At 40.3% G+C, this 70,900-nt stretch overlaps 2 protein-coding genes across 4 annotated transcripts; one reads left to right on the top strand and one right to left on the bottom strand.

Moving 5' to 3' along the window:
- Positions 1-18,290: 18,290 nt before the first annotated feature.
- Positions 18,291-36,775, bottom strand: LOC101861956. Of its 3 annotated transcripts, none has more exons than XM_013083248.2 (6): positions 36,712-36,775; positions 34,182-34,309; positions 29,277-32,706; positions 28,047-28,238; positions 26,878-27,157; positions 18,291-24,004 (listed from the first exon to the last, which is right to left on the bottom strand). In XM_013083248.2, the coding sequence occupies exons 3-6, from the start codon at positions 32,622-32,624 to the stop codon at positions 19,812-19,814; spliced, it is 8,013 nt and encodes a 2,670-aa protein (XP_012938702.1). In that variant the 5' UTR covers positions 32,625-32,706; positions 34,182-34,309; positions 36,712-36,775; the 3' UTR covers positions 18,291-19,811. The 3 variants fall into 3 exon arrangements, with proteins under 3 accessions (XP_012938702.1, XP_012938701.1, XP_012938700.1); XM_013083247.2 differs by lacking the exon at positions 36,712-36,775 and adding an exon at positions 36,242-36,666; XM_013083246.2 differs by lacking the exon at positions 36,712-36,775 and adding an exon at positions 35,770-36,666.
- Positions 36,776-36,829: 54 nt separating this feature from the next.
- On the top strand, positions 36,830-53,385 carry LOC106011941. Its single transcript, XM_013083249.2, has 3 exons — positions 36,830-36,941; positions 45,486-45,553; positions 49,387-53,385. The coding sequence occupies exon 3, from the start codon at positions 49,393-49,395 to the stop codon at positions 50,845-50,847; it is 1,455 nt and encodes a 484-aa protein (XP_012938703.1). The 5' UTR covers positions 36,830-36,941; positions 45,486-45,553; positions 49,387-49,392; the 3' UTR covers positions 50,848-53,385.
- Positions 53,386-70,900: the final 17,515 nt, after the last annotated feature.

Here is a 70,900-nt window from a genome sequence, read left to right on the forward strand (position 1 = left end):
CCCCCACCCCCACCCCCCGCAAAAAACAACAACAAAAAATCCCCGTCGAATGTTACAGCTGCAATAATTATGTCACTGAATCGGACACACAAAATCTTCACGTGGCATGATTTGGGTACAGTTCAACTCTTAGTTTACGGTGTGCGCAACAAATTTTGAGATTCAAGTAAGTTTTCAGTATCACAAACTTTCTTGTAACCTCGCTCCTATTTATTAACCTATTTGCATTTTTTTTAACTCCACCAAACTGAGAAGAAATTAACGATCTAAGCATAGCACTAGCAGTTAACAAGCAGTTTGATTATAGATAAGATAAGATTTTTTAAATTAATGGTAAATTTAAACTATTTGTTTTTTTGGTAAGTGTTTTACGGCGCTCGCAACTGAATAAGGTCATATGAGCGCGCGGGACACATTAAACATTTTCAGTTGGTAGGATATTTTGGATTTTGCCCGGGTGGCGGCCGAAGCCTACTCGAACCGATTTTAGACCACCAAGGGATCTTTAACGTGCGCAACTTGCACACGGGACCTCCGAGATTTTTCGCCCTTGTCCGAGAAGGCTAGGTGTAGATCTGTCCTACCAGAAGACCAGGGGTGTGGCTGAAACTTTCAGTGAAAGACAGCAGTAAAAAGGCTGCAGAAAGAGTCAGGAGCCCAGAGGAAGGGGCAAAGGAAGTGAGGGGGTGGGGTAGAAAATGGAGACGAAAGCAGACAACAGAACATTTCTAGAGAGCAAGAAAGGAGGTGAAAGAAAGGAGACAATTATTAGAGGAGAATTTTTTTGTGGGTGGCAACCTGGATTCAAACCCGGGACCTTTGAATGAGAGTTGAGAGGCGAACACCTTAACGTCTAGGCCTCGAAAGCCCCCTATCTGTCCCCGTCGTTTTATGCAAGAAAAATTCTGAAATTATGCAAACTGAGCCCAAAGATGTGAAATTATGTGATTCTGTTAATTAACAAAGAATGATAAAGGAAAATAATCAGAAATTATGCCCAAAAAATTACCAAATTTTGCTAAATTATGCGGGGTGCATAAGCCACAGGGACAGCCCTATGACTATGAGAGATTTTTGTTATGACTGTTAACAACCAAGCCAGCTAAACTAGCACGCCGGATACAAAGAGTTAATGTGTAATCAAGGAGCTTAGAACTAAGTTTTTAATCTCCTTGAGCGCAATATCCTGCTCGAAAAATTATGTTGAGAGCTTTGGTTGTATTTTTATGATTGAAGTTAGAAACTTATCAGTCATGTAGGCAGTTCTTGGAAAAGGGAACGTAGTCATCAACAAAAATGAACACTGGGACTATCAGCAGGCGGACTCTGACTCGAGGTGGATATTGGAGAGGGGAGCGGAGCACGTGTGGCAATGCCCGGAGTGCTATGATGTTGTTCCCAGGAAAAAGTAAACAAGTCATCAACAGTGGAATCAGGGTAAAGTAGGACATTCCAGTGGCACCCTCCAATTCTATACGCATAGCTAGTTTGCAACGCTATTGTTGCGGCTAAGTCACGATGGATCCGATTTCACGTTTCACAGGACAACCCCGTTCCAGCGCATGCAAAATGCCAGACCCCCTAACGCCGTGTGAAATTTGAATTGGCTGTATGAAACATTTGTAATAAATTGTAATCTCATAAGCAAAGGCGAAAAGATCAGACAAGTCCAACAGATTAAATATATCTCTATATAATATCTAATGCCAGATGTTCCACAGAAATGAAAAGAAGAATTTGCAATGGCTAAGGCTAGTTTCAATAAAATGAGCCCAATCCTGAAAAAATAGAAACATCTCAATAAATGCCTGAATGAAAGTTCTGAAATGCTCTGTATGGTCAACCATACGGCTGTGAATGCTGTGAAAGACAGTGAAAATGAAATGAACGCAACAGAAATGTGGTTTCGTGGGAGACTGCTGAGAATATCGTGGAAGGAAAAGAAATCAAATGAGTTAGTACTTGATGAAGCCAACGTGGGACGCTCACTGTTAAAAACAATAAGGAAAAGACAAACGCAGATTTTGGGACACATGAATAGACATAAAGTAAAGGTCTTGAACATCTAGCTCTAACAACTGACAAAATTGAAAGCAAACGAGGAAGAGCTAGGCCCAGAGCAACCTACTTAACAGATGGGTAACAAACAGGGAAAGGTCGGGGTAACGTAGATTTTTTTAAGAGCATCCGAGCAGAGGAATGGATGGAGAAGCATGATCACCGATGTCTGCCGCAGATCTGGCACTTGATGATGTTGATGATGTGCGGCACCTCTCTTATCCCGTGATATTTTTACTCACGACTTGTGACAAGTGGCATACGACGTGCGGCAGACAACTTTCTCTGACTGACGCCTGGCTGTCGGAGACTCTTTCACAACAGTGGATTGTTTGTTTTGTTTTAGTAAGAATTTTATGGCACTCACAACACAAATAAGTCATATGTGCCGAAGACTAGAGGTAGTGCTAGAGAGTAACAAACAAAAGTAAGAGAAGTATAGACGATAAAAGTTTGGCAGGAAGGAAAGAGCAAACAACACCAGAGCACCCACCACCCAGAGCAGTGAAAGTATCGCGTTTTCCCTTTGCATACTATATAACATGTGTATACATAGTATCCTTCGTTTATCAGGCAGCCATACGTCATTTTCAAAAGGTACACTTTTCTGATTCACTTTAGAAATTTACTGTTTACCACCGGGCTTCCGAGTTCATTTTTAGTAATCGTTTTACGGCACTCGAAACAGTGGCGTCCAAGAGAAACTTGAAAATGTAATCACCCAAGCATCGGGTCAAAGACTTGCGTTACCCATTCATACAGTATATATATATATATATATATATATATATATATATATATATATATATATATATATATAAATATATGCATCATCTGACCCATTAATATTTCATTTATGTTGAGAGACGCCCGGGATATGGTCACTCAAAACTGACCTTAAAAATCAGGCTTGGCAAAATTGCGCGAAATTAAAGAAACGTAAAATTGTCTTCGCGCGAGTATTGAGGAGCATCATTATCAATATTGGTAACAACGGACATACATTGCATATCCAGTGAGTAAATAATTTTGTCTCAGTAGTAAACAAATTTTACGATATTTGGTTACGACAAAGATAGTACAAGACAAGATGGGCCACTTCTCTCTTTGAGCCAATTAAAAAAGTGTCCTCAAAATTTGGTGGCGCCCTCTTCACAAAAGCGCACTCTTTGCGAACAGAGTTACCCTACTTGAGTTTTAAAAAATCAAAGTGAAACTAGCAAGTTTTGGGATAAATTTCGGAAGAACGCTTTTTAAAAATGATTACGCTGACAAAAAACGTCTTCCGGAGGAAAAGGAGATGGTTTTCTTCGTTTAATTTGACTTTAGAATGAAGGGCGAGAGGTCATTAAAATTTTTTAAAACCCAAAACTCCGCACTGAACATACCCGAACTGCTGATGAACAGCAGTCGAAGTCGATCTGCGCACGCATCGAGGTGCTATTCCTATTCTTCTTCTGGAAAAACGAAAGAGAGCTTCAAAACAGACTGCAGCGCCATCTGAAGCAAAGAGCATACTTCCTGCGGACACTTTTTAGGCTGAGTGGCCCATCTTGTCTTGTACTATCTTTGGTTACGATAGTTTCAAACAAAACGGATTACAGTGCGATTACAACTACAACACAAAACTTGGACTTGACATATACTATGTGCTCATTGTTATTTTGTTTAAGAGCCATTTGTTTTGTGAAGTGCACTCTGGGCATCGATTCTATTAAATTTCGGTCATAATTATTTGTCATTTCATCCCAAATGTCACAGAAAATTGATTGAAAACAAAGGGTGTGAATTGGGAGCAAAGTCGCTTTTCTTCAGCTGCTGTTTCAAGGGATTTCACAATGCACGTAGGATTCATATCGGGGCTATTTACTGGTGACCACTCCAACGTTGAATTTTTATTTGTTTTTCCAAGAATTGTCTAGGGGTACACATTAATATAATAATAGCCCTGAGAGAAAAGGCTTTGCTGTGCATGGATATGTCTACTTGAAAGAAACCATGTCGAAAATATGGGTAAGACATGACACTCGCGCGATGTATTCCACTAAAACAAGCCATCCGGTGATTTTCACGAGGGCGGTTTTGTTTATTCTACCCCTGATAATCCAAAACCGTGGCAATTTCGTGGCCCCTGTTCCTCACTGACAGATGATTATGTTCAAACTCTAACTATGGGGGCTCTCGTGGCCTAGAGGTTAAGGTGTTGGCCTCTCATTCAAAGGTCCCGGGTTCGAATCCGGGTAGCGACCGAAACATTTTCCTCTCTAAAATTGTCTCCTTTCACCTCCTTTCCTGCTCTCTAGCAAAGTTCTGTTTGCTTTCATTTCCACTTTCTGCCCCCACCCCCTCACCTCCTTTGCCCCCTCCTCTGGGCTCCTGACTCTTTCTGCAGCCTTTCTACTGCTACTCCTTGGCTCCTCCTTACTGCTGTCTTTCTGCCACACCCCTGATCTTCTGGTAGGAAAGATCTACACCTAGCTTTCTCGGACAGGGGCGAAAAATCTCGGAGGGCCCGAGTGCAAGTTGCGCACGTTGAAGATCCCTTGGTGGTCTAAAATCGATAAGAGTAGGCTTCGACCGCCACCCGGGCAAAATTCAAAATTTCCTACCAACTGAAAATATTAGGTGTGTCCCGCGCGCTCATATGACCTTATGCAGTTGCGAGCGCCGTAAAACACTTTACAAAAAAAAAAAAAAAACTCTAACTATCACTAACACAGTCCAATAGCTCTTAAACAAAAACAAAATTAAAACTAATGAACATGTGTAACTATTTAAGTCCACGCTTTGCGTGGTATTTGTAACTGCTCTGTTTTCCAATCTGTTGGAAGTTACCATCAGAAGATGCTGTACATTGCAGAGACAATAACATGCTTTTGTCAGTTGAAATATTCAATACAAGTCCATTCCACCAATGTTGATGCACCTCAGTATATTATACGAGCTAACACACTTTTACGTTTTTCTGATTTTGCACAATTTAGCCAAGCCTGATTTTTTTAGGTCAATTTTCAGTGACCATATCTCCGGCGTCTCTAAACATAGATTAAAAGGTCAGATGATGCAGCATTCAGTTTTATATTGGTATGCTGCATGAGCGGGAAGTACAAAGCTATAATACGATGATTGGGCGATTACATTTTCAAAGTTTCTTTTGGACGCCACATAAATGCCGAAAATTTGAGGTGTTACAAGTGAGTAACAAACATAAAAAAGGGAGGAAAGATAAGGACGAAACAGGTTTGACAGGACAAAAGAAGCAAACCACATCAGCAGAGCACACGCCAACCACCCACTTTTCAAGTTCTCCTTCCGTATCCGAGAGGACGAGTTACTCGTCACTCCCCCCCCCCCCCCCCCCCCCCCCAGGCAAGGGCGTGAAATACCACAGTACATTTTTACATGGCATCAACCGACAAGCCAGAACAAAAATAAAATAAACACTCTCATCGGCACAATTTTATATAATTTAGGAGGCGGCTTCCGATCCTGCATGTCAAGGTCAATCTGAGCTGTGAGGGACATAGTCTCAGCAGAAAGATTGAGACAACTGGATAAACATTTCTCCTTCCTTGGGTCTTCTGCATATGATAGAGGAGCGTCTAACTGCTACACCACAGACGTCGGTTTGCCAGTACAAACGGGAATCAGAATTATAATTTGAAGAGCACAGGGGGAAAACGACGGTAGTCACAAACTGGAAATTGTGAGGGTACTTTACTTTTTCATCCTCTGTTGCCGTTAAGCGTCGAGGGGAGATGAAGTTTTCTATGGTAGGCCAGCTCCGCAGCTCTTTCAGTTGTGATGTTATGTTTTCTTAGGGTTTCTTTGACACCCTCGATCCACCTTTTGCGTGGCCTTCCTCTTCCTTTATAGCCTGAGTGCTTGGTGTTGTAGGCTCTCAAGGCTGGCTGGTCAGGTGACATGCGTAACAGGTGGCCAAACCATTTTATCACCTGTCTTTCTATGTAACGCAGGCAGGACTCAGTGCCGATAGCTGCTCTTACTTCTTTATTTCTCTGCCAGTCTCGTCTTGTGATGTTAAGGGTTTTGCGGAGACATTTCATTTCGCATGCAGTGATTTTGCTTTCATGGGTTTTTCTACTTAAGGTCCAGGTTCGCACTGATAACATAATGTTGGTATGAATATATAGAGGTGACGAGGGTGCCAATTTTAAAAGCTGGTGGACTCATAACTTCATATTTGTTCGACTGGTGGTTTATTGTTAAGTGTTGTTGAAAGGTAAATCTAACAATAATCAACCAACAGTTGAACAGAAATACCTGTCCCTGTCGTTTTATGCAAGAAAAATTCTGAAATTAAGCAAACTGAGCCCAAAAATGTGAAATTATGCAATTCTGTTGATTTTAACAAAGAATGATAAAGGAAAATAATCAGAAATTCTGCAAAAAAATGATCAAATTTTGCTAAATTATGCGGGGTGCATAAAACCACTGGGACAGAAATACAGTTGTGAGTCAACAAGCGTTCAAAATTGGTACCCTCGCGTTTTTCAGTTTGTGACTACCGTTATTTTTCCTCTGTAGTCTTCAATTGTTTTAAAGTTTAGAGCACATACGTGTATCATCCATAGAAATAGAAACAGAAAATTAGACCATGGAACAGATAAAGAAGCAAATGAAGAGAAAAGTCAGCATGAAGCGGTAAATCCCACTCTAAACAATCACAGACACTCCCCCCCCCCCCCCCCTTTAAAAAAGCTCGACAATAGACGAGATAACAAGAGGAAGTTCTTTTCCAATACAACAGTGAGCTTAGTTAGTTTTAGTTATAGTAGAGGTTTTACGGCGCTCGCAACTGCATGAGGTCATATGAGCGCCAGAAGATTAGAGGTGTTACAAGAGAGTAACAAACATAAAAAAAGAAGAAGGGGAGACAAGGAAGATAGTTTTCTATAGGAAAGAAGGAGCAAACCACACCAGAGCACCCGCAAACCACCCACACAGTAAGCTTGAACTCGAGATGTTTGTTTTGAGTAATAAAGAGAAGCATATCGACACACTATAGTCATATTCAGTGCTGAGAAAAAGTAGGACAGACAGACAGAAACAACAGAGTGAAAGTAAAGAAGTACAAAGACGTAAAACCTACCAGTGGCGCTCTCCACCCACCGGCTCAAACTCCACATTGTTTTAGTAAGCGTTTCATGGCATAATCAACAAAATCACTGGTACTGTGTTGCAAGTGCCGTAAAATATAAGTGACGAAGATTAGAGGCATTACAAGAGAGTAACAAACACACAAAAAAGAAGGAGGAGAGATAAGGACGATAGATGTTTGATAGGAAGTTAGAGCAAACCACGCCAGAGCACCCGCCAGCCACCCACTAATTCAACAGCCCACCAATGAGGACAACAATGTGGGGGGGGGGGGGGAAGAAACAACCATAGTCTTCTCTTTAATTTCATGGTTTGCTTTATTATGATCAAGTAAAAGGAATATGTATCTATCTAGTGTGGACGCATACAACTGACAATGTCAATTCTACAGGGAACGATGATGGAAAAGACAGAAAAAAAAATTGGGGGGGGGGGGGGGGGGGGGGAGGGGGAGAAAAAGGGGGGGGGGGTTTTTCCCCCCCCCCCGGGATCTGTACAACGAACACACATGACTTTGTACAAACATGGTAAATTATGTAAATAATATATTAATTATATATAGTTCATTGTGTATATATTTTGGTTCACACTTTATATTGTTCCTTTTTCATTTAGCATATGATTATGTACAGATTGCTTCGGCAGGAACAAAAAACAAGAGGATCATGATCACAAAAATACAACTTCAGGAGACCGGCTTACAGAAACCATGCCAGGACCTCCATATATAGCTCAAGTCACTGATGAACACAATAAACCAGGTCAATAAAAGCAAAACAAACAAACAAACAAAACAAATGCAAGTCCAAAAATTCTTTGTTATTATGCTTTTTGAGGGGGTAAAAGGGTGCATATCTCACTGTACTTTTTCTTCATAAGCACACAAGTCTTTCAGAGTTAACGAACACACACACTTAATAATTATAGTGGAGTCCGCTCAAACTGAAATCAGCTGGACCACTAGATTTTCTTTGCCTTAACTGAGTTTTCAGTTTATAGAAATTGCTCAAATACAGGGGGAAAAATAATCGGTATTTTATTTTATTTTGGTTCACTGCTGTTTTCCGTTTATGCGGACTTCACTGTATTTTCTTTTTCAGTCACAACATCTACAAAATATGGCAGGTTCTACCTTTCCTGCAGGGTAAGAGGAAAATAAAAATGAAAAAGAAAATGACAGATATTCAGTGTGATGTTTCAGGTTTTTGTAAAAATAAAACATAATGACTATCCTGTGGAGAAGAAGAATAAACATTTTCGATCATGTACATGAGAAATTAATCTTTTAGACCATTTTTGCCTTTTTTTCTCAATTGAATGCTTGAAGTCAGATTGACAGACTGGGAGATTTTTCGGTTTAGTAAGTTTTACAGCACATGCAACACATAGGCCATAAAAGTGCGGCAGATTAGAGATGTTACAAGAGAGTCAGTCACATTAAAAGAAAAGAAGCAGAAAAGATAAAGATGATAAATGTTTGACAGAAAAGAAGAAGCAAACCGCACCACAGCACCCACTAGCCACCCATAGAATGTGACAATCTATGGTAGGCTGTTCGACATAAAACAATTTTGTCCTTATGCAGTTCAATTACTGCCAACATTGTGCCCTGGCATTCCAAATTCAGTCTACATATTATTTTTCAGACTATATGCTATACATATAACCTTTCCACTAGATTTTGGACTCATTTCATTTCACAGACTCCTACATTTTAGTTAGACTGTCTGGTTCTGACAGAGAGTGCTCACATTTAGGGAAACGGGAGAAGGGAAGTGGCTTGGAGGAAAGGCTGGTCTACTTTTAAAGCCGATGGGAATACATATTAAAGAGACTTATATCTACAGGCATGTAAAAACAGTAACTTCAAGCAACACATGACACTAGGTTATGCTGATCCTTCCCTTCTGTTTTGACCCCAGATGTGCCACCCACAAAAAGTTTTGGTTCTCAGCTAGATCAAGCTCTCTCTGTCTCTCTCTCCTGAGAGATCAATAGACAAGAGATACAACAAATATCCTATGGTCAGTCTACACCAGGCTAAAAAAAATACATGACCAGATGGCAGCCATAAAACTGCCCCCTAAGGTGAAACTTTTCAGCATTCTGATGATGCTTCACCAAAATCAGATATGATTACTTTTACTTCCGTTCAATTTCAAATTATTCAACAATTTGTTTCGATACATTTCAAAATCATTTTGATAGAGCATCGTCTTGGAATGTACCACCAGACCAGCTCTAATTTATACTAAAATTAAAAAGTGTTACACTTCCTGGTTTTGGTAAAAACAATGTGCTTAGCATTCATCTCAAGCGCTTGTACACTTTGGCTATATGTTACAAATCATTGTGGGGAGCTTGAAATTGTAAAAAGTTTTTTTAAGGTAGTTCTCGAAGGTGAAACATTCACGAGCTGGAGTTTCACAACCCAGAAAGTGTCAGTACTTAACGGCCTGCTATACACACATATTGCTACCTATAAGAAGTGTCTACAACCATCACATAAAGTAACCCTTGTTTTTTATTTTTAGCAGTGATTAAAAATCACAACTTCAACAGCATTCACAAGTAATAAGGGCAGAACTGAAACAACACGCCCCCTTCCACAACACTACAATCTTGCAAAATACTCCCCGTGAATGACCAATAAGAACTTCCAATATATCCAGATAGTAGAGTTGGGGCGAGCGGACGGACGGGTTCGTTACTCGCGGACTCAGTCAGAGCAAACGGGTAACGGACGGCCATGAGAGCGAACTGCGAACCTCAAGACAGTTCGTTTTTTGGGTCCGCTCCACAATTTGACTCTCTCAGGGAGTGGACTGCGGACCTCAAGCCTCAAGTCAGTTCGTTTTTTGGGTCCGCTCCACAATTTTATTCACTGGGCGGGCGGGCGAACGGACGAACTCTAGCAGACGAGATACTCGACACGAGATTAGATCCATCGTCTATTGTTTGTTAATTAGGCCTGATGTTTCAAACCACAGGGAGTGAGAGAGGCTGGTGACGTAGTACTATGTGTGTAACCTTTCACCTCGTGTGTGGGGCACACTATGTACGTTCCTATTATCGCAAAGGCCGGGGGCCGGGGAGGGGGGGATTTCCGCCGTGAACGCCTTGCTACAATGTGAGGCAGGAGGGTGATTTTTTAAAATTTTTTTTTTTTTTGGGTGGGGGTTGTAAGTTGTAGGCAATGGAAGGAGTCGTTCCCGTCCGTCCGCCCACCCGCTCGAATGCATGGAGTCTCTCGGTCCGCCCGTCCGCTCGCTCGCTAAACGAACTGTTGTCTCTGCACGATGTGTAGCGAGTAACGAGTAGCGAACTACTCTTCACAAACGGACGGTTCGTTACCTGTCCGCTCGTTTGCGGGTAGTGCCAGCGGGTAGTTCGTTATCCGCGGACGCTAATTTTGCGAGCCCAACCCAAACCTACCAGATAGTGACAAATATATTACAGCAGTATTGAAGAGAGCCCTTTATGTTGTGCAAATGTATCTTTAAGTCTTATGGGCAACACACATACAGATTACCGCATAATGTGTAAAATACTAATTGTCACAGCATGAGACAAACCACACATCTGCCATCTTATTTCCATAAAGCCATTTACTACCACTTTCAAATAATGATAATATGCAGGTTACCTTTCTTTCTAAACGTTTTGGCATCTACAAAACTAACTAACTTCCTGATATGATCTGAAAATAATGGCACAGCTAGAAAGGTATAAAGCAGCAATTGTACCTCATGACAAGCCATCATATATATAATATAAGCACTTCAAAGATAGATCACCAAGTACAACCAAAAAAATTCCTACAAAAAAGTACCTTAGCTCAAGCATTTTTCACTTGGGGCAGTAATGCAGCATAATGCTGGTCATGAAAATCACCACACAGACAACCACTACTTAAACAAGGAAGGGTTTGTGTGTGAGAGTGCGTGTGCCTATGGAATTAGTGGTTAAAGGAGAACTCAGTACTAGAAAGACAGAAACATATATCATTGGTGTACGACTCTAACCATGTATCTGCCAAATTAGCCCAAACAGGTTTCTTGGGGAGGTGGGGATTTCTCCATTATCTTCCAGAATCTCTCAAGAGTATTCCCTTTACATATTTATGGTATCACTTATTGCAATTACGGTGGCCAATAACATAATTTCAAACAAAAGAAGTGTTAGACCTAATTAAGCAGACACACAATTGAAATTGACACAGACGACAATAAATAAACAGATTACTCAGCTGCTTTAAAACAACATAGGCCCAGCGTGTGTCAGAGAAGGAGGTTAACAACTCCACACAATCGATTTCTTACTACCAAGGGCAAGAAATCAATGTGCAGCTACGTCGTAACATCCTTTATTGACACGAGTTGGTCCTTGTCATCAGCAAAAAATAAAAATATAATCGAGTAATCCATTTAAAATTCAGCCATTGTCGGTAACATGGACAAAACCTCTTAAACATCTTTAAAAAACAAAAGTCAGACGATGGAAAGTCGAGAAAGATTGATGACAAGCAAGACTTCAACTTCAAGCCAGTAGATTGAGACACAAGGTATATATACGCATTCCTAAATAAAATCACAAATCGTAGCCACTTTTTTTGCAGCTGGGCAAATTCACAGCCTTAAATTACAGAAAGATACATTCCATTAAAAAATGTTGACAATTTGTAAAACGTAAATTTTCAGCGTATTTACAATAAACTGAGTACAATAAGTACAACAATGCTGATGGTTAAATACCACATAGACAAAAACTGAACATGTATAGGGTATAGATTATGTAAAACAACAATATTAGTAAAGTAGTTTTCTTCCAGAGCAGGAATAAGGGACCGTTAACTCTACTGTTCCAAAATAATCTCTTAGTCTACTTGTGACATAACAGCAATCGTAAAAACAGGTATATACACACGCGATAGAAAAAACTTGGTTATAAGGACGTAAAAGCAGTCCTATTTTTGTGGTTTTCAAGCTGCAATATTCACAGCGACTTCGGCTTGTGTGATAAACTGAAAACAAAACTTGTTCTTAATCACTTTGTCATGCCTTTATCAGAAAAAGGTATGAAAAAGATCTCAAATCAAATAATGACTGAAAGAAATTTGTTCGCAAAATTAAAAAGCATTTCAATGGTTAGTAATGTGTTTGTTCTCTCATGATGGGACGGAAGGAGAGAAAAAAAGACAAAGATAATAAAATCAAGCACCCCCGCCCCTCTCCCCTCTTTTGCTAATTTAGCTCCTTTCAATGAACTGACCTCCCAATCCTTTAAAAAAAAGAGAAGAAAATACTGAACAACATACGGCATAAGGACAGAACCCACACACATATCAGATCTGACCGTAGCCGCCCACAACAGTCTGTAGTTTTAAGTTTTAGTTGGATCAAACGAGATTTCTGAGGGGGTTTTTTTCCTTCCCAGTTTTCAGTTAGGTAGTTTTATGGTGCTTGTAACTGCATATAAGGTCATATGAGCATGCGGGACGCAAGTTCGTTGTTTTCACGTTAGTTCACAGGACATCTTTGCAAGTCAGTATTTAGACTTCTGGGAATGTCATGGCTGCCCCAAAATTTCATGCCAATGATGCCATCCAAAGGTATGAACAACAAAGAAGCTGTCCTCATACCAGAACTAAAATTTTGAAACGTCAGGCAACTCAGCATACAGTGCCTCAATCATATTGGCACTGCAGCATAACCTCATGGCATTTTAATGACCAAATCTGTGTTGATGGTGTCGTAAAACACCTACTCAATCAAAAGCATAACCTAAGAAAAGATTAACAAATCACGACCTCAGTGCTTTCTTGTCCTATCTCCATTTTTAGTAACAGTGAAAACAGTTCATTACAAAGAGTGAGCTTTAGAAGAAGTCATATTTTCAATGTTTAAAAAAATGGAGATAGGACAAAAAAGCACTGAAATAGCAAAATGGCTGATGAAAGAACCGATGACTAAAGGACTGCAGTTGAAAGATTTAAAAATCAAAAGTTGAACTTCGGAAATTGGTGCTTATTTTTCCGTGTTATTGATTGAAACTCTATAAAAAGTGCGTAAATAGGGAAATTATTTCATTTTATGCAACTTTAATTATGCATATTTTACAGTACTACAGAAGTAGTCTGAAAGATAATGTAGAAACTTCAAAACAGTGCAATAATACTTTCCCTGAATCTTCCTCACAAACCTTATACACACCGATAAAGCCTTCAACACTAGCTCTATGAACAGGATATGTAAAGAACGACTACAAGTTATTTTCACTTTCAGAATTTTTCAAGAGGAAAAGACATACACCAATATCTACTCAAGTAAAGAGAAATAGCACTCAGTGGATAATACATTCAGGCTTGCATTGGACCCACTTTTTGAAGGATACAGCTTTTACACCCCCCCCCCCCCCCCCCCGGCGCAGTTATCTCTAAGACTTTCCCCAAGAGGCAAGAAGAGTACATTATAAGGAGTCTAAAATTTAAGAACATATTTGCATGGTCTGTCAAGAGCCACAGAAAAAGTTCCAAGATTGCATAATCACTGCATGCACAGACCAATTTGATGGGACAGTTCAACCCATGATCTCCCTGTGCAAGATCCCAATGGGGGGGGGGTCAAACCTGTTGATTCCAAAGAAAGGGAAATCATAAGAAAACAGAAAACAATCTTTTCCCACTCACTATGTCCGAAAACCTGTTTGTAGCACACTACGCATTTACCTGACTCTAAATGTGGAAACTACTTTTCCTCCTGAGTCCGGAGACTAGAAATTGTGCCAGCCCTATCTTCCTACTTTGTACAATGGCACGAAACAACTGTTTACAATATTCATGATTACCATCTGAGCCTATGGATCATGGTGGAGGAGATGTCAATACAAAGTTAGTTCAACAGAACCTTGCAGAATGGAGCACACAGACCAGAACTGTGAGGAAACAAACAGCTACTAAAAGTAACAGCTGGCAACTCTAGCGAGATATACAAACAGACGAGAAATCCTTGGTACAATTTGTAAACCTTGTCAGGGTCCCAGGATAAAGAATACAGACTATCGACACTGAAGTACTATTTCTATTCGTCTCAATCACTATGCTGCCAAATGGCTATTTACAAGGTACCTACTCTCTATTTTCATCTCATCAACATTTTTTTTCGTTTTGGTCTCATACAACAAAAAAACCTGTCTGTGCTTCTTTCTGCACACTCTAACAAAGTCAAAACTTTGTTCAACACTTGAAGGTAATGAAACTTGCTGGTCATAATCATGACTGTGCATCAATACTTTACCCAGACTTGTTTCGGTCAATAAAAAAGGGCCAGTCATACAAAAGTAGAAACTAGAAATATATATGTATATATATATATAATTTATAACTAAATATAATTGACACGATAACTGAAGAGATCACAATCCCCAAACACAAATAAGAACAAACCCTTCCCAATCCCAAATGTGACCAATGTATACTACAACACTATGTCCAGGGTATAAAATAATTTCTCAACTCCTACATATCACATATTGTTATGCCAATAATCCCTAAAAAAGAACGTCTAAAAATAAGAAAACACATTTCTTGTGCTTTCAATGTGGAGAAGAAACACAACCAAAAATACTTAAAACTAATTAATCAATCACCTTAATATTAATATGTACAATAGCACAAAAATAAAACAACCAAAATCAATGGTAATGGGTATAGAACACGCAGCAAAGACTATAATCTCGGACTGATACTGTACTCACCAAATATGGGGAAATGTCAACACGTTTAGTTTCCCTGTACTCATGAAATGGATAATGAAACTGAAAATGGTCTGTACAAGGAAATATTTTACAGCTATTCAACCATGGTACGTGCCTTTTCTGTACAACTTTGAAATAGTGCCACACTGCTCCTACAAAAGCACAAAGACGTACACATAAAGTGTGATTTCCACTTTGAAGACTTCAACTGTTAAAAATCCAGAAAAATTAGTTTTACTTCACTATCAAAGGGTAAAATCAAAAGCAACTAGTACTAGAAGACGAAAAATCTTTGTCAAAAGCAAGACTGCTCCGAGGGACAAAGGTACAGACACACAGTACAGCAATCATGATGATGTACTCTCAGAACTAATGAGCCAATAAAGCCAATCCTAACATGGTACCACTGTCATTTATGGAGAGAATATATACACTTAAATCTACCTGGGATTACAGTGTTGCATTCATTTTGTGGTGCACCAAAAAAAACAACCCAACAACAACCAAACAACAAATGACCACAGCAGGAAACCTATCTGGGACTATAGAAGATAATTGGGACAACGCCTCAAGGGGGAATCACAAACAATAATACAATGCCTTACAGAGCTTCTGCCCATGCACATAAATACATGCAAGCAAGTACACTGGCTGCCTGACAAAGTAGAACATGGAATCACTCACGATATAATATGCAGCACAGCAGCCAGCTCTAAGTTGGTAAGAGAATGAAGAAGCAGAACGGTTTTTTTTTACAAAGTGTTACTGTTCAAAGCAAATTTACAACTTTTGCTTTGTGCAAATCCATTTTAACATTCAAATATTCACAGCATACAAAATTTGATATAAGTACAGAAATGGCGTTCTTAATGCATGATTCTCAGCTACCAAAGAAAAAGATTTAATTTTCCTCAGCTTTGATGGGACTTGCAGTAGCTGATATAAAATATTTTAAAAATCAATTAGGAATTTTATTCAGCCAATAGTGGTTGTGATGAAACTAACAGAACATATCCATGGCAGAGCGCAAGAAGTGACTATTTCCACTTTTGGTCAAAATGGAGTAATTGAGGTGGGTAGTGATATTTTCAGCAGCTCTTTTACCTCTGTAAATATCGAAGCTGTAGCTTAATTCGGCATCAAGATATTAATGCTTCTTTTTTTTTTTTTTTTACCATATTATAGAGATTTCAATATCGTCAATATTCCAAACTCGTATTTCTCGAAACTGAAAAGTGGAATATAGTCACTTCTTGCGCTCAGCCGTGCAATATGCTCATCTGTCTTTGGGCCAATCATTTCATTACAACTGTTCAACGCTGACTGTATATCTTAGGAACACAGATTCATAATCTCATCTCCGAACTTCTTTTATGAGACAGCCATTGAAAATATGTTCAGCACTTCAGACCTGCATAAATATGAAAATCATGGACGCTTTCAATAGATCTAGCGTATAAAGCTTTGTGTCCTTCTTCCCCTTCCCTTTTAACCCTCAGCTCCTTATTACAAATTTATATTTTAAAAATTTTCATGGGCTACCACATTTTTCAGAAGTTGCCCTCAACTTTTGAGTGTGACTTTGTTTCTTTTCCTAACCTACCCCTTGATTTCCTTTGGACAAAATGGCTTTTAAAAAATTATGGTTACCAGGAAAAGCTTATCAAGATAAACCCAAGATATAAAAATTGTATCATACTCCAGATAACTTAACTAAACAGTTCCTTTATGATAGACAATTCAATCCCTCTGACTTATCTAAAAACATGGACTTTTGCGTTTAAAGCCTTTTGTGATAGAGCCCTTCAAATGTAAATGAGAAAAGAATAAGCACTTTTTATGCATCTGAATATCTTGTAACATCAAACAATAAAAATATGTAGAAAACCATTCTACTACTGATAAGAGAATACTGACAATATTATATATTTCAATTGTGCCATATGTAGATTACCAAAACTGGCATACAAAAGAATTTTGCACAAAAACACTCAAATCGCTTCTCATCATAATAATTTCTGCTGTAGATTATGGTAATTCAGTGTGATAACACCCATATTCTGCCAGGGATAGATTTGGGCAAAAGAACAGTGTAAAAAATAAAGGCAGAACACACCATAGCAGCAACCACCAACAACCTTCAGGCTACTCTCATCCCACTATCAGAAATACATTTCTCCCCCCCCATAAAATCCTCGTTCTGTTGATACTGATATTATATAAGTTAGAACGCCGGAGGTAAACAGGAGTGTGATCAGGAGTAAGGGAAAATGCTGTGTAGATTGACACATAAGTACACAAGGAAACCCAACCGGGCTTTAAAAACTTCTCATAGTACAGTCGAACCTGTTAAAACCGTATAAGACAATCATAATACAGATGGCAACTTCCCATTTCCGGACTGAACCCCTTGTGATTTTTTCTTTTATACATTTATACTAACACTGTGTAAGACATCCACCTGTCTAAGACGACTGCTTTTCTCCTCGGCAATGGATGGTTGTCATAGACAAGTTTGACTGTTGTCAAACACATACTTTTACAAAAACTTACAATAGCAAAGCAATCTCATGGACAGTTACAATTATTATAAATCCCCAAGCAGCAGAGCTTTTGCCCTTCTGTTTATCCAAGGGACAAAATACTATTGCATGGTTTTACAAGAAAGAACAATTTCAAAGCTGTATCATGAGGCCATAAGAATCATTTTGAAGACCTTAAATAAGCCTCTTACAATCACAAGAACAAAAAGACTGAAAACATGGCTAATCTCTGTCTCTGACAAAATTGCAATAATTTGTAACAGGTGAATTTATTTAGGTGGCAAAGTAAAATAGCATCTATCACTTCCACACAGCATGTGAAGTATAATTACCAGTCATTTTTACAAATTTGTGAGGAATATGAACTCAACCACTTTTAGAAATCGAAAGAGGTTAAAAATTTAAACCCTAAAAAATCAAATTTTCTAACCTAAAGCAAAGTGTATGGAGGGAGGCTAATAAAATAAAAATTGAGAGCACATTGCATATAATCAATTATTTTGTTGCAAAACAAAACAACAATCCTGTTACACCCTGCATAGATAGGCAGTCCCCTCCCTGCATTTTCCTAATACTGGGGGGGAAAAAAAACACTTTATTTTATCGCATAACAAAGAATTATCAGCAGAAAACTAGGAAATTCCCATACTAGTGGTGAAACAGGAGCAGTAGGAAGACAAGGCCATTTCACTCAAGTCAGGAGATGCACCTTAATTAGAAAATGAGTACAGAACACGTTGTACAATTAGCCCCCCCCCCCCCCCCCCAAAAGAAAGCAGGAAGACAACAGCAGACATCAAACACAACAATTGCCAATTATATATGTTGTATATTTACAAAGATTTGTGTGAAAATAATATTCTCTTACAAAACAAGAAATCTTACTATTCCATTCCCCTGCTCCTGTGCTGCCTTGCAATAAATCTGTAGATGTGTTACTGGGAGACTTGCTAACTGAGTAACTCTCTTTTCTGGAAAAAAGAATCACTTTTGAGTTGCCTGATCTAATTCATAAGTGAAAATTTCGTCCGACCCTCCCCTCCTCCCCCAAATCTGTACCACCCCCTTTTTTTTTGACAGAGCAAAAAACGCCCCCCCCCCCGTCCTCACAGGCATATCCACTCAGTGAAAGTCATGCTTCAATAACTATGGCACTGATTGTCTCTCACATAATTTTCTCAAAACATTTCAGGACATACATTTTATAGTGCTCTTCAATTCAGAATCTTTTCCACAAACTACAATTTCTGCTGAACCCTGCACTGTTAAAGAAAGAAAAAAATAATAACGAACAACTGTCAGCAAGACAGAAAGCTTGTGAGGAATCTGTACTACACAATTCTCCTGAAAATCATTAAATCATATAAGTGAGGAAAAAAAACCCAAAATCCCATAAAATCAAAATAACAATACAAATATATGGACATAAACATGGATTTCAACTACATTGGCACAAAAAAGAAAAGTTTCTGGAACTGTTTTACAGCAATGTTTATCTTTGGCATTATGCACATCAGTGGCTGTGAACGCCTATGAATGACAAGCTTGAAACAATTTTTCATTTATGTTTTTCTTATTATTTCATAACTTTAACACAAACTACAAACTATTGTTCTCTTATAATAAAAAAAATCCCCGTGATGTAGTTTAAGAGACCCTTGAAGAAAGACAAACCTCAATACTTGCATACCCTTGACAAAAATCCCAATTAACTCAAATGCTCACTGTCAATAAAAGCATGCTATCATAATCATAAGGTAACATTCAGCCCTTGCAATCAATTCATTATGAAGAATAGCTATGGTACCTACAAATTATGCCACACATCCATTACAGATAGACTTCCAAAACAAGGGGCATCTATGAAAGGAAAAATGACTGCAAAGGCGCAGACCTATCCAATTTCGGGTACATGTGTGCATTTTTAAGAGCACTGCTTCACTTAGTTGTGTTTAAAACACAGTTATCTCTCTATATGGCAAAATGCTTCACATGAACCACAAACACTGCACTGCTACACTCTTGCATAGGAAGCTGTGAGAGCTCAGTTTGATATTTTATTACTGTGTTCAAGGGATGATGTTTATGGTCATGGAGTTTATAGCAAGTCACCAAAATTCACAATGGCTGTGCAACTGCATCGATAGAAACTGACATTAGCAACTGCAAGTAAAGCACGCTGCAATAACGATCTTACATCTATTTGTCTGAAAACCTGGAGGTGTCAATTCAGCACTGCAGCACTGGCTTCAGCACAAAAAGCTACAAACCGCCATCACACAGTGGCAGCATCAGCCCTCACTGCTTTGGAAGTGGAGATGGAGAAAAACCTATCTAGTATCTGTAAAGCATGGTGCGATAAGGGTCCTGCATCTGACTCTCTGGGACAGCTGACCGACTCATGAGGTCACGCTCCTGAGTGCCTGTGGTTGATGTGGCGTGAGCATGACTGAGTTTGGAGGCACCTGGGTACTGGCGATCCTCTATGAAAGGGTATGGAGTGTTCTGGTGTGGATAGAAGCCGCGGTGTGCAGCCGCAGCAGCATAGTCTCTCTCCAACATGGCGTGTTGTGCTGTCGTCGGGTGGCTGAGGAAAGCACTGTTCACATTGTCCGACACATGCTGGCCATACGCTGCTGTGCCTGCGTACAGGTTGAAGCCACTGTTCACACCAATGCTGGAGAACATGTCTGTTGATGCAGTAGTTGGGGGCAAAGCCCGGAAGTCTTGGATGGCTGCCGTGGCAGCCGCTGCCGCTGTCTGGCGGTAGCGCTCATCAAAGGGTTTGGGTGCCGTTGGGTGTGCAGATCGCGTGTAGTCCAGGGACCCCGGTGAGCCAGAGTAAGGAGTCATGGCATTGGGGAAATAGTTGCTCAGATCAAAACGATCCAGCTGAAAAGAGTCCTGGGTTTGAGATGAAGGCAGACAAGGGAACATTCCACGTTCAGTTGAGGTCCTAGCTGAGGGGTCAAACATAAAGTCCCGACTGCCCAGATAATTCTCTTTGCTGGGAAAGAATGGATTACTTGCAGTTGCCATGTTAGGTTGCCTCTGTAGGTACGGATTCTGCCAGTGTGTCGGCCTACCATCCTGACCAGTCCAGGCATTAGAGAATGGATGTCGTGGCATTGCCTGGGGCATGGGTGGTGCTGGGAACATCTCTGACCCTGGCATGGTAGTTGTGCGACGCAACAAGGAGCTGGAGGTGCTAGAACGCAGAGGAGTCGAGTCTGGTATGCGTGACAGGCTGCTGCGTTCTGTTGGCTGTGGGGTCAGGAACGGTGTAGTCATGGCTTGTCGCGGGAACATGGCCTCCGCCATAAAGCTGTTTGTTACCGGTGGGCCAGAGAACAGGTTGTCTGGTTGACGCAGGTACGAACTCTCTCTACTGCCAGGCACTGTTGCTGCTGAGTGTAGTGAGTTCAGGGATGAAAATGTGTCAAAGGCAGGAGGAGGAGGAGGAGCCCCCACATTGGGAGCGAGAGGCGTGGCTGTCTGTCTCTCTGGAAGACGAGGCAATGCCGACGCTGTATCTCGGGGGTAAAATGACTCGTGATGCCGTTCTGAAGCGGCCAGGGCATCCATTCGACTACGAAGATCTGCAGGTGCCAAGGATGGGAGGGTACCATCAAGATTGGAGGTTATAACAGAGGTGGGAAGGCCAGTAGCAGGAGACTTTGTCATTTCCCTAGACCCGGGCCCAGACTTGTCCACCATGGCCTCTAGCTGTTGCAAGCCACCAGGGGAGGGTACCATACTAGCTCCTCGTGTGTGTGTCAGAGACTTCAGATACTCGTCAAAGTACTCTTTGGCAGCCTCTGTGGTTTGCTGTGAGTGTTCTGGCAGAGGCTGTGGGGGCAGGCTGTAACTGCTCGTGTCTGGCAGAGAGCTGCTGCCATCCCTCACGACACCCTCGGGGGTCTGCTCAGCACTAACGACCCGCTCCGGCTGAGACCTGGGCTCTGGGATTGAGCCATGGGAGTGCTGCATCTCAACTGAGCCAAGCGGCTGCTGCATCTCCACTGAGCCTTGGGGCCGACTCTCCATTCCACCATGGCTGGCCATGTCCATGGAGCTGTGTGAATGCATTTCCACCGAGCCATGAGGGTGATTCGTCTCCACAGAACCATGGTGAGGCATTTCCACTGAGCCCAAAGGCTGCTGTGCGTCTACTGAGCCGGCTGAGTGTAGATTCTCCATAGACGGCACAGAGGGCACTGCGGACATGGGAGCCTCCTCTGAATGGACTGAATGCTGCTGGACCAGATTAGTTGGGGGCGGCACGGAGAACGGTGTATTGGGACCTGGCACAGAAAATGGTGTGTTTGGCCCAGGGACGGAGAAAGGTGCAGGCTCTGGGTCTTCCTGCTCCATCTCATCCTCTGAGCTCTCTGGGGGCGGTGGAGCCGGGGCACGTGGTGGTGTCAGGGGGATATCATTGCTAACTTCATCGTCGTCACTCTCTTCCACCGCATAAGAGGTGGCTTCATCTACAATTTCCTCTTCCACGTTATTCACCATCTGCTCTTCTTCTGGAGCTTTAGCCTCCTCAGAGTCTGCCTGATCTTCAAGACTCTCTGGCTGTGGACATGGGCTCGGAGATCTCCCTTCATCTTCCTTCTCAGTCTCCACTGGCATATTCTCTTCCTCGAGATTGTCTGCATCTGAAAAGTCCCGGTAGGGGCTTGCCACACCCTGTATCATGTTCTCTTCACTGTACTCTGGTGAAGCTGGCCTTGAAGACGCCACTTCTTCGGGTCTGGAGGGCACTTCTACTGGGGGGTCAGGTTGAGATTCTGTTTCAACAACTTCCTCTTCTGCCTCTTCCTCCAACTCCACCTCCTTCTGTACAACAGCAGGTTCTTCTGTTTTTTCTACATTTTCCTTGGTTTCTTCTGCTTCTTCTTTTTCTTCTTTTGTTTCTTCCTCCTTTTCTTTATCCTTTGTTGGTCCCCTTTTACGCCCTGGCCTTTTCTTTACAATTACTTTCTGCATTGATTTCTTCTTTTTTGCAGTTTTAGGAGACTTTGTGGATTTTTTTGCAAGAGCTTTTTTCGCTTTGATTCTGGCACTAGGTTTCCTTTTGGGAGGTGTTTTCTTCTTCAGTTTACTCACCGAAGCCACTTTTTTCACAATCGCTGGGGATTTTCTTGCAGCCAAACGAGGAGAACTGACAGGTCCTGCTGGAGGTTCTGAGGTATTCGGCTTTTTAGGGGAGATCTTTTTCTTCTTTGGGGGGGAGCCGGCCATTTTATTGTCTTCAGCATTCTTGGACTTGTCGACAGACACATCACTACCTCTTTTCCTCTTGCCCTTTACAGTTTTGATGGGTTCGGACTTCTTCTCCACAACATCACTGTCTCCTCGAGCAGGAGACTTCTTTCTTCTAGGAGATTTTTTACCAGAACTTGGATCCGGATGTTCTGCCACCTTTTCAACTTTCTCCTTCGCTTGTCTCTTTTCTTTCTCTTCCAATTTTTGTTTCTTTTTCTTTTCAATTTCTAACATTTTCTCCTCTTTTTCTAGCCTTGCCTTTTCCTTAATTTCTTCTTTCTCTTTTACCTTCATTTCTATTTTTGCTTTTCTTTCCTGTTCTTTTTGGGCAGCCTTTTCCTCTTTTTGTTTCTTCAGCAGTTCCAATTTTTCTTGCCTTTCCTTCTCCTTCAACTCAGCTTTTTCTTGTTTTGCTTGCTCCTTCTTCTCAGCCTTTTCTTTCTTCTCTTTTTCCTTCTGTTCCGTTTTTTCTTTTTTCTCTAGTTCTTTTTTTTCTGCCTTCTCCTTTTTCTCTTGCTCTTTCTTCTCTAACCTCTCTTTCTTTTCAAGTTCTTTTTTATCCGCCTTCTCGATCTTCTCCTTCTCCTTTTTCTCCTGCAACTCATTCTTCCTCAAAAGCTCTTTAGGTGGTGGTGGAAGGGGGGTGAGGACCGTGAGAGCCACTTTGTCCCGTCGAAAGTTGCCAGGAGACTCTTCCTCCGATTCATCATCACTCTTGAACTCGTACAAGTCCTTGGGCCCCCGAAACTCTGGGCTGTTCATACTTTCTCGCACTGGGTCCAAAGCAGTGACTGTTTCCATCGCCTCTTGCTCAATATCTTCCGCAACATGGTGCTGACCAGGAGCCTGACTTTCTGGGGTCACTTCTCCTGCCCCTGAGGTAACTGAGGGAGGAATGTTCCCCGACTCATTCAAACCAGTCTCAGCAGCAACTTTTGTTGTCGAAGGTGTGGCTGGCGAGTCTCTTGCCTTGTCTACACTGTCTGGCACCTGATTGGATGAATCGCTGCTGGCCTCTGAAGAGCCAGGTCTACTGCCAGGGTCTGAGCGGCGAGGCAAGGCCGAAGTATCGATAACCTGATGTACCCTCTTCTTGTGCCAGAACAACGAATTCCGCTGCTTACACTTGAAGTCACAGAGGTGGCACTGCACCGGCTTCTCGTTGGTGTGACTGCGAAAATGTACTTTGAGATTGTCTGCATGACGGAAAGATTTGCTGCAGCCGGGCCAAGTGCAGTGGTAGTTGCGTTCTCCTGGAACAACGAAAAAACAATGATTCGATTAATAACAATGCATGACACTGTTTGGGTTGACTCTTTATCTACGAGGGGGGTAAACCCACTATGCCTGGGGCTTGTTTTTGGTACTAAATCTAAAGATAAAAGACTTATTTTGATAGTTCTTCATCTAACGAATGATATCCTGATAAAAGAGACCTGTTTTCGGCAATTGCCGAAAAGTAATTTGATGTTAAAGTCATCGTAAAGGAAAGTGCCGGAGCCGCTCCCAGCGGCTCACTTGCACAGTGGTACCAACCGCGAGCCACTGGGAACGGCTTGCCGGAGATAAAAGAGTTAAAGAGAAGGAGAAAAGTACAAACAATGTCATCTATTACTGGAAAAAGTTTGCGGCTCGCGAACATGGCCTCGCCGGATCGAGAGCCGCAAAATATGGCTCGAGTGGCTCGCTATCTATTCCAATCCAGTAATGAAAAAATACAAAATTCTTAGCCAATCGACTTTAAAAAAATAATAGAATAGACTTCCTGTTAGCGGATATGAAAGAAAATATAGCACTGACAGACAATTTTCAGTCATTTCAGCACTTTTTTCTGTCCCCTTTGAAATGAAAAAATGAAAAAATGAAAAGAAAAGTGCTCCCCTGACTTCAGTATGTCTCATATTTTCACTTCTATAATAGGCACACATGAATAACTTTCAACTTGAACATTTCTTTGCATTGCTTGAGGCAACCTACCTGTTTGAATAATGCTGTTGTACTTTTATCATTATGACCTTTCAAAGCTGGAAAATTGTTGACTTCATATGATTCCTTTGATATTGCATAATCACTTTTAGTAACCCCAAAATAATGTAATGGAAAAAATCTTCAATATGGTATCACCATCTGATGGATTACTTTTTTACCTTCAGTTTGATGTGCCATATATGGTAGGTGTGTATTTAGTAGGATGTTTTGACACTTTCCTTTGGTGGGGTAGGGGTGTAAAAATAGGTCAGGGAAAAGCCCTGGGCTAGTGGTGGATTTTGGCCTGGTAGGAAAAAAGTTAAGAGCAACAAAGCTGAACTGCCAATTCTTCTGTCTCACCTTTCACCCTAAAGCGAATTTACGTAACAATGTAACCCCCTTTGACTTTGGAAATCAATTTGCTCTGATAACGAGTATTTTTGCAAAAGAAGAATGGGTAATATAAATTTGAAAACACCTGTTGTAAAATAGAAAAAAAAACCAGTTATATGGCAAGCTCAAGAAGATAAAGTTCATAAACGAAATGCTGTAATAATGATTTAAAAATACATAGGTCACAAAATGGACGAAATGGGTGTGCATGGATTCATATACTTTCCAGGTGCTGAAACATAAATATCTATTAAAAGCTTTTCTATTTCATAGAAATGTCCATGAGGGCAATGGTTATGGTACCACTCAGTCACATCGAGTTGAAGAATGTCACACTCATGGAAATGTACCCCTTTGGCATGAGCCTCATATTCAAACTAAAAAACTGCAGAATTACTGATCTATGAAACTGCTGTCATTCATTTTAAAAAATAAGTGCCAATACTTATCGTCTTCAGAAGTGCAAAAGCTTCTCTCAAGATGTACAGTAGTTCTCTTTTCTGTAACTTAGCCACTGAAACTGGATTTTACAGGTTACAGGCCAGGCCTATCTATTACACATATGTTAATTGAATAAAACTTTCACGCATCATAATCTGCAGGAAGAGAAAAAGAGCAGAAAATCCCTTCATTTCTAGCTTTTGACAGATGTGTGTCAAAAACAGTGCCAAGAGACACTGGTCATTGACCCATAGAGCAAACAGTTCCATGATAAATACACGAATGCCATTTGGATCTCGTGAAAATATCTTAAAATTTGCAAACAAAAAGACACAAATAAATTGGGGTTAAACAGAAAACAATATTATTTGAATAATAACTTTTTTGAGAAAATAATTGAAATAACAGAAAAAACGGCACCAATGTAATTATGACAGAAACTTTTCACCTGCATTTAAATGAAGTGTGTTGTTGGTGCACCATATACAGTGAACTAAATCAGCAGAAAAACTTGTTTAAAACACTAGAGCCTATTCTCGTGTATTAACAGGATATCTCGCTGGCCATATCCCTTGTATTTACGGGATGTGCTTTATCGATCGATATCTCCAGTGTTTTTCGGTTACAAGCTACAAGAAGCAGCGAGCCAACAGTTGACCCACTTGTTTCGCATCACGAAAAATTTGGTGAGGTTATGTGTGATACCCTTCGAGCTGTAACAGATTGAGTCAGTCATCCCTGCACAGCGATAAATGATTTTATTATAAATTGAGGGCAAAAAAAAATTGCGTAACCCCCAGACATTGCCATGTCAAAATATTGACAATATACAAACTATTTGGACAAATTAGATGCAGTTTTCTTTTTCTTTGAGAGCATTTCTTTCTTTCTCTTGTTGCATTTTTCTTTTATTATGATAGACTTCACAGTCTTTTTGTGGTTAACGCTTCCATATACTGTAGAAGTGTCAGGTTGCAATGGTTGTTACGTTAAAAATAGCTCAGGCTCAAGTGAGTTAAAGTATACTGGAGTGTCCGAAAGTTTGGCTTCATGGCAATCTATTGGACTCAGAATCATTATGAATGATGCTAATTCAAGGCACTGATAATATCGCCTCTATTCATTAAAGTAACATGGCACTGTATCAAAAAACAGTATATGATTCCTGAAAATCAATTTTTAACACAAACCAAGTGGGATCCTGTGCCTTTCAATACACAAATTGAAGCCACATTTTGATTGTTCACCGTAGTACCTGAAATGCTCATAGAATTTAAAACATCGCTATTACTGAAAGCTAAATTAAAACCAGTTTTATACATACCTGTGTGCGTAATGGCATGGCGTTTCAGATGACTCCGTTTGAAGAAGGAAAAATTACAACCTTCGACATTGCAGAAAAACTTCTTTGGTACCAGGCGATGAAACTCCTCCTGGTGACTCTTGAGGAACTTTGGTGTACGGAAACTACGGCTGCAGCCAGGGATGTTACAGGAATACGGCCGAGTAGCAGTGTGTATCAGTTGATGACCTTTCAGAGCACCTGATGTTTTGAAAGTCTTCTTGCATGTTTCACACGCAAATGGTCGAACCAAAGTATGAACCTGACATGAGAAAATAGTTAAGAGGACTCAGATAATAGAAACTACTGCTGGAACAAACATTATTTTTACAAAATAATACAAAACTGGGGAAAGAATACTGTTGCTGAAATGAGCGGTCATATAAGAAACCCTCATACATTTGAACAACGACAAAAGCAAGGTAAAAATAAAAGATATATATTGTAAAATTATCACAATTTCTTATGCAACCCTACATTTCTGAATGGCCTGTCACCAGTAACAGCTATATGATCTATCTAAATCATACAGGAAGCCGATCACTTCGACTTACCTGTCTCGGCCAACCCATGTTGTGTCACAATGTGGTTTTTTAAAAAGTTTTATTAGAGGTTTTACGGCGCTTGCAACTGCACAAGGTCATATGAGCGCCAAAGGGTGGATGTCAACAGAGAAGTCCTTACAGAAAATCAGACTAACTCTGCTCACCTCTCTAGCTTCAACAGCACAAAGTCTGCTTCGACTATCAAGGCACCCCGGAAATTGCTGGTCACAAGAATGTGACACACATACAAAAGAAGCAGAGGAAAAAGACGATAGTAAGGATTAAGAAACAAAAAGCAGCAGTTCCCTGTTGTAGTTCAGGCACAGTTATGAGCATGACATTGTTGGATCAGCCCATTTACAATTCTACTGTGCATTAGAACGGGAAATGTCCCCCCTTTGGGAATGGCCTAAACACACTTCAGTCAGTGGCACCGCCCTGGGGGGTTCACAATGTGTAGGATGATGCACAATTCCAGCAGAAAGAAAAAGATTCAGTAAAGTCTTCCCCCACTTGGGAATCAAACTTTTGTGGCCATAGTGATAATGGAACATCCCCAAAATACCAGTCTTAACTTGTATGTCTTTAATTTATAATTAAACTCACCTTCCTATGGCGACGCATGTTGTCTTCGGTGGAGAACATTTTACCACAGTCTGGGCACTGCACGTCCCGGTCCCTTGAGGCATGCATGTTCTTGTGGTGCTTGTGCAAGTTGGCCTTATAGTTGGTGCGATACTCACACAGTTCACACTTGAACCGCTTCGGTTCATCGGGGAAGTGCGTGTGAAAATGCACCTGGGTACAGTAAAAATTTGGTTTGCGGTAAAATGAGTATACCAACATAGAATAATAACAGGGGGCTCAGAACAGACAGGAAAAACAGGAGAAGACGCAGAAGACATAACTAGAGGCTTATAATTCTTTAGACCGGCTGAGAGAAATACATCAGATCAAAATAACAGTAACGCTGAGGATAGAAAAAAAAGAAGGAACTAGCGTAGATAGCTTTCCCCCCATCATTTACCACATTCCTATAATAGAAGTAACCCAGTGACCAAGAACAGCCGAGATATAGCAGGCTAAGCCTAAGCTCATAACCTTGAGCGTAAAAAAAAAAAAGGCACATACATCACTGGCAATTTAACACTGGTCGAAAAGAAAGATGCCATTAGTAGGACCATCTAGAGACACCAATCAAACCCTACTTGCAAAATGCTAACCAGAAAAGTTTCTACCCCAACCACCCTGAACAAACTCTAATGGCTGATACACCCAAAACAAACCATAATGTTAAAGGAAGAGGTAAACAATCTCAATTTAAAGCCAGCAAAAATTTTAATCATTTTATCTGTGCAGCTTTGGGTGTTTAAGGGTACCATCATGACATGTCCGTGTTTTTAGTTTTAGTAGGAGTTTTACGGCACTCCCAAATGCAACACAATAAGGTCATATAAGTGCCGAAGATTAGAGGTGTTACAAGAGAGTAACAAACACGAAAAAGAATGAGGGGAGATAGAGACAATAGATTTTTTATAGGAAAGAAGGAGCAAACCACACCAGAGCACCCGCCAACCACACCAGAGCACCCGCCAACCACCCATCATGTCAGTGTTTGTGCAGTCGGGCACAGATAACTCAAACATGCCGGGGACTGACAAATGTGTTCAAAACATCCATTATTCTGGTAAACCGATGTTAAAAAAAAAATAAAGAGATATCAGTTGGGGAATGGCATATTGTACAGGCTATCCGTAACTTTTTATAGTTTTCTGCGACGTGTTATCTGTGCCCGACTGTATTGCTAATCTGCCACACTTCGGTAAAATAACATACCTTGAGAGAGGATGCGTACTTGAACTCTTTGTCACACTGAGAGCACTTGAATGGCGTTGGGCCCTGACAATTATCAGTGTGCTCTTCTATTGTGATTTGGTCGCACTTGATGTAACGGTTACACACCTTGCACAGCTTCATGTCTAGCTTGTCTTTATGCAGTTCGCTGATGTGCTCTAGTAGCTTGGCACGTTCGTCAGTCTCAAAGTCACAGCGAGAGCATGGGAACACCCCATGTGTGAACAGGTGTCTGTTGAGAGAGGCCATCTTAGTGCAGCCATAGTGGCAGTGAGGGCACTTGTAGGGCATGTTCACTTCGAGCATGTGCACCTTCTTCATGTGCCGGCTGAGAGCTGAACGGCCCCGTGCCTGGTGGTCGCACTGGCTGCACTTGACAAAATCGAGGCGCTTCTTGTAGCGCCTCACTGGCTTGTTGTCCTCCCCCGCACTCTCAAGACCGGTGTCCTGGCTCTCCCCGGCTTCTATCTCTGTATTTGTCATCTCATCCTTTGTCTCAGGCTCATGCACCGGCGTGTCTTGCTCAGACCCACCAGATGTTGATGCAATGCTCTCTCCTATATCGGAGGTCTCCACCCTTCCTGACACAACAGAGTCTTTGTCTTGGGGTACTAAAGTCTCGACATTTACATGGTTTGCAACCTGTACTTCACTTTCTGGTGGTGCTAACTGAGACACTTTAGGCTTTCCTGCAGTTTTTTTTCTCTTTTTCGGTTTTGAGGAAGTGGATGATACTTTGCTGCAATCTTTAACACTTTCACCATTTTTACCCAACAAATTCGATTCCTTTGAAACAGAAACACCTTTGCTTTTCGCTTCCTTTTCACTGCTGCACACAGCTGATGTACTTTCTTCAACTTTGCTAAATCCTTCATTCTCATCGTGAACACCATGTTCTTCAGATAACTCTGGAGTATTACTCACAGGCTTTTTGGACTTTTTTTTTCTTTTCACTGAAGTATCAGATTTGACTGCCACCTTAACCTGAGTCTCACTTGTAGGAACATTATCACATTTCGCAGCACTGGTCAATTGGCTACCATCTGCTACCACAGAGTCCACCACATTCGCCACATTACTCTGATCAAGGTCTGAATCGGCACTCTTAGTAGAGATTCCCACCTCAGCAACTACTGCAGTGACTCGCTTTTTAGGCGGTTTTGACGCTGCTGTACCTCCAACAGCTTTGGCCTTCGCATAGTGACTGCTCCCCACAGAAGAGGCACCTCTGCTGGATGTGTGGCCAGCAGAGGCAGAACCAGTCTTTTTGCGGTTCTGTGCAGCATTCTTGGCCTTTGGTGGTTCCTCAAACAGGTCTCTAATGGCGGCCTCCTCTTCTTCTGTCAAACAACACTCTTCTTCAGGAGGTTCGGGCACAAACACAAAATTTTCTATGACATCATTAATTGTCTGTAAGTACTGGGCTGTTCTGTCTGCACATGACACTTCATCCATTGGAATTTCAATTCTTTTCTTTGGAGGTCTCTTTATTTTGACAACTTTTTTATCTGAATTCGCATTTGCAGAAGTCTCAGTAGAAATACTAGGTGCTTGACTCGGGACTTTCAACGTGTCTTTATTACTACAAATGTCAGCAGTAGCTGGAGTGGAGGTAGCGGTGCTACTTGTCTCACTGAGGTGACCATTCGAACAGAGGGTGGCAGGATTGACAGATGAAGTAGCTGATGGGACAAGTTCACATTTAGATTGAGAGTCTACCTTGGTGGAAAGAGAAGCAGGCGGCTCAGCAGAAGAATCGGTTATTACTTTCTCTTGTACAGAAGACGAGACATTTATTCTTTGCAATACTTCGGACGGCACATTTGGAGAAGATGTGTCCTGACACTGCACAGCACCGCTCACAGGCTCAGAGGATCCGGACGCTGGTTCAGTCACTTTTTCACTTACATCCATCTTGTCAATAATGGAACTGTTTCCATTGCTTGGAGATGAAAGGGGTTTTCTTTGCACATAGGTGTCCCCATTCTCAATCACACTAGACCTTTTAGGAGATTTTTTCCTTGATTTTTTACCATGTACGGAGCTCTGAGCAGTAGGTTGGGGTTTGAGTGAGACTGCACTCGGCACAGAAACATTTGTGGATCCCTGTGTGGGAGACAGCTGTGGAACAAGAGATGCAGCCACTTCTTCCAGGGCATTGCTCTCCTTAGGACTGGTGCCAGCCTGCGTCTGACTGGACACCAAGCTTACGGCTGACTTACAGGAGGTAGACAAGTTCATCGGCTCTTCTTGCTCTGGAAGTTGCTGGAAATTCCCACTTTTCACAGCTGGAGTGGAAGAAGAGCCGAGTGACAGCCCTACCTCACAGCCATGCCCCTGTTCAGAGACGACAATATCTGCTGCGATTTCAGAGCTCTTCTCCGAAGAAATAGGGGTATCAAAGCAGTTTTTGCTGTAAACAACATTCGGGGTATTGGAAGCCGAATTATGAATGGCGTTCTGATATGATTCATGAGCCTGTGAATGATCTTTGTGACGAAACTTAGATGGCAAAGATGACGAAGGAGATGAAGATAATGACGATACTTGTGTTGGTAACACTGATGGCGATGTTGGTGTGGTTTGAAGAGAGGCCTTTTCAGACCCCTGTGAGAGTGATGACTCTTCAGGTAAAAGCAGGTGGGTCCCTGAGATCAAGTGGTTATTATTGTTACTAGTTGAACCTGGATGATGAGGTGACAAGTTCCCCAAACTGTGCTTCTGGGAAGATTCACTATGTGAACACACATCCGAAGGAGTAATTGCAGAGACCTTCACCTCAGCACTTTCAACTTGATCTGTAAAAGAAGAGGCTGACGTGGAAGTTGCTTCACCATTGCTTAGACATGCAGGGGTTGATTCAACACTTTCAAATTTTTTGTCATTTCCACGTCGTTTCTTGGGAGGTTTGGGAATTGCCTTTGTCGTCACTTCAGACTTGTTGTTAACCTCACGCTTATTATGGTTATGGTGCAAGCTGGTTGGGGATTTGGTTCCATCATTGTCATTCTTCCCCTCTGATGCTCCACTGCTACTAGGCTGGTGCACATTGCTGGGAGACTTGCTTGACTTCAGCTGTGAAGCAGAGACACCTTTGGACTTTGTTGTTCCTGACGACGTAGAGGAAGATAATGTAGAAGATGTGGATGTACTTGGTAACGCTGCCACCATTTTCCCCCCTCGCTCTACCACAACAACAGATGTCTTGCCCATGCCATCAAGCAGCTTGGCACAGTCTTCTGCATCCAGCACAACTTTTGGGGAGGTCATGCTCATCTTGAGCTTTGCCTCTGTAACCTTCTTGTGATCCTTGTCTACTTTGGTCCTCATCTTGGATATTTGTGATCCCAGACGAAATACAACGCATAAACTCTGTAACCGCTACATTCTCTTGTGTTCACAGCCTTGATCACTGAAAGCAAGATGTGAAAATTTTTTTTTTATGTAGGATTCAATTGTGAGCCCCTGACTAGCATGCCTTTACAGAATTGGACATTTTTTAAAATAAAAAGAGTGTAAAATTTTAAAAAATATTTAAAAAATTTGTTACTTTTCCCTTGATAATAAAAAATAAAATTTGAAAGAAGAACAAGATAAAGATACAGAAACCAGAAAAAAGCCCTCATACACAGTCTCCAACATGACAAAGTAAAACATCCTATGATAAAACATAATTGCTTGAAAGGCCCTTCTTTCTTAGATCCAGGTCAGGAGTTGCACCCATCTCTCCTGTCTGAGACTTGCCGGGGTTTGGGAAGACAGATGTTATGTTTTTGGTTTCCATGTGTATTTTGTTTTTGTTCATCTCCAGACAAAGGGAACCACTTGGAAGCCTATAGCTGATGCCAGGGTTACCCTGGACGAAAATCCCAATTAGATGGCAAGAATTCTTGCCTTCCAACCAAGAATGACCTGAAAGCTAGTTCTATGGACCAGTCATAAGAGATTGAGAGCAGTAGGCCACTATACCCACCTATTTAGACCGAAGTGGCATGGCGGTGAGGGAGGCCTCATCACCTAAGCCACCGAAAGTGTAACTTGAAGAGGATTTGGGGTCTCTCTTTTGTTGGATCCGACTTTCAGTCAGCATGTCAAAAAAAAACAACCCACGATAGATGGACAGAAGACATAGCAAGAAAGAAAAAAAGATGCAACCTCTACGTCAGACAGCTAGTGACGTACAAGTGCCATCCCATCAAGGGGGTGTCCTGTTGATGGGACAGCCAACTATTTTTATTCTATTCCCTGTCAGCTTGGGGAAGGGAGAAAGTAGAAGGAAAAAGAAAGAGGATAAAAGACAGACAATACACCAAAGTATATGTCACTCATGTGTACATGAGTGTAGATGTTCATAGACGACATTTCACTATTGAAGGGAATGCACCTCCTGCTGGTAGAGCAGCAGATTTATTTATTGGCCCCCAACCTACTGAGGGTCGGAATGGATGACCCTGGTTTGAATCCCCAATAAGGCGCTCAGATCGAGGCTGTCTGGAGGAGTTTCAGGCTATCCGCCAATTTGGCACAAACCTATTCGGGAATAGACATTAAATTCAGAAGTCTGCCAAATAACCTTACAATGCTGAAAGCGGCATTAAACCTACAAAATGACCAACCACCATTTATCATCAAGGTAAACACAAAAAAAGGCATTAAATGCTGACTACCTATCTTTAAATAAACTAAGGATTTGGGAGGAAAGTCACATCCAGTCTTACCTCTCGAGGACTATTTTAAAGCATTTCTTGATTTACAAGAAAAACTTACGCTAAACTTACAAATGCTCACTCTTCTCAAACCCTTTCAAATGTACCTTATAAGGCTTCAAAAGATTGTTTTCCAGTTATGAAATAGAAAACATCAGAAATTTAAAAAATATATACTTACATTATAAAGTAAAACAAATCAAATATAACAGTTGCCCTCAACCCATTTCCAAGCTGACACAAGGTCTGCCTATGGCTGCAGAGGAGAAACAGTAAGATCCATTTTTTCACCCATTCCTTTTTGGAGGTCTGCAAAAGAAAAAAAATGACAGTCAACATAAATTTTTTTAATGTGTAGGTCAGTTCACACCTCAGTGTGATCTTGCCTGGGGCAAACATTGTATTGTTATATCGAGTTATACTACGCTTATGTGATCATATTCACGAGAGTGGCTGATCTATGACTTGATGGGCAGTTCAGCCATCCAAACCTTTGACTCCTGTTTGATCGGCTGTGCCTACCCTGGGTTTTGTTCCATAAATTATTAGCTGAAAGGCGGGATCTTAGCCGAATGTAGACCTTCAGAGTGAATCAGAGCGGGATCTTAGGAATGACATTTGTCTAGAAAAATTATGTTTTCTAATAACAGTGGGATCTTAGGTGGTGACTACTGTATTATTTCTTTAGTTTAAGGAAATCCAAGTTTCTTTTTAAACTAGTTTAGCAGTTACCACTGCCGGAAAATGAATCCATTTTCTCTTGCTTTATGCCGTGTTCCACGTACTGATACAGTATGATACACATTGGTACAGGTTAATTTGAATAACATGAAGGTCGTGACCTTATATTCGTGTAATGGGCCAACTGATAACGCTAAAGTAATCATCAATTTCCTAAAAATAATATTGAAATGGAAGACAAAATACATTTCTCAAAGGCAATACATGTAGGTATAAACAGTGAACTGAAAAGGCCAAACAGACTAAACAAAGCATCTGTGGCATTTTCTAGGATTCAGAAGATAAAAGGCACAATTTAATTCCTTCAATGCAGCACACAATATAACAAAGTAATCAAACTTTCAGCACTATATTTTTTTTATCAATACATTTTAGTAACCTATTCAGGAAAATACCCTAAATTATAGATAGTTAAAGAATGCCTACTGAACCAAACCTGTTCAGAAGGTATTCATATAACGTTCCATCTTCCATCTACATCAAAAATGTTAAAAAAGCAGGGGGATGAAAGTAATAGAACTATGGCTATGGATTTGATTGATGGGTAAACTAAAAGAGAGGATGGCATTCTTGATCATGGTTAGCGCAGAAACTGAGCCAAGCGTGTGCTGTAGGGACCTGTGACTGCGCCAGTAGCCTCACTTTTTCATTTTCTTTCTCAGGGAGCAAAACCAGGTCTTGGATTACGGCATATATGGGAAAGGTACATTTTCATTTACAGGACACAGTTACTCTATCAAAAATAAACGAAATAATCGTACAACATGTAAGAAGTATGAAGCAAAGATGAAGGCAAGCATTGGGGTTTCTCAGAAGTCAAGTGTAGAAGAAATTTTTGAAGAATCCCCCACACAACAACAATGCCTTAATCATCTAATAAACTGATAAAACTCATCATTATACTCTGCCTCCCCATCCCAAAACCTTTAAGAACCCATTGTAACACTACAGTATGGTAGCAGAGTCATTATGTGTTGTACTTTCAATGCACTGACTTTTAAACTTTATTTATACTAAATTATACTCACCTGTAGCTTACTGTGTAGGCCTAGTTCAGCATAAGACTGATTGATAATGGTAGTCTTTACTTTATAATTGCACCAGCCAAGGCCTATTTACTTCACGGTCTTCTCTGGTTTTACTGTTATTGTATACAATAAAACAATACTTCGGACAAAAATGAAACAATAAGTTGCTCTTTTGGCCGTTTTCTGCTAAAATTATTCCCATATCTTGATAACTAGTCTAGACCCAGAGCTACAGGAGGAAGAGAAAGTATCAATATTCTCCATTATGATTGCCAGGTTTCCTTGTGAGTTTTGATAACGTGACTACAAACCTAGACATGTTATCAACAAATCCCTTTTCTACAACAACAGACAAACGTTTTATTGTCATACATGCATAGGAAAAAACAAGATTCGACGGACACTTTAATATGAGATTTTCCTTATTTTGTTGAGAACAATATCCATAACCCTCATCTCATCCGTAACCTACTTTGCACAGAACCTTGCCTTGAGCCTGAGTTGCCTGCCTGCGCAAACTTCGATCACTAACGATCTTGAGTTAAATACAGAAAAAATAAAACCCCGATCATTTCGACATCCTGCACATACACATTCCATAGAATCAACCAAATAAAATGAAACATTCCGTGAGCAATAGATGAAATCTGCAATTACTGGCGAATAATTTAAGTAGGTCATTCTTGTAGAAATTGAGAAGCACAGCGTGTTATCATTCTCTGCAAGGCAGGAACGATCATGGAGTAGTGGACCCCATCATTTTTGCCTCGGAAAGGCTATGGAATTGCAATTCGTATCCGAAGCAAGCACTGTTTCAGCTGCATAATCGACTAGTTCCTTCCAAATTGAGAATGCATACATACTTATAGACACAAAACTTACTCATTCATAGCATAAATCATCGAGTAAAAAATAAAAATAAACACTAGATACAACACATACCTCGGCACTACAGCATTATCCTAAAAATAGATTGGATCCTGCATAAACTTGATGGCCAGTGTTTGATTGGTCAATTTTGTTCCAACTATGTTGTCTCACTTCCGCTTTTATCAATGGCGCCAATGCACGAATGATGGCCACAATAACAATAATGTTTTTGTGCGCCTAGTCTGCCCTGTTTCACCCCTGCTCTTACGTCTCACGAAAGAAAAAAATCATAGATATTTATGGTAAATGTTATTTATCGTTTCTAGCTTTTGAATCCTGTAACAGATTCAATATTTGTTGTGCATAGATTCTAGACCGCCGGTAAATTCATTCAGCGAAGAAGGCGGGGAGTGCTGCCTCTATTCTCGGCTCTCGGCCCATAAAATGACTAGATTCTAGATATCTAGATATAGATCTAGATTATAGATCTAGACTCTATGAACTCGTAGTATGAGTGTATGATGAATCAAAGAGTGTGTCCTTTTACTTTTGCTTGCATTAACTTTTTAGATGTTAAATACATAGACTAGAAAACTAGATCTAAATCTAGATCACCTAGAGAGTGATGTCTTGTTGTGCCCACATGTGACACTAGCCTTCTAACTCAACTAACTGCTTCATCAAAACCTCGAAAGCTTATATTGTCTGATTGTTGATTTCTTCAGCTATAAATCTAGATCTAATTCTAGTCTAGCCTAGCAACGGATAAACTGTTCTTGATGTTCGTGCAGCTTGGTAAGGTACAAGGAAGTGGTGAGAATAGGCCACCTCTATTCTCACCCGGAGTGAGAATAGTGCAGGCGAGTCTTGTGGCTATTCTCACCCGGTGCGCGTTCACCAAATTTTGCGTTCAACCTAAACCACAGAATTCTACACTGCGATAACAGAAAAATTGTAGAATTCTGTGCCGTGAACAAACGTTCCATTACAATTGTAGCCTACTAAAAGCGTACAATTTTGTCTGTGGGCAGTGGAGAGAGAGAGAAAGAGAGAGGAGTAGCGCGAGAATTTCCGGGCAAAACAAAATGGCGACCCGCGTAGTTCGGCTCGATTCGAAAAGTTAAATAGCCGTAGCATCTTTGTAGACAACCAAATTAATTTACTTTTGTGTTTTAACATCATTTTTTAACTTTGTTTTGGTCAATTTGATCGTCCACACCGATAGACAGTATTCAGAAAGAGAGAGAGAAGAGGGGAGGAGTTGATCTTGCGAGAACTTCCGGGCGGGTGAGAATAGCCACTTTCGTGAGAATAACCTAGATCTAGATCTAGATTCTAGATCTAGATTCTAGATCTAGACTAGATCTAGATTATGTCTCGCAAGATTCTCACCCCCTCGTTTAGAAATTACCCTAGAGGGATCAGAGCTGAGGTTACTGAGGTTGAATATTGATGCTCCACAGGATAGACCGAATAGTCACACTTTCGTCACAGTCAGTTGGAGCCAAATCCCACAAATTTGGCTCTTTTGGATCGCGCTTGGCCTGGAGAATTTCTTACTCCAAATGTTTTAAAAGAAGAAGGGGACAGAAGAAGCAAGAAGAAAAAAAAGAATTTATAAATAGATCTAGATCTAGATCTATATATATAATAAAAGAAAAAAAATGAAAATGAAGAAATTATAGAGCGTTGATTGCTAATATTATTACTAATCTAGAGAGATCTTGATCTAGATCATCTAGGTCTAATCCAGATATCTAGGACCTAGATTCTAGATTCTTCTAGTTAACACAATTTAACGCCCTCGCCCATTTGGTCTGAATAAATTTATTTTCAACCCTTCTACCGTCGTGCAAGAGCATAAATTGTCTCGGTTTCGTTCGTACACGCTTTCTGTTCCTTGAACCGTAATTTATTGTGTGCAGGTAGAGAGGCCTGCCATCGTTAAGTCAAGTGTGTAAACAATGAATGGTCCGGCTGGCTGCCAGTCCCATATCCCGCGCAGTAGCGTCAGTAGTGAGACATTATTTTTTGGCCAGCACTAATTCTCCGAATGTTTGGGAAAATAAAGCTGGGCACTATTTCTCCGAACGTTCGGGAAAATAAAGCTGGGCACTATTTCTCCGAACACTCTTAAAATCTCATCCTTTCCCGCAAATTTCAGATATATAGATCTATAATTATAGTATAGGCCTACCAAAGATTGTTCGTATACAATATGGTTCAATCAGTCCAAAAAAGTCCGCAGTAAATATTTATATAAAGAAATGCTACAATTCCAAACATTTTTTCGCTACACAGTACAGATCATGACCTGTTGCGTTGCCTATGAAGGGTGCTGCTCTTAAACGTAATGTGTTGTGTTCACTCGTGTGCTGTCTAGATCTAGATCTATGGAGGGTTATTTATTGATAACGACACATAGAACTGGCATCTGCGTTTGTCACTGCTGCGACCAATGTACTGACACTGGCATGCCCCTTAATGTGTGTGATTCCATAAATTTACATGTAATATCCTGTACTTTTTTTTTTTTATTACGCACGTTTAGGGTTAAAACAGCCAATCTTCTTCGGACAGGTGGACACACGCCCTTATTTGTTAATGTTTGTTGTTGTTTATGGGCTGTTCTAATTTTGATTTATTTCTTTCTGTTGTGAAACCTTTCTTTTTCACGTTTTTACTCTCATCTAAAAATCTCTAGACTTGCTCTTGAAAATTGAAATAGATATATAGACCCAAAAATGTGCTCCTGTGTGTGTGTGTGTGTGTGTATGTAAGTGCGTGTGAGTGTGTCTGTGTGTGGTAGTAAGTGGAGAGTGAGGAGTGTGTGTGTGTGTTTGTTTTTCGGGCTTTATTTTAATTCAGCCTTTATTTTAATTCAGGCTTTATTCAGTAACAGTTCAAAGTATACAAAAATAGAAACACAGGATCCATTCACTCCAGGGCTCATGAGTCGTTCGTCTCTTTCAGTTTCACTCATTCATTCAATTCCCGTGTTCTCTCCCGCGGCTCATCCCTGTCCGCATGACTTTCATACCCCACCCCCTCCCTCCAGGCACACACAAAGAAAATCTCACTCATTCCCTTGCACACTGCGAACCATGGACAATAATGTAGGCAAAACCCTGCCTGAGCTGCATTCCTTTCGTTCGTGAGCTGTGGACCAGGCCAGGGGGGTCGGTGTCGTCGTCTTATAGTTGCTGTCGCCTGTGGATACACTCGCACATTCTTCCTTTCACCCGCTCTTTCACTCACACTGTCTCTCCATCCACATCTCAGCTCGTCATATGTTCAAAAGTTGCCCACTGGTCATGTTTAGTTAGTGTGTGTACATGTGCATGATGGTGGTGGGTGTTACTGAAGGTTGTCTGTAGGCGGGCTTGCCATGCGGTGTTCCTTCCCAGACCAGAGGCAGAATGAAAGTTGGCGCAGAACTCTCGCAATAAATAGGCAAAAAATCACGAGGCCGGAAGCCGTTCGGAGAAATAAAGATCGGCACTATTTCTCTGAACGTTCGGAGAAATAGTCACTTCGTTATTTTTTACCTCTGAGAGGCGAAAAATGTTTTTGCATTAATTCTGCATCATAATTTTCCATATCCCGACTTTAATTCTGTAAGAGCGCTTCTTCATCTCATGGGATGGAACGCTTGAAGCTGGCCGAACTATTAGGCTACATAGATCTACATTTAAAAAATATAAATCTACATCACTGTCGATGTCCGGGGTGAGAATATAGGTGGCCATGGTAAAAATAATTTTGCAAAATTCAGAATTATAGAGTCAACTCAGATCTGCTAGATCTAGAAATATATATATATATGACTTTTGATTTATAAATTGATCTACTGCAGAGTTGCCAATTTTCCGGCTAAAGCCTGAGCCTATGTATTAAATATTTTGCACATATGTTAATATCTTATTTGTTTTTAATTAAATACCGTGCACGGCGCTGAGAATTTTATGCCGAAAAGTTTTCAGGCTTTTTTGTAAGAGCCTGCTGGCAACCCTGCTTTTGGTACTTACTACCCATTTCGGGACACTAGTTTTGACCCCACTAAATGATTACTTCTCGTTCTTAACTTTTTGTCGCACGTGCCGATATGGAGAGATTTTATAACCTATCAAACCTATTTTTACAAAACATCAAATTATGGTCAAATTCAGGGAGACATGCCGCCCTCCCTCCCTCCCCCCTTGTTTCTCGCCCTAAAAAAAAACACCTTGACCTTGCCTTTTTTTAAAACAATTTTACTGCTCCTAGGTTTCTCTGATAAAACATCAGTACCGAATATTTAAATCAGTATCAATATCCAGTATTCTGTGTTGATGATGCCAAGTTTAAAGAGACAGGACCCACATTCTTAAGTAGGCCTAGTACCTGATTAGTACAGTAACTTAACTCTTTTCCTACCAGGCCAAAATCCACCACTGGCCCAGGGCTTTTCCCTGACCTTTTTGTACGCCTCTACCCCGCCAAAGGAAAATGTCAAAACATCCAACAAAACACACACAAACCATATCTTACGGCCCATCAAACTAAAGGTCAAAAAATTATCTATCAGATGGTGATAAAATATTGAAGATTTATTCCAATTATATTACTTTGGAGTTTCTAAAAGTGATTATACAATATCGAAGGTGTCGTGTGAAATCAACTATTTTCCAGCTTTGAAAGGTCGTACTTAAAAAGTACAACAGCATCTTGCAAATTTCCCAGGTAGGTTGCCTGAAGTAATGCGAAGAAATGCTGAAAGTTATGTATGTGTACCTAATATAGAAGTGAAAGTATATACTGAAGTCAGGGGAGCGCTTTTTTTTCTCATATTTACGTTTCGAGGGGGACAAAAAAATGCGCTGAAACTGAAATGACTCAAAATCGTCTGTCAGTGCAATATTTACTTCCGTAGCTGCTAACAGGAAGTTTATTCTATTATTTTGAAAACGTGGATCGGACGAGAATTTTGTATCTTTTCATTACTGGATTGGAATAGATAGCGAGCCACTTGAACCGTAATTTGCCGCTCTCTGTCCAGAGGCCAGGTCCGCGAGCTGCAGCGGCTCGTGGTACGGAAAGTGTTAATGTTGGCCTAGTAGGTCTAATACTTAGCCTACTTGTTATCTCAGGCTAACTACAGTCCACTCCACTTGTATCAAAGTAGGTTGTAAAAAAAATCTTCGGACGAAGCAATCTTTTTCCGTGGGACGGGCACCGATGTTCCGTGGGACGGGCACCGATGTAACACAAACTCAATAAAATTAAAACGGTTGTACCGAATTCACTACATCTGTTGGGACGGCTGTAGTGATGTGTATTCTTATCCCCAGCCCATGTAGCTTATATATAGTAAAAATATAACAGTTTTAACAATGTTTCTCCCCGTGGTAAGTTTTGACCTAGCATTGATGAACGTGATTGTGTCTTGTAACGTTACGCACATTCCCACAATAGTACGAAGCATCAGACATTTAGCGAACAATCTCCCACGTGATACTACAGTAGTCTCCGCCTAAACGTACGGTACTCAGGAGGGCTCCTTAGCGTGTGTTTATACGGAGCGTGCGTTTACATGAACTTTTGCAAAGGGAGGAAGGGACGCATTCATCTCATTGCCTTGATATTCTAGTGACCTCCCTTTGGGGTGGGAGTCACTTTGGGCCCGATAATGTGACGACACGTGACTGTTTTGTAAAAGATTCCCCGACTGCGGTTAAGACTGCAAAGGCGTTGAATGGGTGTGTGTATGTGGTGGGGGGGGGGGGGGGGGGAGAAAGACAGACTCGATGTAATGAATGCACCATAAAATGTCGGGAACCAATGGCCTAGTGGTGATAGTCATAGAGACGACGGCCCAGCCACGTGGCTTTCCAAGCGACCACCCCCGACCGTAAATTCATGAACGAGCATTCATGCGTGTTGCGCATCATAGGCTTAGGTCTAACTAAACATTAGCCAACACGCAGTCACTCAAACACCAGTTAGAAACCTTCTCAAAGAGATGCATTTTCAGTGACCAATCAAATAACGTTTCAGTCCCCCAACCCCCCCAACATATCTCCAACCTGTCCTAGACCTATGATGTGTCTGGAAAGTTGTGTGTGAAAATGCTGTCCATCACTCTCTTTGTTCGGCGTAAGGGGCAGTCTCGCAAAATATCCGTTTTTCTAGGCTTGTCTTAGGCAAGCTATGCAGATCGTACAATAGTCGTAGTGAAATTTCCCTTAGTCGAGCTTTACCTGTCAGCGTGTTTCGCAGATTGGAACGTGCGTTTAGGGGGAGTGACCGTGCGTTTGTATGTCTAAATTATATACTGTAGTCTCCGCCTAAGATCCCACCGCTTACGATCCCGGTTCGCTTAAAATCCCGCTGTTTTGTGAAAACAGAATTTTTACTATACAAAAATCACCCCTAAGATCCCGCTCTGATTCACTCTGAAGGTCTACATTCGGCTAAGATCCCGCATTTCAGATCATAATTTGTGGAACAAAAACACGGGTGGGCACAGCTGATCAAACGAGTGAAAAGTTGAGACCAATAAACTGTCCGTCGCGTCAAAGATCAGCCACTATCGTGAATGTAATCACGTACACGTTGTAAAACTGGATGAAGCGATACAAATTTTGCCCCCGGCGTGTGAACTGACCGATGCGTTTGTTTTCCCCACGCATCGCACTCACACCTGAGCTCTCCCCCTAAACTTACATCCCTCGCTGGGTGGATAGGGCCTACATGTTCGTTCCAGGTGGGATCACATCGAACCGTGATCTCTTCCCTGACCATTGCAGTAGGCGTTGATTGCAGCAGTTGTCTCTACTCCCGAATTTGCTAGACAGGCTGAATTTTAATTGGTGTGTTCACAACGTAATGGTGTGTAACGCCAACAGGTAAAGGGGAGGGGCAGCTGAATAAGCGTAGATCTTGAGACTCATGATAGGATAATAAGTGAAAAAGGCATGCCTCATGGCACTATGCACTGTGATAGGCCATCAAGGTTAACCACTCTTTGCTCGCCTTACGTCATAAACCCACCAAGGGGTCACCACGTCAGTTCATTTTAGGGTGGAGGGAGACCATTTTACCTATCCTGGTTCACCTAAGAACCCGCATTTCCTTGCTCCCGAGCACCGGGATCTTAGGCGGAGACTACTGTAGTAAAAAAACAACATCAAAGGACAAAAGCGTGCGTTTGAGCGGAGCGTGCTTTTGTATGGCGTATGTTTAGGCGGAGACTACTGTATTGAGAACTTTACATGATAAAGGCCGATGCTCAATATTAATTCTATAGTAAGATTGAGTACTGGGGTTATTTCCCTTGAATTTGTCTTCCAATGGCTGTGACGAACTTCGGATGTAGCGATCTTTTTTCTGGTCCCCCAACGACATCACTTCATGCATAGTCGACTATTCTCTAAATCTTAGAGGCTTTCAGTGAACTCTTCACACAGTGAAGTCATTGAATCACATAGAGCCGACCTCCACTCAAGGGATCTCGTCAGCTATATCTATCTCGTCACATATACTCGAACCTGTGAAAAACGTGTGGCTAGTTCACCGTCGTGGATTGACAGGCAAACCCATGTCAACCTTTAATTAATAATATTTTTAAAATACAAAACTTGACTTTATTCAATCAAAATCTAAAATTTTCACCTGTCAAGTTGTAGTAGAGAGAGAGAAGGAGAGGATAGAGGGGTGCGGATACGGAATAGACAGAGCCTCTTGTCGTGGTCTAACTTCCTGTTGGCAAAGGATGCAGATAACAACTTCAATGACTCTTAAGTGACTGCTGAATCTGTTAAGAGAGGGCTTTTATAAAGTTAGTTGAAGTCGATTTGTGAATAATTTTCTCGGTATTTTCTCCTGCTGAGAACGCATCACTGACACATGGTAATCGCTGTTTGCATGACTGTGCTGTGTTAGCAAGAGAGACAGACATTATGATTAAGTAACTCAGCACAGCGGAAATATCTTGCCCTCCAACCCCAAATGTTGCAGTCCGTTGTTTACGCGGGGGGAGGTGGTGTGACGAGTTCACTGGTATTTGGATAGATGATACCTACTTTTTTCGGTAAACTCGCCACACGCATTTCAGCTGTGTCGACTTCACAGTATGACGATCATGAGTTCACTGGTTTCCATCTAAGTCTAAGCCATCCTCATTGGAACTGGACTCTATTCACAGTCCGCTCCCTCAAATACTTTTACTTTAACATTATAAATTTTAGGATTTTGCTGGAGTGGTTCCGCATTGACATGTTCCACCCTCTTCAAAATTGATTGTTATTGATTTAAAATTTAAAACCAGTGGAATCTGCTAAACCGATCATGGTTTTATCCAAATAACAGTGAAAATCAAATTTCAAAATGATTTCAGCTACTTGATTATAATTTGATAATTATATTAAAATACTTTTGCTACTTGGCTAACTAACTTAACCTTGGCTATTCTCATTGGACTTGGACTCATTCATTCGCAGTCCATTCTGTCAGTTACTCACTTTATAAATTTTAGGATTTTGTGGGTGGGAACATTTCCACATCATGTGACGTGTTTCAACATCTTTGAAATTAAGGGCAGTAAATTTTTACTTTCACTCCTGCACACAGGTACACTGCTTTGGGAGTCAAACTGCAAGTATTGTTTGCTGCCAATTTCTCAAGCCTCTAAAACTGTCGCAAATCAATTATTTTAAAGAAAATTTCAAACCTAACTGAAAAATATCAAATTAATTTTTAAAAATGAAAAATCAAGTTGAACCCAGAGGCCTTTACTTAAGGATTTGTAGGCATAAGATATCGGTCTATAACTTCCTTTGATTGTTTTTCTTATCAACTTTTTTCAGATGCTGTGAACTGTGTCTTGAAGGAACTGACACTGATCAGAGTAAACCTTTGCTAAAGGAAAGTCTGGGTGAGTTTAATTTGTATGTCCAGATAATTTACACTTTTTTTATCTATCCCCTAAGAATTATGCAAATTTAGATGGCCAAATTATTCGAGACAAATGCAAAATTATGCAAGTTACAGTAAAGCCATTCACGACATATTTAGCACTTTTTCAACAAAAAAATTCATGTTTTAGATCTATGTACAGAAGAATTCCAAACAGTATCCATAGTTTTTTTTGTGTATTTGGAAAGATACACATCAGTCAGAAAAAAAAAACCCAAAATATAATCTCTAACTTTCAGCTGTATAGAGGAAGAAAATGATTTTTACAAATATGGGGGGGGGGGGGGGGGGGGGGGGGACTATGGCGCATCACTAAAACCAGAGACTCCTGTCAAACATAAAAAATCAGCAGACATGAGAACGACTTTTGATGGATTGAAAAACTTAACATGATTCATGCTCAAGGGGGAAAAAAATCCCAAACAAGGGAAATAACCAACTTGTCACTTAAATGAGACTTATTACTCCAACTACTTCCCTTTAGTCACATAGCGAGGCGTTAAAATGTTTTTCTGAAAAATTTTGTGAAAAAATTATGGGAATCCAAAATTATGCAAATGTTGCAGAATTATGCGAGAAAATGTGGCCGCACAATCGCATAATCCGACGTGGACAGTTTCATTGTTCATTTCAGTTTCACAATTACTGCTCTGAACTTATTCAGTTTTGTTTACTAGCTTCTGTAGGTTCTTGTGGGTCTAAAGTGATAAGAATAGGGCGATATACTTATTTTTTAATAGAATAGATGTATTCCCTTCTCTATACGCTTCCCAGAGTGTCAGCTTGTGCTACCTGTTTATATGCTTTATTTGAATAATTGTGTACAATTTTAACCTTTCGAAATATAGAATTTATGTTCACTTATTTAGGAGTGACAGATTAAAGGATCAGTTTTGATGTTTGAAACCTCAGAAATTTAGGTCCCCATCATAATTTTATTCAAGAGTTAGTAGGAAAAATTGAGAGGCAGAAAAAAAGGTGTCCTCTCAATTTTGAGATTTTAGCTTGTGTGGGATATTCTCATTATACTCTGTTGCATAGCTACACAAACAGTAGATAGATTAGGGGAATGTGGGATGCAATGGGGACTGTCTAAAGGCTAGAGCATTCATTTAAACCCAGGCGCAGTAGAGTTCTTTGGAACTAAGTCAGAGAGAGTAGCTTGCCTTCATTAATTAATTATATTGTTTATTAGTACTGAACTGTATACCAAACTGTTGAAACATCTTCTGCGCTTGTTCTTGCTATTACAACTGATATAAACGGCTAGAATTTGCAGTTGGTAGGAGATTTGTTATGACATATTTAAACGTGTGTGTTTCCATCAAATTTCGTGATACTGATAAAAGATTTTTCAATATGATTTTTGTGATGTACAGCTTTTGAATCTAAAGAAATGATCTTATATTTTTTACTGCTGCCAAAATAAACCATATTAATACAGTGGAATCCTGTTGTAACGAGAGGGAGGCGACTGGTGCGAAATGTCCGTTATAGCAGGATTGTCGTTATAAAGGATCCAGTAATATAGTCAAGGGAAATAATAAAGTAGGCCTAATCTATGAGTTTGGTGTTCTGTTTATTTCTTTTTGCTAGATCTATCTCTCCTGGGGATGATTTTATTCAACATGTTCTCTTGGTCTTACGTGACCAAAAATCAAATCAGGTTTCTTTCTCTTGAGCTAGCGATGTTGACAGCTTGGCGTTGGCGTTCAGAAAAGAAGGGCTCTAGGCTAATTTGCCCACTGTGTTGTTCCCCACCCCACCACACCTTGTGGTGCGTTCCTTTGGTTGCGCGCGTCACACATTCGTTCCTTCCATCACAATCACAGTATTGTGACCTCTCCATCCCCACATCGGAGAAGTCAGAGGCATGGTAGGCCTAGATTCTAGACAAGGCTGGCCTATCATGCGATGTGTTCTGTTTGTGCATGCGACACCCTCCCCACTCATTCGCTCCGGCCTTCATTGTTAGCACACGTTGGCTCTCCCATTCTGTTTCGCTCAAGGAGTTGTATGGTCCTTGGTTTTGCTAGATCACCAAGTTTCTCAACGGGCGAGGTTTTTATATGTACAACTGGCCTATGGGCTGTGCACAGCTGCAGCAATATTCCACTATAACCGACTCACGTGTTAATTGCACTATAGCAGTATTTTGTTACGAAGATAAAGGAGGGGAAAAAACAGGGTTTTAGAATTGCGTCTTTATAAAAGACTTCTCGTTATTTCATGTCTCGTTATAAGCGGGCTCCACTGTATTACGGATAATCTTCAGTTTTTTCTATGACTATTAAGTTGGACTTAAGAGCTGATTGACTAATCTAGTTATGTTATTGTTATCATGCTTGTATCTTTCTCAGATTTCAGGAGTTTTTGACTCATGTTTCAAAACGTAAGGTTTGAACTCGAGCAATCAGTTATAAATTGCTCCTCGCTCTCAAATGACTGAACAGAAACCTGCACATTCATATAAATGTGACACCCCCCACCCACCTCAAAAGCAAAACAAAAACCTGTTTTGTAAGTTACAGATTTTCTTTATTAGCTAAGATTACAATGGGGGGGGGGCTCTCGTGGCCTAGAGGTTAAGGTGTTGGCCTCTCATTCAAAGGTCCCGGGTTCGAATCCGGGTAGCGACCGAAAAATTTTCTTCTCTAAAATTGTCTCCTTTCACCTCCTTTCCTGCTCTCTAGCAATGTTCTGTTGTCTGCTTTCAATTCCACTTTCTGCCCCCACCCCCTCACCTCCTTTGCCCCCCTCCTCTGGGCTCCTGACTCTTTCTGCAGCCTTTATACTGCTACTCCTTGGCTCCTCCTTACTGCTGTCTTTCTGCCACACCCCTGACCTTCTGGTAGGAAAGGTCTACACCTAGCCTTCTCGGACAAGGGCGAAAAATCTTTGAGGGGCCGTTTGCAAGTTACGCACGTTAAAGATCCCTTGGTGGTCTAAAATCGATAAGAGTAGGCTTCGGCCGCCACCCGGGCAAAATTCAAAATTTCCTACCAACTGAAAATATTAGGTGTGTCCCGCGCGCTCATATGACCTATGCAGTTGCGAGCGCCGTAAAACACTTTACAAAAACAAAGATTACAATGGTTCTGTATGGCGGTGTTTATCTAGCAGTGGTTGAGTATGAGCTCAGGTGCACAAATCCAGGAGAGGCAGTGCTCAAAAGGTTACATCCATTAATACCCCCACACACCTGAAATATCACTACAGCGCTGCCCAGTGCGACTTAGTTGACCTTGTATTGGTTCACATGTGTATATTCTGTTGTTGCAATTGATCCAATAACGGCTTGGCTTACCTTTGCCCTTCTTCAACTTCAACACAACTTCTGAATAGTAAATGGCTTTTGGTCATAGTGGACTAGATAAGAAGTTCAGGAATGATATATTGTTAGGTCTGTTGGTGAGACTCTGGAGTATGATGTGGATGAGCTAGTTTAGTGTCTATTATGAAACAGCATTGTCTCTTGAACTGCTCAGGCGGACTGTCCGGTAGCAATTGCAGGTGAAGATTAATTCAAATAACATGTCTCATGAATAACCTAATGTGTCTAAAAAGAGATATATATGAATAAAAATTAAACAAGTGGGTAAAGAAAACACTTATTGGCCTTTCGGTAAATGCAATTAACCATTTAATCATTCCTGCCTCTGTCCCACCTCTCTTTTCTTTTATTCCTGTTTCTTTTATCCATATTTTTTACATGGTGTTGTGCGTTTCTGTATGTTAATTTGCAATTTATCATGTTCTTTTATTTGATGTTCACTCCTGTATTCTTCCCAGTTACTGATGACAATGGCCTACAGTGATGAGTATCGCTCAAAGCTGCGGACACCGAAAAAGGAACTGAAGCAGGAACAGATGCCTTGGGAGACAAATAACATGAGCTTCGATCAGCTAGGCTTTGCCAATTTCCCTCACTTAATGTCCACTCCAAGCCCTCTCAAACGTGAGGCAGGGACTTCGGATGACTTATCGAGGTTCGAAAGTCCACACAAATCTGGTTATTTCCTCCGAACACCCAGTCCTCCCCATAAAGTTTCTTCAAACTTTTTGGGTTCTCCAAAGATGTGTAAGCCGGAGCTGCCGGGAACGCCAAGCCCTCACAGAGCAGGCTCGGCAACAGATTTATTTGGCAACCGCTCTCTCCTAGATAACTTGCCTGTCCCAGACTGGGATGAGAATTTCTTGGATAACTTTCAAGAAGACCTCCTTTTTGGATTAGGTAATGAGGATATCGAAGTCTTAATGAAAAGCCCAGCCAAGAGCCCTGGTCGGGCCCAGAGGTTCCTTAGTCCCCTTAAAGGCTCTGCAGGGCTTAGCCCTCTGAAAGGTCCTCTTCTCACATCAAGTCCTAAAGGTATGATGGAGAGTAGCCCAGGCGGTTTGAACAAAACGCCAGCAGTGTGTGGACGCCCTCTTACACGTCAGCGCAGATTGTTCTTGCAGAGTCCTGAAAGGCAAGGTCCACCACAACATTACCAGCCTTCCAATGCCTCAGCCAGTGGCTGGTCTTCTACTGCTACTACATCGTCTTTCTCACCAGTCGACACCTCCACATCTTCCTTATTCAGTAATGAGAGTCAGGAGACAAGTGTGTCCATACAAAACATTTCCACTTATCTCAAACGATTTGATGAGGAAGACCACGAGGAAGAGCTGCCAGTCATGCCCCCAGCAGGCTGGGTGAACAAAGGAGCCCCTACTTTAAAGCCATCCTCTCATAGCAAGGGGAAGCATTTAGCTAAGCACAAGTCGCATTCTGCACACCCTCTGAAAGGAGGACATAGGACTTCAGCTTCTCTGTTCCCAGCTTCAGCCTCTTCTATTGGTTCTAAGAAAGCTCGTGTAGAGCCACAATTCACCCTTCTGAAGCCACAAACAGAAATTCTCAATAATCAGATCTGTCTGCGCATGACCCCCCGCACCCCACCGAATAAGATTAAAATCTCCAGAGATTTTTCGCAGATTCAAACGTTACCTTCTAAAGAACAATTGCGGATAGTGCGTAACCGCTTTAGGGAAACCCTGAACAAAGCAGTGGAACAAGTCATAGAAAAGGAGAAGGAGACACGCAAGGTTAAAGGTCAAAACATGAATGACCCTGAACTAAGAAATGCTCTACAGAGAGTTCCCATAGAACCACAGGTCCTTGTTCAAGCTACCACAATTGCTGCTCCTATCCAGGTGTATGGGGCAGCAGATGTGCCCAGAAAACAGCAAGGGAAAAAGAGAAAGCGTTAAGCTGTTTGTAGTAATTTCACCTGCATATGACATTGGTAAATGTGGGATGGCTCTCATGTATGTCATACCTGAATTTTTATCCTCTTTCATTTTCATTTTAAGAAAATGAACAAAACGTGACTTAAAATTAACGCAAGACCTGACTGTTGTGATGATATGGGTTCACAAATGTTTACTGAATGTCTTTTGAATTCTGAGAATAAGACATGTCATGTTTGTGAAGACTGTAGTTGTGGTTTGTTGTCTTTTTAAAATTTGTTTCCCTCGTAACATGACTATCAGTTTTTGTAAGCTTTAAAGATGTAACATTTCTGAATGCAGTATAAAAAAGACCTTGCATTGCCTGTGTAATGTATCTGTCCTGTATATGTGAGGTCAGTCATGAATTGTGTTGCCTCAACTTTTTTTATTTCAATTACTGGCCACATGCTATCTCTACCTAGTTTGTATAGGCAGTGTGGTCAGAGTCCTGAGTGACCGTTGAGCTAGATTGATGGATAGGACAAACTGGGCAGTCAGGTTGACACTGTTCCTCTACTCATTTCCGTATGTGTAACTGTTCATTGGCTCTTCTCCTCTTTCAGACTTAAGTAAATTAACAGATGCTGAGTTACATGACTTATAAAGATGTGTCTGCCTCTTCAGATGGTACTACTGACAGTGAAGCTTCCTCATTGTTTTGAAAATGCAGCCTCTCTTTTCAATCAGTATGGTGTTAGCCGATGTTAGACTTTTAGGTTTTGAATAGTTTTTCACACTTGAGGTCAAGGTTTCAGAAATCTGACTCCTCTTTTGCTCAAGGATCAACCCCTCCTGACATTTGACATGTCTCTCTCTTTTCTTTCTTCTTTATTAAAAAAATATATTTTTGGTGTAACTCCGGAGTTCACAACTTAAGAAGTACGTGTGTAAGAGTCTGGTCTTTTAGTTAGTTTAGTATGGGGTTTTACGGCGCTCGCAACTGTATAAGGTCATATGAGCGTGCGGAGTCTGGTCTGACCGCAATCTCATTCTTTTGTACCATCATAGAACCACATCTTTTCAGCCTGTCATGAAGACCGCAGTACATGTAGTAGGTTTGTAGTTTACAGGAAAATTACTGGTAGGACTTTATAGCTTTCACTTTATGCTTACAGAGACTTCAAAATGTAGGGGAGTTATTCCATATCTTTTTCTTAAATATTTGTCATGTGATGTATGGTAATGAATAAGGTGACTGTCTGATAAATGTCTGATAATTTGGCTGAATCGTATATAAGAAAAGATACTGAATATGAGTAACATTTATTTATTTAAGATGTGTGGGGAAAATTGCATGTGATGCTTTTGTATATCTGAAATGAGTGAAAGATAAGTTTTTAAAAGAACATGATTTCAAGTTTGTGGGAAGAATTGTTTATACATTTGTAGTGTAGTCTGCAGCATGGGCAAAGTTCTATATGACAAAACAAATAAAACAGACATAGTCTTTATAATGTAATGTTTAATTAATATAAACACATATACTGTACTGTAAGTAGAATATTTCTGTTAATGTAATAGAAACTAATATATCCCCCAGATTATTTTATTAGTGAGAGAACTTGTGACTGCAATAGAATTTTTTTAGTATTTAGGGCCTGGTAACAAAGGAATCTACCATTGTTTTGATACCTAGCTGCAAAATCTCTCTTTTCTTCCTATGAATTTGATATGTGCATACACTGCACACTGTTTGAACTAGGAATCTCGTATAGTGGCGTCTTTCAACTGAAATTTTTGTAAATTTTTACTTGTGGACCAAGTTTTCGTGGGGTTTCACTGTTGAATGGTTTTGTGATTTTTAAATTATTTTTTTTTGCTAAACATACTTTCCAATGCTGACAAAACGGTACAGTTTACATCCCCGTATAGTGTGTGCTCACTTAGTAATGCACTTTAATAATGGGAATATGAATGTATGATATGTTACTAGTAATTTAGTAATAATAAGCATATGATTAATTATGTAACATTTTTTGTATTGTTTCGTAGCGTTTGTTTATTTCCTGCATACATGGAATATTATATGTGCTGCTAGCTCTAGTCTAACCATAAACTTTCACACTGAATCCATGAGTGACAATATAAAAATTTAATCTTGTGAAAGGAATGTCACACAAAAATAGATTATTCTCAATAATTTATGTTGTTCGTGCATGCATGATTCACTGTTGGCCTCAACACAGGTCACCAGCATACACACACAAAAAATTATTATAGATTGCATAAACAGCATAACCAAATTCATGTATGTGTAATAAGATGTCTTACACTGTCAAGTGTAGTCTATGTTTTTGAGCAGGCACTAGACTAGAGACACATAGACAAGAAACAAAACTGTTTGAATGAGGTCACAAACCTAGAAAGTCAAAAGTGTAAAGGTGCCGATTTACTGGACAGATCCGCATTTCTGGTCATCTGGATTTTGCCTGATTTCTTGATACAAGATGTGTGAGAGATCGTGGTGAAATCAGGCGCTCGTCAAAATAATGAAAGCAGAGAAATTTGAATTTTTCTGACCGTTGGGCTTAAAAAAAAATTATCTCTTGATTTTGGCTCAAGAACACCTTTTATATCCATTTAAAACACATTTATTTGTGGATTTTATTGTAATACATTGATTAAAGCCACACAAAAATGTCAATTTTCAGTTTCCAAGGATTCTCAAGCTATAGAAATTACCTAACTTTGGCGGCCATTTTCTCGCTAATGTCACCTCTGAAACCAGGCGGCCGTAACTTCCTTCAATCGCAAATATTTCGAGTGCTATTCAACATATATGGATAATTTAGGCAAATGCACTGGCTTAAGATATATCAGTAACCCCATTTGCCCAAAAACTGATGAGCGCCTGTTTCCACCACATCGCAGCACTTATTATGATCAGTAAGTTTTGAATCCCTGAGAGCGTTTTCAAGGAGTCCAAAAGGTTTAGGTTTTTTTGTTTTAATATATTATTTTTTTGCCAGTTGGCACCTCTGATGGTACTGTGACACGACAAAAATGTTTAGTGAAGAGTGAATGCTTAAGTATAAAGCAGTTATTGTGAGGGCTGCTACTCCAGTTATTTTGTGTCTTTATCATATCACCTAATAATAAATGTTTGACATTTTGCATTGCTTCACAGAGCTATATTAACATTAACCCTATCCATACGCCCTGGGGTCATTTTGTACCCCCCGGGGTTGTATTCTTCACATTTTAGAATACTTGTAGTTGTAGTACGAAGATCTCTTTGAAACTTTCAGTATTTCACAAAAATATTTCGACGGACTGCTATGCAAAGCATACGGATCAGATTAACGAGTAAGTTTCCTCCTTGGAAAGTGGTGGCACAGTTCCTCACGTCGTATGGATACGATAGTACGGATAGGGTCAATGATAATGGCATGTTATATTTTTGTTTGGGGGGGGGTTCTTAAACTGTAAAAACTGAGCATAACGTTTTGGCTGTTTGAACTTGAATTTGTTTTAATTTATTATTAAGATATGCCACTGTGATGTATCAGCATAAACTTTTCTATCTCCACCTCCGAAATGTGTTCAGTTTCATCTAGAAAACAAACCAGCAAATGTGAGACTTATTTTCTGGTTTTGTAAAATTATTTTTCCTCTGACAAGCAGAGTACCATGTATGTATCAGACAAGCAAGCACTACTAGCAGTATACCCTAAACTTCTTGTTGCTTGCCATCTGTTCTGTTGTTATTCAGGTTTGTTGTCTTTACTCAAGGATTAGCCTAACTGCTTCAATGTGCCTTAGGTAAAAGAAAACTAGAAAACCACTTTTACATGTGATCTTTCCATATTTTTTTCTCCTTTAAAAAAAAAAAAACAGTTGAAGGACCCAAGTTTGTCAAGTATTTTTAAAGTCTGGAACATTCCATATACTTATGAATGTATGTACTTATGAGTAATAAGACAAGGGTTTCCCCTTCTTTAAGACTTCCTAATTAGTATAAATGTATGGCTGGGGTTGAAAGCAGAAAAACAGCTTTATTCACGTGGTCAAGACGATCTACTACATTTAAAGACAGTATACATTCATAAGCCTGGGTAAATACATGATACTTATGACACGATTATGAATATTTCAAGTAGTCATTTACCATTATTTGTTAGGTTTGTCGATATTCTAGGTGGTGTTAAAATAAGCAGTTCAAGAGCAGACTGTACACATGCGGATAACTTTAGAACGACAGATGTACGCCATTGGCCGATATTTATAGTAACGGCTATCTTGTTTGACGTCATTGAGGGATTCCCACTTCGTTGTCGTTCACGGTGGCAACACGCTTACAGTGGCGGAGTGGTTAGTGCGCTTGTCTCCAAAGCAGAAAGTCTAGGTTTGAGCCTCGGTTCGGCCACGGGTTGTTGTTTTTTTGCTCAATGATGTCGAACAAGATAGCTGTTACTATAAATGTCTGCCAATGGCGTACATCTGTCGTTCTAAAGTTATCCACATGTGACTATGTACCTCTTGCAAAATTTTACATTGTACCAATAAGAAAAACCAAAGCTTTTTGTCTGGGTGCCTTTCATGTGCTTGTTGTCCATGAGGCAATTTATATCTTTGTTTCTTTTCTTTCATTAAGCCCACGTTGAAGAGGATTATTGACTACTACTACAACGAAATATAGATTGTGTTTTTCATAATGCATCACTGTATTTGTTCTTGTTACTGCAGTGCTCACTTGCGGGGACCAGATTTTGAATAAATAAGGTAAAAGGTGGTTTGTGTCACAATCGTACTTGTAGCATACATTTTTGTGAATAGACATTTTTTGTATGTGTGAGGTTGCTGGAAAATAGACGTATTTCCCAGTCCTTGAAAAATATGTTTGGAGTACTGACAATGTATTGAAGATATGTATAGTTTGCCTCTCGCTATCGTCTGTGTTAGATGGACAATTGGGACTATGATTTAATCTTTCCCAATGGGCCTCAGAATTTCATGACCTTGAATCATTTCGAATTTTTGTCTTCTCTATGTACAGTGGAGTCTGCTCAAATTGAAATCTACAGGCCATTAGATTTTATTCTGTTTAGAAGGCGGGATTTCGATTTTGAGAGGTCACTCGAATAGAAGACAAAAAAGGGTCATTGAATTTATTTTCTTTTGGCTTACCGCAGTTTTCAGATTAACCATGTTCGATTTAAGCTGTACTGTAATTTCCAGAGTGACCAATCACATTAATTCTGACCTCGTAGTTTTCCGCGGGCGCTTGAACAGCGGCACGGCTGCGGGAAAATGGACCAACCACGCCGCGGAATTTTGATTTTTTGCAGAATTTTGAAAGATTTTGCAGCATTATTGTGCTTTCAGTTTCAGACGTAGAATTGGGAGGGAAAAAACCAATTAAATTGAAGCGAACTGACGATATTAGAGTGATCTCCCTCTCACATGAAGTTGGAAATTAGAGCGCTCTCTTTTTTTAAAAAACAAAATTGATATAGATCTGTCTAGATTCTTGTTTGTTTTATAATGGGGTGTCCACTACGGCTGGATCGGGCCGATCGCCTGAAACTGAAGACAAGAACGTTTGTTTCTGAGGGGACGAGTCAGGCGATTGACTGATCCCATCCGTAGTGGGCACCCCGTACAATTATTTATTATTAAGATTTACAGAGCTCGCAACTGCATAGGTCATGATAATATGAGCGCCAAGGGGTGGATGTCACGAGAGGTATAAATTATAAACGGGGAATCAGGCTTACTCTTCTCACCTCTCTAGCCTCAACAGTGCAAAGTCTGCTTTGACTATCAAGGCACCCCGGAAATAGCAGTTCACAAGAGTGACAAACATACGAAAGAAGTAGAGGAAAAATGACGATAGTAAGGATGAGGAAAGCAAAAGCAGCAGTTCCCCCTATTCCCTATGTTATTCCGGCACAGTGTGAACATGACATTGATAAATCAGCCCATTTACATTTCTACTGTACATAGGGAATGGCCTAAAAACACTTCAGTCAGTAGCACTGCCTATATCTAGATTCTATTGTGCATGCACTAGTAGCGGCTATTGTATAGGAGTACAGGCGAGACGAGATTTGTCTTTCAGCAAAAATGGATACATTTTTTAAAGGAAAGAATCCGTTGAAAACAAATGCCGCTGAACGTCAGCTTCAGTTTACCAAAAGCACACATATGTTTGGCGGAAACTGTTCTGTTAGTGCGTATGTAATGTGGTACTTGACCACACCCGTATATCGACGGTGGATGGACATTTCTGTGTTTGTTTCATCTTCAACCGCAGTTTTTTCCTTCTGGGGTGTTTTTAATTCTAATTGCGAGCTCTACCTCTGACTTTAGAATGTTGGGACCATTGTTGTTGCTCGGTTGTGGTAGGGGTGGTCTTTTATCTTCAAATAATTCTCCTAAATATTCTGTCCATCTTCCAGGTTTTCTTTTTTCTCAAACAACATAATTGTCTTTTTTGTCTTCAATGCCTCCTGACAATCAATGACATAGCTCAAACTGCCAGCTCACCTGATTTTGAAATTACCGGTAGTGTCTCACTTCTTTGGGTCACACTTTTGCTATTATTTTTTGTTATGGACGTGTGTTTCTAAACAATAATACTCCCCCTGGGGCAGTGCCACTGACAGTAGTGTCTAGGCCATTCCCAAAGGGGGGACATTTCTCGTTCAAGCATAGTAGAATTGTAAATGGGCTGACTCATGTCACACTCATAACTGCCTGATCTACAACAGGGAACTGCTGCTTTTTCTTTTCTGATCCTTACTATTGTCATTTTCCTCTACTTCTTTTGTATGTTTGTCACTCTCTTGTGACCTGCTATTTCCGGGGTGCCTTGATAGTCGAAGCAGACCTTGTGCTGTTGAAGCTAGAGGGGTGAGCAGTCTAAGTCTGATTCCCTGTAAAGACTTCTCTGTTGACACCCACCCCTTGGCGCTCATATGACCTTATGCAGTTGCGAGCACCGTAAAACCCTCTACTAAGTACTATAAAATAAAAACAATAATACAGATTGTATGCTGCTAATTGCAAGGTTTTTTATTTTATTTACTTTGTCTGTAGTGCTACTTCTCAGCTTATGGTTAATTGGTACTTATATATATTTAAAGCAGAAAACTACGATGTCAGATCATTATGCAGTTGCAAGCGTTGTAAGATGTCTCATAAAACTAAAACTCAGACCAATCACAAGGAGGGTCTGACATGGTTCACCAAGTCAGTTTCCCAGCTACTGAAAGCCTCAGTTACTCCTTTGTTGAGGTTCTTTTTGTGTTTAGTTTTCATGCTGGATGTTCCTCCTCAGGCGTTGTCACATCCAGTGTCCAGCTCCCTCCAGATTACCTGCCTCTCAGTTCTGTACACATGTATAAATAAGTCTGTTAGATTCCACCATATTTTCGTTCACCCTCGCCTATTTAGTTTTAGTAGTGGGTGCCTGGAGTTGGAGATGAAGCAAGGGAAAATACAGACACGTATTTGTTTTCTTTTTCAGTGACTTATTCCAGTTTTATAGCTTTTTGTGCAAATTGACCCCCCAAAAAAATGCTAAAACTGAGTGTTATGGTGGTTACCTGTAGAGCCCAGAAAACTGAGTGTAGGCCTACTTGTCAAATTTGAATATCGAGTGTTCCTGATTTTTTTTTACCTGTGGAACCAGAAGGCCAAACGTTCTACCACACCACGTCATAAATTAGTCTAACCAATTAGAGAGACTTTTTAAAAGAAGGCAAATGGAGGGTTGGGTACCTCTCTTAGTGCCAGTCCATCCTGCACTGCACCTTTGTACTCTAATGTTGGTGTGCATTATGAGAACATCTAGTTCATTCTTGCCCTCACAAGAATGTTATCCAGGGCATGAGGAGTGATGGGGCAGGGTCCAGAGAGAACACGGCACAGCGTTCAACATGTAGTTGTAGTGAGAATGTTAATTTATAAGTTGTTGGTTTATTTAATTTAATTTTCACTTTTAGATTTATTTTTTTAGAGTGTGTTGCATGGAACTGGAAAGTATTGGTCATCATATGCACATCATTTAAAAATGTTCTGAATTGTTTCTTTGTGCTAGAGAATATAGATCTAGATGTATATTATTTTTATAAGTAAGAATTTTGTGCTCACAAATGGTCTGTCTTGGGCATTTTTGTTTAAAAGTTGTTCTCTGTACATTTTTTTTTTTTATTTAACATTTGTCATACTGCTAAATGTGAGCTTTTGTGTGCCCTCTCACTATTTTTCCTGTGCTGTATTTTAAAATGTACAGTACACGTGATGCCAAACAAATTGGGAGTCAGTGTTTACTTTATTGTGTTCTGGTACATTCTTACTTTGACATTGTGTTAGTTGACATTCTTACCTAAACTGACCAGATACATGGTGAGCTCTTTGCATTTAGTGTGGACCTGTGCGCCTGTACTTATTGACAGGGGCACACAAGCCTCTCAAATGAAACTCAAGAAAACTGCTGATGAAGATAAGTTTCGTAAGGGAAAAATGCATGATGACCAGTTTCAGTGGGTTGCAATGTTTTATGGCAGCATGAGTATCAAGTATTATGAAATGCCATTGCATGCCATCTTTGATTTTTTTTAAAATACACTACTTTTAAAGTTTTGTAGAGTAGCAATGGTGAAAATGAAAAATTCAAGAGTATTAAAATGTTTTTGGGACAATGTGAAAATGGATTGACGAGGTTGGTTCACAAACTTCCCTACACTCTGATGTGTGACTTTTACTTTTAGTGGGGGGTTTTTGTAGCTGACATCTACTGGTTAATTAGGCAAATTGTTTTGTCGGTCAAATGATCACATTTTGTACGAGATCTTAGTAAACTGATTTGTTGTGATATCACCTGTGGTGTATTCTCTCCTTGTGTTTTTCAATAGTGAGACATAATATCTTCACCATTACAAATATGGCTGAGTTCTATTGTACGGGTATTGTAAACAGTGGTTTATGATGAGCACCCACCTCCTGTCATATCGGTTCACTTTGTATCCAGTTTTCTTTGTAAACTTAAATTTTCTTTTTACGGTTCCCCTCTGACTCTGAGATTCTGGTTCGACAGGCCAAAGTCAGCTCAGTCCGTTTGTGAAACTATCAGCTCCTTACATGATCTGATTTTCAGGCAATAATTTTTCAGAGGGCTGCTTATACTTTTAAGTCTGAACTCTGTTAATCAGCCTAGCTCACTTAGTTACTCCTGTTGATTTGAAGCGGGTAGGGGGATTTTTATTTGATTACGGGCTGTTCTGTTCAAAATTATGATGGTATAGTGGCTGGTAAGATCTCTTTCATTTTCATTTAACAGTTTGCTCCCTGAGGGTCTGGGTCTTAGGCAGAGACTATAGGAGTGAAAAAATTGATAAAAGCCCAATGAAAAAGGTTTTCTGTTATGACTGAGAAATTGAGTTTTGGTGAACGAATGATTGTCAGTTTGTCTTGAATATGGCAGTCTTAAAATTTGACTTTCAGTTTTGTCAAAATTTTCTTTCATAAAGTGACTTTTACAGACCAGCAAGGTCATATAGTTTGAACCTATCTCCATGATTTTTACTATATCGAAGACTGCCAACAGTACCAAATAAAATAATTATTTTGAGCTATCTGTTTTTGAAGTCCAGTGTGATGAATGTCTGTGCCTTTCAAACTCAGTACCGGGTACGTTCTTTTCCAAAATGAGAATGATCGTTTGCCACAATCACAAGCTGAAGCTGTTCCACTTTAGCTTTAAATGTTTTACGTCATAAGAAATAAGAAATGATGGGCTCACCTGGTATGTGTACTAGTGGCAATGGTACTGACTATGGTTTTATGTTGTTCATAATGCATTGTCACCTTTCTAGCATAAGATTTTTAAATTGATTATTTTGTTGTAGTGTGTTAATATAAAATGTGCATGGACAGGGTGAAATGTGTTTTGTGTGTCAATGCTGAACAAACTATACTGGACAAATAAACAGTTGATTTGTACGAGTCTATTTCTGTGTTTTTTTCTTTGTTCACCTGGTAAAATAGTTACTTAATGTTTCATGAAAGTATCCTGAATTTTTATGCCTTGAAACTTTAATATTGAAATTTTATAGGCTTTAGAAAGTAAAGTCGTTTTAAGTTATAAATCTTAGCTGGAAGCTGGCCCCGCGGAAAATTGCATTTTTGAAATAAAAAAATTGCAAGGTAAACCGCCTAAAATTTGCTAAAAATTGCAACCTTCCCATCCCAGGCGCATTTATACGCGCTTAACATTTTTAAAAATCATGACAATATTTGTAAAGACTTTTAAATGAAGGCATAAAATTTGACCAAATTTTGTACATATCTGGTACTTGGTTCATGCAAAAATCTAGACGTGTATGAGGTTTAGTCTATAAAAAACAAAAAAAATTGACAAGAGATTTTGGAAACAACCTCTAAATACAAAATAAGCTTATGCTCCAATCAAATCAGATCCTGTTCTATTTTTCTCTTGAAACTTTCGATACACCGGTAATCTATATTTATATCTATTTCAGATATTTTCTGTTTTAAAACCGGCATGGTATTGGTATTGTTTTAAACCTAAGTCAAATCGTAATATACAGCAATTTTTTTTTCTATTTATAAACAATAGTAATACATGTACAAATGGAGTTCTAGATCATTTCTATAGCACCCATTCCCGTGTGAACGCAGCTTAAGGCGTTTTACATAACGGAGTGTTTACATACATGGTACGTGGGCACGTAGTCTCAGTGTCACGTACATGGTAAGCGGGCAGTTAAGAATTCCAAGTTCAGTTTTTGTCATCCGGTGTTGCCTTTAACTCCAGCTCTTCCCCCCCCCCCGACTGTACATTTTTTTAAAATCAATAATTCTCCCATTCCGGAGCCCTATACTTCGTAGCGCACAGACTTTGAATGAACTTTGGTGACCCCAACCGGTACTCACAATGTGATGCGAAAGCACAGGTTCACTGACCGGTAACGATGGCGAGCCCGACAAGACGCGAGTATAACTTTCTTTTTTTTTTATTTCAACAAGTACAGCACAGGACAAATATTATTGGTTAATTTTCGTTCCGGTGGGTTACCGTGTACGTAGATACTGAGACTAGGTGCCCGGTTACCGTGTATGTAGACACATGCATCATGTACGAACAATATTCACGCGCGCGCGCGCACTCACACGCACACACACTCACGTACACATCACACACGCACACACCTACTTTCTTATCACACGCGCACGCTTACACACATTAGATAAAGGCCTAGCCAAGAGAAGGCCACCTTCTCGGCCTAGCCAATGTCTCAGTTTGTGTTGTACAATATGATGCATTCCGGCCTGAATTTCCGGTTATAGTAGTTATAGTTAGCTTTTAGAGTACGCTCAGTAGGCTTGAGCTGGGCTGATACCATGATTTCCGTAGGCCTGTCGGCTCTGTACTCGCACCATTTCGTATTTAAAATTCTGTTAAAATTAAAGCGTTGATGTATTTTTTGCCTAAAATTGCAAGAAATTGCGAAACTTGCAAAAATTGCGGAACTCGACGAAAAACGCGGCCGCAAGTACCGCGATTTCCTGGAGGGCAAGGCTGGAAGCCAGGCTTCTTTGAATCATTTTTATTGCAGTTCAATTGAAATTAAAACATTCATATGTGTCGATTTTGCGTAAAAATCCAGAAATCCGGATTTTGCTCAACATCTTGATTCAAGATCTATTACTATTACTATTAGTATTAGAGTTAGACAAGATGATCAATAAATTTTTAGTCCTTGCACTCGTGTTTCCACGGGATCTTAATATATTTTAAGATTGGTGATTGAACAAAAATTTTACAACACCATTTGGCACCCGACCTCTGAACATTTGAAAATTGAAGAAAGTTGCAGTTTTTTTTATAGTCTTGTGTTCCCCACTAAAAGTTCAAGTTACTTTGTATATAGTATAATATAGTAGCTCTCTTGGCTCTCCTGCATTCAGACCAAAGATGCACATGTCTGTCTCTTAAATTAACAGAAGCTGACTGAAGTCATCAAGTTCATTCAACACCATGTCTTAGTTCGCGCTAGAGTCCCTTTTTCGTCTGGGGCAAATTGAGGTCACATGATGACTGGTCTAATTTTGTAATTTCTCAGGTATTGACGAATTTTGCCAAATACTAGTAGTATAATGTTTTCACATTAAAATTAGACCAGGAGTATGATTATGATATCCAATTTAACGAGATTTTTTTTAAAAATGTATTCGAAAAAGTTAGCTTGGCTGAACTTGCCCTACTAAACGGGACTTAGTAAAAAAAAAATATGACCGTCACAAAGCCAGCTAGACAACTCCCTTCAACAGTAGGGCCCGGGACTTCAGTCTGAATACTAGCCAGAAAAGATATACAGTGGAAACCATATATAACAGGCCCGGTAATAACAGGGATCCGGTAATAACGGATTTTTTAAATCCCCGGTTTTTCCTACTCTTTGTCTCTATTAAAAGTTGTCGGCAATAACAGGGCCTCATCGGAGCCCAACCGGTTATAGCAGGGACAAAAGCTCGCTAACAATGTGTAAAAAGTAAGAGGAGAGAGAGAGCAAGCCCACGCAAGCCATGCCACTGCAAGCACACACAGCAGTGTGAAGCGGGAGTTCAAAGCACACACACATGCACCACACCACACTTTGACTGTTCACTAACATCAGTTCATCATAGCTCATATGTGTACATCTAAGCTTAACGCGCTCTGTGGACTAAGCCTACTTCTTTCATTATGGCCACCAACGATGTCAAGCGCAAGAGAAAATGCCTTTAAATGGACAAAATATATGAAATAATCCAGGCTGTTGACAAAAAACAAGCTCCACTTGCAAGATTTGTCGTCAGTTCGGCCTTCAACAAAAAATTGAACAAGGTTCGATTCACACCATTATCAAGGATAGAGACAAGATAGTGGCAGCATACTTCAATGGAAAGTTTGCTCTGGATCGAAAGAAAATGAGACTACCCGATGCAGATGCTGTCGACCAAGCTCTTCTGATGTGGTTTAAGCTGACATTAGTAACATTCCATATGCCCGAAAAACCGATGCGAATTTCGCGTGCGAACTATTTTTTTCGCACCAACCTTTTCGTCATTGTGTAAATCCATATACCGGAATTTCGCATGGCCGAGTCCGAAATTCGCATACGAAGATTTTGTTTCGCACAAGGGAGCGAAACTTTTTTCTTCGGCACCCGAATTCTTCGTGAAGTGGGCGGGGTTAATTTCCCGCCAAATCTACTTCAAAGGAACGAAGCAGCAGGGAAGCACTGGGTAAGTGGGAAAACGTCGAAATGTTGATTTCCTTTGTTCGAGAGAGAAGTGTTAAAACTAAGACTGAAAAGAGGTGTTTATTTTCAAGATGGCTGCCCTTTCCATGGCAACCACTATTTTTTTTTAAAGTTTGTGGGAAACTTTCGGGAGTCTATGTAATCTGTCTATGCTATCATTTATCGTTTAAATCATGTAATAACAAAAATAGCATTTCACTTACCCCCCCCCCCCCTCCTTTATTGCACTTGAATATAGCTTCTAACATACATTAATTATAACTTAAGATTGCTGTCTGTGCCGCCGCCACATCAGCCAGCGCTGTCGATGATAGGACCGTAGCTTCGAAAAGAAAACGACCCAAGAAAGCAAAGCTTATGAAGGAAGGACCATCATCAAGTCTGGACGAGGCAATTTAAAGCCTGAGTAGGAACAGGAGTTCTAACAGCAAAATTATCTCGTTTTCAACGTAGAGTGCTTGCTCTGACTGAACTGGTGCTGTGATTTCAGTCAGAAAAGACGGATATGAATTTCGGGTATATGGAGGAGGGCTCTTTTTTCATCGCACGCGAATTTCGTGTACGAAATTCGCACTCGAAGTTCGCATCGGTTTTTCGGGCATATGGAATGCCAGCTTTAGGGAGGCATGGAGAAATTGGTGCCAAAACCCCTGATCGTGGGTACCTGTGGCAAGGGGAACTGCCCATGAATAAGTACAGCTGGATTAGTCCACAAATGCTTACTTTCCTTGCTTTTCTGATTTAACAGGGATCGGATATAACAGGACTTTTCTTCTACTCCCATCATCCCTGTTATATCAGGTTTCCACTGTATATATAATATGTATAAATATATAAATTCAACTGGTCCATCTGTGTGGTGGATGGAAAGATAATTGGTTTGAATGCATAGTTATTCATTCCTTCTCAGGCCTTCAAGGGATTAGTGGTCAGCGATCACATGCTATCAACTATGTTCTCTTTATGCCTAAAGGCCTTCTCTTTATAAATAGAGCCCTAAGTAAAGAATTACTACATGGCATGTAATAATATGGCAGAAAATGCAAATTGGACCTACACTATAACAAAAATGGTGAAGTCTTTCTTATCTTATGAAACAGTCGTCAGTGAGCATGTTGTGCTATATTCTGGGCTGGAAAGTCTTATAGTATACTATACTCTTAAGTAAATATAAGTTATACAGATAAAACAGAGATAAGTTGTACACTGACATTGCAGGTTGTTGACAGGTGCTCTGGTATGGTTTGCTCCTTCTTTCCTATCAAACATTTATTGTCTGGATCTCCCTTCCTTCTTTTTTGTGTTAGTTACTCTCTTGTAACACCTCTAATCTTCAGCACTTCTATGACCTTATTGTGTTGCAAGTGCCATATATATAAAAAGCTAAATAAAACAAAAACAGGTACACTGACATTGGATGCCCATATTCTCCATATGCCTCTCCTAACATGCATAAGCGCCTATGAACTCAACATGCATGTTGTTCGCATAGGATTAGGATAGGAAGCATAATTCATGTAGAAATTTTATCTTATTGTCCAACTCTGTCTATTTTCCTTGATATAGCCTGAAATTCGAACATAACGAAAAGAATTCTGCATCCCACCGATTTTGCTATATGCGTGTTAGACTATTTAAGCTGAAGCTTGCATGGTAAAAAAACTCACTTCGTTTCGACATGCACAATTTCTGTACAATACATGTGTTTGCACATTTGTCTGGAATCAAACACTGTATGGTTTTGGGTTTTTCTGATCAGTGTATTTAACCCTTACATGCACACATGTCTGAAATCAAACACCAAATTTCCATGGGTCTTTCTGATCCGAACTGAAACTTAAATACAGTGGAATCCTGTTATAACGAGAGGGAGGGGACCGGTGCGAAATGTCCGTTATAGCAGGATTGTCGTTACAAGGGATCCAGTAATAAATTCAAGGGAAATAGTAAAGTAGGCCTAATCTATGAGTTTGGCGTTCTGTTTATTCCTTTTTGTGTTTCCCCTGATGATGATTTGGTTCAACATGAATTCTAGGTCTTACTTGATCAAAAATGGAATTTGGTGTCTTTCTCTAGCACTAGCAATGTTGACAGCTCGGCGTTGGAGATCAGAAAGAAGGGGCTAAGGCTCTAGGCTAACTCGCCCGCTGTGTTGTCTCCAACCCCATCACACCCTGTTAGTCCACTGTCCAGACGAAATAACCCGTCACTAATTGCAACAGAAATAATTCCGACGCGAAGTGGTAGAAAAGGGTGTTCTGAACACCCACCATAAATTATACCTGTTTAGGGTCTGGCTTTTCTGAGATATTGGTCATTTTCTACTGACCAATTTCTGTTCTAACCCTCGAGGGTTTCCATAACTAAAAAGACGTTTTTGCTGGTTTACATCCGGGCATTCCACGGGAAGTGATCAACTTTTCCTGGAAACCTTGACACCTTTCTTCCCGTGATACACTTAACCCTAATAGATAATTGACGCATTTTCGCAGAAGTTTAAAGCCAGATGTGCCTTTTTGTGTAATATGCAATTTTAACATGAGTTATAGAAATAAGCTATATCGAAAGAATTGCTTTGTTCTCACATGTAGGTTTTAAAATCAACAAAAACAAACAAACGCCTGTGCTAACACACAGACGTGTGCGCTAAAGTATGGAAGCCCGTTATGGTTAAAAAACAAAAGAGTGTTTCTATGAAATACTTATTTTAGTAGATCAATAGGTCCATGGGTTTGGATCTAGATCTATGTCTAATTTAAGTACATGTAGAAATGACTTGAGTCTAGATCTAGATATCTCAGTCGTTCATTCATACTAGTTTTCGGCATTGTTTGTATTATTTGTATGTGACTGCGTGCCTGCGTTAGTGTGTGTGTATGTGTGTGTGTGAGTGTTGTGTGTGTGTGTGTGTGTGTGTGTGTGTGTGTGTGTGTGTGTGTGTGTGTAATTTCAGATAGGCCTACAGTCTGGACTAGATAAAATGAATTTGTTGTTCTTTTGTTCCTCGCATTGTATAGTCTCCATTTTAACCAGCACGATCGTTCTTGTAGTCCCCATGCAAAATAACACAACAAAACACCAATTATAACATTTGACCAGCCTTTGTGGTGGAAAGTGTTGAAAATCATTGAAGGCGAGCCTGAAAATAGTGTTTGCTGTGTTTAGAACCGCTTCATGTGGAAATGAGCTTCCTCGCGTGCATCGGGCATCTCACTAGAAGTCGAAGATACTCAGTCTAGCCGTGAAGGTTCAAGTGAAAATTACTCTCTACCAGATATTTTTTCAAAACATCGATGCCGCAACACCTGATTCACCGGCATCGAATAACGACTTGCAGGTTTTATTAACTTTATACAAACAACTTTTGGCAAACAAGTTGTCTGTCAATGATCTGAAGGGCAATGAACTTCTTCTTGGTTTGGCGAAAAAAGTCGAAGATCACGCAAGTACTCTCATCAGTAGAACGAGCAAAGTGTGGCTTCAATGTATGGCAATGGTTGACATCTTAAAGATATCTCTTAAAGCAGAGAGAGAACGAGCAACTGGTTTTTACATCTTTCTACTGTTCACCAAATGTTACCCTATCTAGGTGCGGCAGGACACCATTACAATTTATACACACAATTAGCATTCTTGTACCTCCAGATGATGAACCAGCTAGGAGAGACTCACCCTCATATCTATAAGAGTTTTTCAGACGGCCATCACGTAATTTGGCGAAGTGATCTCTTGAACTTTAAGAGGACTTTCTTCAGATTTAGCCATTGAACAAATGTGAATGTGAAGTGTCAAATCAACCGGGGGACTGACAAGAGGCAGGGGAATCAGCAAATCACAGACTGCAACGTGGCTTCTGTCAATGCCAGCTTGCGCAGAACTAAATAACGCCATGCAAAAAGTGACAGGCACGTCGCGTCTCTCAAGTGAACAGCACAAAGAACTGAGTCCATCGAGATCCGCAAAGGATGCCCAGGATATGATGGCTGTTACCAAGTTTCATTATGAGAGAAATCCGTTGGCTGAAGACGCTAGTCTGAGAAATATCGTTACGGGGGTGGTTGCAGAAACAGCTGTCAACGTTGACAAAGCACAAGATGTTGGTCAAACTATTCTCAGCAAAATGGAAGGTGGATCAGTCTCAGAATTGTCCTTGAATAAAAAAGACAAAGTTGTTGTAATGGCTGCAAAGACAGCTCTATAGAGTAACCACGACCCTGTGACTATTGATTCTCAGTTGTTGTTTCAGAGATTTGTGACAGCTGCAACTTCAAAATATGAAGACAAGATAGAGATTTTTAAACGCGACCTTTACAGCTACCCCTTGTCATTGTCTGAATATCCTTCATTAATCCAAAAAATCAGCTCTGCTAGAAGAACTTAGGAAATCAAGGACAATGATTATGCCTGATCTGCCATCACCAGCTAACCTGCAGATCGTCGTTTGATGGAGGGTCTTTACTGCAGCGCATTCCCTGGCAACGAGGGAGCACCTTCATTAGTATTATCGAGACATAATATGCTTCTTATGTCAGCAGGAGTTATCCAAACGCAACCTTTGTTTTTTATGGATATTTGTCTAGACTCTCGACAAAAGATATGACACAGCTCAAAATAGCCAAAGGAATTACAGGACAAGCTGTTCATTTTAAGTTAGACATGGTTCTCCAATCTTCAAAGGATCTTTTTCTTGTCAACAAAGAAAATAAGCAACGTTTTTATCAATGCCCTCTGGTCAGTGCGTGAAGACAGAGGACACATTGTCATGTACAGCAAATGTGATGCTGACTTTAAGATTGTCCAAGCAGGAATTAAGTGTGCGCAGCACAAAGATACCGCTGTAATAGGAGAAGATACAGATATTCTCCTTCTGTTAGCACCTTATGCAGAAGAACTTGCTCATAAAATTTATTTCTACTCGAACAAAAATATCCCAGCTTAAAAATGGAGCAATGGGATATTAAAAAATTAATTCGCTCTTTCTCCATTCCTTCTCTGGCTGTGACACCACCTCAAGACCATTCGGTATCGGGAAAGGCACTACTTTGAAAAAGTTCCAACAAAATGATGCTCTTAGAATCTTCAGTACAGATTTTATGACAAACCAATCTGCCTTAAGCGTTGCTGCTTCAGGCAAGAAAGCCGCTGTGCTTCTGTACAATGGAAAACCACAAGAAAGTCTTGAGGAGAAACTACGCCATCGTGCCTTCTGCATAAAAGTTGCAACAGCCACAACATTTATACAGGACCGTGCACTTCCTCCGACATCAGTTGCATCTAAGTATCAAAGCCTAAGAGTGTATCTTCAGGTGCAACAGTGGATGAGAAATGTTACGCTTAATCCCGCAGAATGGGGATGGAAATATGAGGATAGACATTATGTTCCCATCATGACCACCTTGTTGGCAGCACCACCAGACCTTCTGAAAATTTGCTAGGTACCTACAAGGACAACTGTGACACCCGACGCTGCTCCTGTCGGAAACACGGACTGGAACGCTGACAAGCATTTGCAGAGTGCTATGGTATCCGCTGCCTCAATTCACAAAACATTAGTTTTGTATAGAGGATACTTACATGTAGCCCACTTTTCTTATTGTGAAATAGTAGATATCATAATATGTTTATTAACGCATTTTAACCTGTTCCGCGTGTCACTGTACTACATGTATTTATGTAATTCATGTCGATGTATAGTCATCATGGTCCAAAACTTAAAATAGTGTCTTTCTAATTATATTTTGTCTTAATGACTGAGTGTCATACTTAATGTAACTTTACGATATTCGCAAATAGCTCGCTCTGGTCATAAATAATCACAAATGTAGCTTTCTAATTAAAAAGACAAGATTCCAAGCTTTAATATGAGATGCGACACGACGGGGGTGTGTTAAGTATTACTTATCCTATGTATGTTATGTTATTGTGACGTCATTGAAAGCCTAATTACACCATTATGCCTCATCCGATTTTGGTATAATTTTGTACAGTGTATCTTGGCATCCCAATAAACTGTTTACCGCAAACAGAAATTCTGTTGCAATTAGTGACGGGTCAAGGTGATTTTTGTGCTAGGGACAGTAGCCTATGTGGTACGTTGCGTCTGCTTGCGCACGTCACACATTCACTCCATCTATCACAGCATTGTGACCTCTCCATCCCGCACCAGAGAAGTGAGAGGCACGGTAGATCTATGCCTAGATAATCTAGACTGGGCTGGCCTATCACGCGATGCGTTCTGCTTGTCTGCGCATGCCACTCCCTCCCCACTCATTCGCTCAAGCCTTCATTGTTGGTTCACGTGGGCTCACCCATTCTTAATTTCGCTGGATAAACAACAACTCTCTCAACTGGCAAGGTTTTATAATATGTAATTGGTTTGTGCGCTGGGCACAGCAGCAGCAATATTCCGTTAAAACCGACTCGCGTGACGGTCTGATTGCGCAATAGCAATATTTTATTTACAAAAATAAAGAAGGACAAAAAACGGGGTTTTAGAATAGTGTCTTTATAACAGACTTCTCGTTGTTTCAGGACTCGTTATAAGTGGACTCCACTGTAGTTCATGCAAAAAAGAACAGTGATATAAGTGAACATACAAAGACACACATAAGAACAGCTTGATTACAAAGCATTTTCTCTTTATTCAGTTTAATTTAAAATAATTAATTACTGACTTTTCTTCGTTTTTTGGGTTGTTGTTTTTTAAATAGATAAATTTACATTGGACATGGCACTGGAAATGCTCAATCTTAACAATA

This window comes from Aplysia californica, unplaced genomic scaffold (assembly GCF_000002075.1).
Source record: "Aplysia californica isolate F4 #8 unplaced genomic scaffold, AplCal3.0 scaffold00220, whole genome shotgun sequence".
In the NCBI taxonomy this organism is placed as follows: domain Eukaryota; kingdom Metazoa; phylum Mollusca; class Gastropoda; order Aplysiida; family Aplysiidae; genus Aplysia; species Aplysia californica.

What these genes read in the sequence shown, in the direction of transcription:
- LOC101861956 (XM_013083248.2), bottom strand. Translation starts at nt 32,624, where the DNA reads ATGAGGACCAAAGTAGACAAGGATCACAAGAAGGTTACAGAGGCAAAG. An exon ending in AGTACGCATCCTCTCTCAAG is followed by an intron (nt 28,239 to 29,276) that starts GTATGTTATTTT and finishes TACTGTACCCAG; the next exon opens with GTGCATTTTCACACGCACTT. An exon ending in ACATGCGTCGCCATAGGAAG is followed by an intron (nt 27,158 to 28,046) that starts GTGAGTTTAATT and finishes TTCTCATGTCAG; the next exon opens with GTTCATACTTTGGTTCGACC.
- LOC106011941 (XM_013083249.2), top strand. Translation starts at nt 49,393, where the DNA reads ATGACAATGGCCTACAGTGATGAGTATCGCTCAAAGCTGCGGACACCG.